Source organism: Beta vulgaris, chromosome 7 (genome assembly GCF_026745355.1).
Source record: "Beta vulgaris subsp. vulgaris cultivar EL10 chromosome 7, EL10.2, whole genome shotgun sequence".
In the NCBI taxonomy this organism is placed as follows: domain Eukaryota; kingdom Viridiplantae; phylum Streptophyta; class Magnoliopsida; order Caryophyllales; family Amaranthaceae; genus Beta; species Beta vulgaris.
The window spans coordinates 34,642,386-34,714,474 of NC_079208.1; the positions used below are offsets into that span (position 1 = coordinate 34,642,386).

A 72,089-nucleotide genomic window follows, 5' to 3' on the forward strand; every position below is an offset into this window, starting at 1 on the left:
CCAATATTACTTCCTCTCTTAAAAAAGAAACAACCAAATTTCTTCCTGGCCCTCATTTTCTTCTCTCATTCATCTTCTCTAATCCATCTTCTCCTTTTCATATTGATTAATTCTTTCCTCTCAGACCTTTTTTCTTTATTAAGAACTAAAGAAAAACTAGTTTCAAATCGCTCCTTTTGCAAAACGAATTTCATGAAAATCATTTTCCGACTAAAATGTTTTTAGTCTAACCAAAAAAATCGTATCCATATTATTTTTGTTAAGAAAGTAGCAACATTGTTAAACGCAAATTTAACGTCTAGCACTCTAGTTTGGTATCCATTAGATTACTTTTATATCTAGTTAATTTTTTTATTTTTAAAATGAAAATCAATTAGTATCCAAACCTCTTTAAAATGGTACTAAGATCATTAGCTTTGACATGTGTAGCTGGGATGGCTAACCTGCGAGAGGTGTTGATCCAGTAGGGTCTTTATTCTTACCAAGGGGTTCCTAGTGATAGCACACAAAAATAAATGAGTTCAATAATTTTAATTTTTTATGAGTTTCTTTTGAATACCAAATGTAAAAACAATTGATACCAAATTAAAGTGTTAGACCCGAAATCCAACTAAATCATAACTTACTCCTGGGAGCAAGGAGTATATACAGGTATGTGTTTCCAATCAAGCTTGGATAGGCGTCTTATCATGAGAGGCCAAAAATGGCCTCTCACATGGGTGTTCTTGTTATTTCATAGAAAATGACAAATAACTAACCCTGAAGTCTGTTACCATCTTATACCAAATTTCGTTAAAATAACTCTTACTTTTGTACACAAGTGTAAGTGAAGTTTGATATCAATTAGCTTTGGTACGATCGAAAACTCAAAGGTGGTGCAAGAGAGGAGATTTGCGAGATGGCGAGTGAGAGGACTGAGAAAATGATCTGCATAATAAATTGAGGATTGGGGTGGAGATTGAGAGGAGAATCACGATGGATATTGCTACCCTTCATTATCATGAGATGAGATGTAGATAAGATTCGTAAGAGGAGATGAAGTTATGAGTTTTTTTTAGGGTTTCCGTTCTTCATCATCAGTGAAGGTAGGTAGATGAAGAGTCTTTAATTTTCTATTATGGTTGAGGATTGGGTGGGGGTGGACCATGAATTGGAGGGAGTTGTTAGTTGAGTTAATTAATGTTAGTGAATGGTGTGGGTATTATTTACAAAATATTTTAATCTATTAAACAAGTATTGGAAAGTTCATTAAAGTATAGAAAGTTACTATAAAAGGAAACAGGCCAATTAAAAATAAATTTCCCAAAAAAAATATGGGTCAATTAAAAAATCGGAGGAAGTATTTTGCAACTCAGAATTAGTCAATCAACACAGCCAGTAGTAAATTTGAGAAAAAAAACAAAGTCAATTGATAATTGTGCAAAAAAAGGAAAAGAGAAAGAAAGAGTATAGTATGTTGTCTATTTGTCTTGCTTGTCTACTGTCACTTGATGATTGCTCGCCTGCAGCTTGAATTGATTTGTCATTCTCAATGTCATTGTCTTTGTCCATAGTCGTCAGTCGATCAGCCAATCAAGCCGTGCAAAATCTCCTCTTTCTCTATTTTTTTCCTTTTTCCAATGTTCTAGACTTCTAGGGTTCAGACTTATTTAAGTAATTTTTGCACTTTTATTGTTCATAAAGTTCTTTTGTTTTTAACTGTTCACACTTTTATTGTTTTAGGAAGTGGAATCGGGGTAGCTTGACGCGAGTCGATAATCGTTTACACGATTTTTTTTAATAATTTTTTTATAGGCTAATTTTTTTAAAAAAATAATGGTGGGACATGTGTCACCTACGATCCCATGTGGGTCTGCCACTGGTTAGACTTACTTTGGTATAATTTTGAAAATTTTTGGCCACTCGAGTTTTGGTACCAGAGGTATCAAAATAACTCTTACTTTGATACCTCCCGATACTAAAATGAGAGGACATCTTAGCCTCTCGCAGATGAGACGCAGATATTTTCTCTTCCCCACCCACATTACTGCATAGTAGACCTGTTCAATGGGTTGTGTCCCAAAAAAAAAGCCCTTGACCCGCCCCTATATTATAGGTTCATGACCAGACCCAATTATAATAGGGTCGGATCATATAGGGTCTGACCCTAATAATACATTAGCGGGTCGGGTCGGGTAAAAAAGGATCACTTCCTCTTTCTCAATATTAACCACCACCCATAAGTCGTTTAATCCGCCGTAACTCCACCTCTCCTTTGTCCTTTCCTCTCTCTGTTGTCTCTCATCATCTCTCTCTCTCACCCACGATACTTTGTCGTCAACTCCACATTTTACCAGCACCATCTCCGTCGCTCTCCAACAACAAGCACAACGTTCTCACCATCGCTCCACATCGCACCTAGGGTTAAAAAATTGGGTTTGGTCTCGCCAAAAACTCCATATGTCAAATATATCTTACCTTTTGTTTCTTGCTCGATTTCTCTCTACTTTACTCATTGTTGCTGTTTTGTGGGTTCTGTCAGTGGTTTCCCGCCGCCACCAGCGTAGCTGATGGTATTGTGTTGCCGCTATTATTCCATAATTTTGTGTTGCCAATGTTACCTTTGTAATTATATTCTAGGTCTTTCTCTCGTGTGAATTGGGTTTAAGTCTTCTGTTGTTTCTTCTGTGGTGTTTTCTATTATTTATTTGGTTTGCAAACACCACTCGCGAGGTGCTGCTGGGTTGCGCTGTCCTTGATTCTTTTCTTGTTTCTGATTCGAAGGAAACCTAATTCAATTCGAGCTAAATTCTTTCAAGGTATGAACTTTAGTTTGTCCTCCATTACTCTAATTCAAATCAAAGTATTGGATTCAAATTGGTAGTATTCGGGATATTGTTCAGATTAAAGATAGTAACTTTACTCAATTAATGGATTTGTTTATTTGATATGCTGCTCATATGTTGTGTTTGATTTGGTAATATATTTGAAGCTCAATATCATGATGCAAACAGGTGTTGACTTTGAGTTTTGCTATTAGATTTTGGGAAGCTGATTCTAATTTTAATCTAAAAAATAGGGCAAGGATCGGACCATGTCATTCTACCCCTTGTCCCGACCCGTTAACAACAATTTCAGACCCATTCCGACCCTTATACAACATAATTCGACCTAGCCCGACCCGACCTATTGAACAGGTCTACTGCATAATATCTATACAAATATATCAAAAGGCGTGCGAAAGAACGTTTATGTGCCACATGGCATTCTCCTCAAATTTCTAATGCAAATGCTTTATGTTCATGTGTACTCCTCACTTTTAAAAAAATGTGTAAGTGCAAGGTATCGAACACGTGACCTTTGAAATGAAAAGTAAGAGTGTAACCATCAATACACTATGACTTTGCTGTTTAATGTTTCAAATAAAATATCAATGAAGTATTTTAATAATTTTGGTTAACTAAAAAGACTTAACAAATATATATTCTCTCTCCATTTTTTTTATTGCTACATTGTTGTATGCACAATAATTTATACAATGTCACTTTCAAGCTTTTTGGAGTGTATTTTTTGATCCATTTATTGTAAATTAATGAGAAATGTGAAAAAATAACATTTTTGGGCGGAAAAAGAGAAGAACAGATATAAAAGTATTACTTTATGGTGGGCCAAGTACCCCAAATAAGAAAAAAATGTAGCAATTAAAAAGAAACAACCATTTAAGGAAAATGTAGTAATTTTAAAAAAAAACCAAGGGAGTACATCTTTAACACTCTTATTACGTTCTTGTGGTTGGGGCGTCTTGCTCCTCTTTCTTCACAAAAAAAAAAACACTCTTATTACGTAACTTACAAGAAAATATTGTTTTAAGGTATTGTTTTCAAACTCAAAACTTTCAAAAAAAATTTACATATCACGTTGTGATGTGAATTTCTCAATTTTTTGATGGACAAAAAATACGGAAAGTAGCAAAATAAATTATGAAATAAAAATAATAATGGCCCTTTGTTGGCAAATGGGGTTTAGAGTTTAGCTGTTAGAGTTTAGACTTTGCTGTTAGAGTTTTAACTTTTTCTTCAGCAGAGCTTATTTGACAACTTTTTATATAAATGTGTTTGGTAAAAATTAACTGATTACTAAAAGCTTATTGCCATTTGTTTGTATAAAATGACATTTATAGACATTTTTAATACATATGTGTAGTATTATTATTAGGGGCAAAAAAAGTCATTAAATATATTTTTACCTAATCCTCTAAAGAAAAAGCTCCTAATAGGAGCTTTTTCATTTTGAGAGTTTTCATCCCAAAACTCTCTCTAAAACTCTCTTTTACCAAACACCTCTTTTAGAATTTTTGACTAGTCAATCTATAAAAGTGATCCAAACCTCTTTTTTTTTTTTCCAAAACTCTAATTACCAAACACTCCCAATATATTTGTTTATTATAAATGACCCGAGGTATTGCCCGGGGAAAAAAAAAAACTAGTTTCATTTCAAATATAACCTTGTACTTTTCTAGTTTACCACTATTCAAAACTGACGAAGTGCATTAGTATTTCTTTTCAATAAAAACATCCATGAAAACTGATCTTTATATGTGTCGTTTAGCTCACAACATCATATTCTACGCGACTACGCCATGTTTTACAAGCAAGTGAGCAACTACTCAATAAAGGCTGCTTTACTTTCTATCACAGAGCACCTCTGCTCGTAACTCCCTTTCTCTCTCTCCTGCCTTTTGGAAAGAAATTCCATCTTCTTCTTTGCTCTACGACACCTCAAAAACTTCAATGGCGGAAGAGAGAGAAATTCGAACTCCTCTTCTCCAAAATTCATCATCCTCAACTCCAGAAATTCAAAGAGACATTGAAGAAGAGATTGTTCTTTCTGTACCTCATCAAGAAAGAAATTCTGTCTTAGCATCATCACCGTCAATTCCTCTTCAGAAACAACGGCTCGTTTCCCTTGATGTCTTTCGTGGTCTCACCATCGCAGTATGTATCTTCAATTTCGTCGGAATTTCGCCATTTTACTTTGTTTTTGATTGCATGTGATATTTTTGTGGTCTTCTTTTTGAAATTTTAAAGTTACGGAGAGATGAGAATTGCGAAATGATGAATACTACTGTTAGGTTGAGATTTTGTGAGTTTGAATTTGATCAAGTTATACTTTGCATGGAAATTGGTGGTTCAATCCGTAGTTTGGTCAGTTTTGCGGCTCCACTTGCATTTCATTTTGTCGTGCGTTAGTTTGTGGTCCAAGGTCGGAGGTCAGTGTTAATTTGTTTGTTTTTTATGCCGTCGACTCTGGAGTTTCTTGCGCTATTCGCTTTCTAATCTGTTTGAAATTATTTTGGTTTTGCTTGCTACGAGTGTCTAATTATCCATGTACATATCATGTTGAAAGTTATTTCCGGAACAAATTACCAGCATTCAAATAAAATTATGCACTGCACCTGAAATCTGAATCAATTCTAATACCTTCATCTAACAAGTGCATGGACTAAAATGAACATGAACTAGGACTTACTATAAAGTGAAATTATATATAAGGAAGATAAAATGAATTGTCATTAACAGAAGAGTTCTATATTTCAACAATTTTGCACAGAATTGATGTTTGTACTATGTAACTGTGTATACATTGTCAGAACTTAGAAGAGTCGCATTATCGTAGGATGACTAGATAGATGTCTCATCATGTACTAATTAGCGGTCCCAACACTGATGTTTATGACAAAGGTTGGCCAATTGAGGTACATCAAATGAACTTGTGTACTACTTTAATGTTAGACGGAAATGTAGTTGTTGATGCAACCATCGATTCGCCTCTATGTTTGTTTGTTGATATGGTGCATTTGATATCATTTTATGCAATTCATAGAATAGTAATGCTTCATTTTCATATTCTATATCTGAAGACTAGAAATCTTAAAATTTCAGTTAATACTTTAGTACACTTTACTGCCCTTTATATTTATAGATCTCTGTTTACAGCTTATGATTTTGGCTGATGATGCCGGTGGAGCTTTTCCATCTATAAACCATTCTCCTTGGTTTGGTGTGACGATAGCAGATTTTGTGATGCCATTTTTCCTCTTTGTCGTTGGTGTTTCCATTGGTCTGGTATTCAAGGTATAAAAGTGTAACACAATCTTATGTTATTGCATGCACAATTCTCTTTGGGTGCTGTTTTCAATATTTGCTCTTGTCATAACCTCAATTTCAGATGGAAGATTTTTGACATACTTGTCTTGGATACTAAGTTTTTCCAATGCATTTTGTCCTTGCTAATGTGCAATCTTAGAAACTTCCCCTAGAGGTCTCCCATTCCAAGACTACTTCCACCCAAGCATGCTTAACATTAGAGTAACTTAGGAAATGAGCTTTCTAAAAAAAAGATGCATCTGGTTGGTATAAGTAGCCTTTAAAATCCCTTTAGAGCAATTGTGAAGGATATTACAAGAACAATTACTTTTAGCAAATAGAATGAATCAACTGCAGACTCCATGAAGGTGTGAAAGTGAATATATATAATCGAAGTTTCTAAATAGTTTGTTGAAAGGATAAAGTCGATTGTGGGTAGCTTCAATATATTGACATAATATTCAGGGTGTTTGGACAAATTTACGAGCCATTGTTATCTATGACGTCTCTTCCTCTTTCCTTTTACATATTTACTTTCTCTTAGTGCCATATTTGAGCTCCATTTTTCCTTTAACATGGAAGATAGGGATGGTGAGTGTGAGTTGAAAGCTGGTTTGTAATATTATCTGGTGAAATTGGGTGAGTTTATGTTTCACTATATCTTTAAGGAAAAACTGTCACCAAAAATCTCATTTGTAGGGAGGATGTCTTCACATATTATATTATTATTCCCAAATTTGATTTATTTATGAAAAATCACTAGTTTGGTGACAGGGACACTGGAAACCTTTTCCTTGGTCGCAATTCAGATTTGATCAATATAATAGGTATAAAAATATCTATGTAACATGACCTAATTAGCCATGGCAACTTAGTGGATGGAAAGGAGATAAAGGAGGGAGAGGAATAGGAATCTGGACAAAAAAGGAGTAAAATTCAATATGTGAAACACGTAATAGGTCATCAAGGACCTGTATAAGAAGGGTTTCATAAATAAATAAAATTTGGCAATAATATGGGAAGACACCCAAAACATGGGATATGTGACATTTTTTTGTGCTTTTCAACCAAACCTTTTTTTTTTGTTTTGTCAAAATAGTTTCCTTATGTTACATTATGAATCAAACATAGCATAAAATTCATGTAGCAATATGTTTGGCACCAAATGTTTACCGCTCTAATTTTCTGAATTGTGAACGCATTATTGTGGACAAGCATTTCACAAGTGAAATTCTTTTATAGGTTTTCTTTTTGGTATGAAGTTCTTCTTCCTAAACTCGTTATTGGTTGGGAAATCAGATATTCTTAGGGAGAAAATTTGATATATATCCAAGATGATGATTGTAGGTTCTATATGGAATTATGTCTGCAAGTATACTCTATGCTGACTCAAATTAGCTCAATATATGACTTGCTTTTTTTTTTTTTTTTTTAAACTTTCAGAAAGTTCAAAGCAAGTCCACAGCAATAAAAAAAGTCATTGTAAGGTCAATCAAGCTCTTCCTTATGGGGATCTTCTTGCAAGGTGTGTGCTAAAGGTGGACTGTTCTAGTTAAGAATACTGCTCTTCTATAGGCTCTCTACGCATATAATTGTGTCTCAAAATTCTGAATCTGTGGAATTTCATAGGCATTTGCTATGTGACAAAGTGTGTTTAGTGGTGAATGTAATGTTCACAAGACTTCATGAGCATTTTTTGTATGGTCTTGTTGCGGTTTTATATACTTGGCTCTTGATAAAGCCCACTTTTTCATACCTCTGATTTCTGTCTCTTGGGCATTGTATCATTAATTTGTAAGTGTAGGTGGATTCTTTCATGGACGGAAAAAATTGACATATGGTGTTGATTTGGGGAAGATACGTTGGCTAGGTGTACTACAGGTAGGTTTTTTGGACATACCAATATTCAATAACGTGCTTTAAAATTTGCTTTTGTATTTTTCTACTTATGATTTGGGTGAGAGCTCTCAAAATGTCATCAAAGCACAATATGTCCTTTGTTTTGTATCTTAAACCTTGGTATTTCATGCTGTCTTAGCAACCTGAAGCACAATCAAATGGAGCATATGTAGTTTTACTTCAATAATATTACCCTCTGTATGCTCTTTGGACACTGTAGCATGTTATGTGATGGTGAGATTAGCTCCTTTTCATGCAGCAAGTATGAGCGTTTCTTTTGATGCTCCAAGAGATATATACAATAGTGAGATCAGTCCTGAATGGTTTCTGAGCTTTTAGATAGTATCCAAGATTCTGCTCTAGAAGTATCATCTGAGAATAGGATATACGTGAACATCTACACATAAAACATAATGCATTTGCAGCGAATACTTTTGTACTTCTACAAAAGCTCTGTAACATACTGATGAAAGACATGCAGGGTACTCTCTGAATCTTCAAAAGTACGAGGGTATCCCTGGCAATTTCGTTAAATAGAAATGAGCAAGACATGAGAAATATCAGGTGGATGCTTTTAAATGTTTTTGGTAATCTACATCTAACTTAATTAGGTGTGTCAAAAAGTAAGCATGTTTTTACACAACTAATTGGCTTCTTTAGCTCTCTTCCCTACTAATGATGAGATTCATCCTTCTTTCTTTGTCTGTTGCCATGTGCATGTCTGAGGATGTACATCCTGTCAGGTGGATGTTTAATTATTTTGAATGCTGTATGGAAGTATTTTTTGGGCCATCACTAAGCAATTGTATGTTGCTAGCCTGAGCACTGTTATTAGTTATCTAGAATATCTGTGAGACAGTGAAATTACTTTACTATATTCTATTATTCTGCTGTTTGACAACTTTATATCCAGTAAATACATGATTAAATCACTTCAATTGACTGTAGAGAAAGGAATTATAATTTTAAGGGGACCAAATCATTTAAGTTCGAAAGATATATCACCATCTGGAAGGCCAGTTTGACAAGATATACATATTTTGGGGTTATCATGATGAAGGAAATTCAATGGTCATTATTAGCCTCTTAAGTCTATTACCGACTCTTGTCAGTTAATCATGAAATATCTAATTAATAGGTAAATGTTCCTTTAGACTTTAGTATTTAGATATAATGGGGTACAACAAAAAGAGCTCCTTTTTTCAAATTGTGCTTTTATTTGAGAATACATATTTCTATTACAATGCGCTTCTTGGTCCTAGTCAGTAGACGGATATAATCCAAGCTTTTATCTCCGTGCACCTTCAGCCTCAAGATGAGTCTTGATATGTAGAGTCTTGATATGTAGATACATGTGCTACTTTTCATATGACAAACACTTACGTTATGCTTTATACCCTTGTTAATAACAATACTATTCCTTATGTTCGTGGTCGTAATGGATGCCGTATTCTAGTTTCGGGTATTGGTATTGCTCATCTTTTGCCATCCTCTCCCATGTTCTTATCACTCTTAACTCTTAAGATTATTGAATAGCTAGTCTATACCTTGCCACACCTAGTCCAACCAAGTGAGTAGGTGCCCTTCTCTTGCAGCCGTATCTCCTCAACTTTGGCACCACAACCTTGGTCATCCAGGAAATCTATCTTTAGTTTTCTTAGGATAGCGTCGTTCCACTTATGTTCATCCCATGAAATTGCATAACAAAATAGAAAGAATTACATTTCGTCCCTCCCATTGTTGTACTTTTGCTCCTTTTGACGTCATACACATTTATTTATGGATCTACCTTGTCTTGAGCTAGGTAGCACCGATACGGGAACGGTTACGGGACAGAAAAAGGCAAAATTAAAATTTCTAAAAACGGGTACGACTTGGATTCGGCAAAAAAATATTTTTTTAACAAAAATAATATATGTAGTTATGGTTGTTTGCGTGTTTTTATGATTAGTATTATTGTTTAATAATAATAATATAAAATGAAAAAAGAAGTACAAAGTACAAACTTAGTAAAGAAAATGATAACACTTTAATAAAGAAAGAGAGAAAAGTGTACAAGTAGTAATCTTTTACCACAGAAATGACAAATGTAAAGAAGGGAAGGAGTTTTGAGAAACAAAAAAGTACCCAGTTAGTACCCATTTTTCGTTTTAATTTAAAAAAACAAAGAAGGGAGGGGGATTTAAAAACCAAAAAATGACAACTATAAAGTAGGCCCAAAGGGAGGGGGATTTAAAAACCAAAAAATGACAACTGTAAAGTAGGCCCAAAGGGAGGGGGAATTGACTGCTGCCACTGGTTTTCTTTTTACACTCTTCCTCTACTTTCGTCTTCTTCTTCCTCTAGACCTCTACTATCGTCTTCTTCATCTCTTTTTCTTCATCTAAATAATTCCGGGCTCAAATTTTTTCTCCAATTTGGACTTAAAGATTACTCTTTCTTTTGGGTTAAAATGTCATCAAGGTCTGATCTCTAAGTATTTTTACTCTAAAATTTCATGAAAGTCATATGGGTACGTTTTGTTCTAGCCCACTTTGAAGCGGATTCGTTCCTATAAGAAGCACTCGTACCCACCCTCTCAGGTACAGATTGGGTACGAATCCACCCCGTATCCGTACCGTACTCGTATCGTACCCGTACCAGGTACGGGATACGACACTCAACCACCGTACCCATGCTTCATAGGTCTTGAGTTTAAATGGTCACAAATATTATCTCGTTCTTGTCAATAATTCCACTCATTTTGTGTAGGTCTCTTAAATATAAATCCGGAGTTTATAAAAGTTCCTTCACTTTGAAGATATGTCAAAAACGAGTTTTATCAGGAAATAAATATTTGTCATTGTAACAATAATTGTGAGTGTGATAAGTCATAACTCCCCTTTTTTCGCACACCTTTTAGAACACTCATAGCGTGGTCTTAAGCTTATCTTGTGGAATCACCTCCTCCCAATGACAAGCCAAACAAATACTTTCCTTCCTCCATCATTTTGGGTAGCTTCCCTTCACATGACCACCTACCTGGCTACCTCCACAATATACTTAGCCACCAAAGCTCAAGCCTTGTGCACCCTTACTTTTTCATTATATGGTCGCATGTAATCCTACACCCACCTTTGAACATTGGGATGTTTATGTTTTCCAAATTACTTCAGCACATTTCTGCATAAATTTGCTCCTACACTTTACCCCTTGCATGTTTCTTGGGTTCCCTCCCAAATCCCAATCACAATGGCTACTTGTGCCTCGGCTTTTGGTCCTCCGAAAGACCATTGAACTTTAACATGTAATGTTTGATAAGCACCTGTTCCCTTCTCCCACAAAACAGCAACACCTCCCTCTTTCTATGACTTACCGACCTTTGACGAAGCCTCCCTTCTTGTGGTCAAGCACCTTGTTATGGACTGACGGGAAAGGATCCCACATCGACCGTATGGGAGGTTGGTGTGTGGTTTATATAGAACAATAGGCTCTCCTCCTCTTGAGCTAGCTTTGGGAAGTGCATTCCTATTGTTCTGTAACAAATGGTATCAGAGCCAAACCTTGGAGTGGCGGCCTGGAACCACCCAGTCGTGGCCAATGTGGCCGTGAACAACGAGGACATTGGTCCTTGTGGGGGGACGAATGTTATGGACTGGGAAAGGATCCCACTTCGACCGCATGGGAGGTTGGTGTGTGGTTTATATAGGACAATGGGCTCTCCTCCTCTTGAGCTAGCTTTTGGGAAGTGCATTCCTATTGTTGTATAACACACCTTGTGCTTTGCAACCCCTCCCACTCGGTGCGCTTGTGTCACTGTGTGGTGGAATGTCGCCATGGAAGTGGAAAATAGTGCTTTTTTAAAAATGGTACCTGGCAACTCCTAAGCCAAGGTGAAAGGTGGGTCTAGCTTTAGAAGCAAAACAAAAATAACCTAAATCTTAGAGGAGCATTCCTCAAGCTCACGTAAGTGACTACGTTCCTAGCTGCAGTTAGGTAGAGAGAGGAAGGTTCCCTCTCCCTGTTCTAGTCAAGCCAAGGTGAAAGGCAGGTCTAGGCTTTGGAAACATAACAAAAACAACTTAAATTTTATTAGAGAACCATTCTTAAGCTTTGTGTAAGTGACTATGTTCTCAGCTGCAGTTTGGTTAGAGAGAAGTTGAGATTACTGGCACGACTTACCTCTTTATGTTCTACCGTCTAAAGCGGTCGACGGAAAGGCGCCTCAAAAGCTAGAAAAAGTATTTCCTCATTCTACTAAAATACTGGCCCTAGAAGGCCATACTCGGATATGCAATTAGAAGGTAAAATTCTATAGAAAATGAAGCTCATTGTCTTAGAAGACAATTCTCACTAATAAGGCTTCATGTGGGTCTTTAAATATTAATTTCATTATGACGTTATTTTGGCAGCGCCACAAAGCTGATTTATTGGTTAGTAACCAGTCTTTGAGATTTATTATGATGTTTTCTTAGTCTGTTGTTAAGCCAACATTTATTGGGGAGTTCTCAGTTCCACTCTCTTTTTCTTGGCCGACTAACCGAGTTGATATTAAGAGTACTTATCTTCATGTCATTTAAAAGATATGGTGTACATGCATTGGCCCCCTAGCTTTCTTGACTCTCATGCCCCTTTTTATGTGTGTTGTCTTTGGGATTCATTAAATGGCCTGAAACAAGCCCTACGAGTTTGTATAAAAGGTTTGCCTTCTACATCCCCAATTATGGTTTTCTCATAACCAAGAGTGATAATTCTCGATTTCTCTATAAGCACACTGATCCGTGACTCCGCGTTGCTCTTATTTTGTGGTGAAAGTTATTTGGATGAAATCCAAAATCCAATCTGATTCAACCAACTCTAACTATGTTTTGATTGGATTCAAATTCAGTATCTTTTTGAAAAATTGGATCATTTGATTGGCTTGGATTGAGAGTGATTGAATCGCAAAATTCAAAATAAGAAAAATAGTTAAATAGTCCCTGTATAATTGTGATTGGGCTGGGCTAACTGGGTTTTTTTATGAAGAAAAGCACAAATCCCCTAACCCTAAGCACTAACTCGGGAGCCACCCTATATACCTTCATTTTTCTCTTTCTCAATCTTAATTCTCACTAATCCCCCACTTCCCCTAACCCTAACTGAATGGTTAATTCATACGATCTATAAAAATTCAGGAGCAACCCACAACATCCGAGTAGCACATCATTCTTCAAAAAAAAATTGTTTCAGGTTCAAGATCATAACCACTAATTGATGGTGGGTTTGTATGGATTATTAGTCGTTATTACTGAATTTTTATAGATCGTATGAATTAAAACTATTATCTAATCGCTTTATTTTGATGCTCACGTGTAATTTATTTCATGGAAAGAAAGTCTTAAATTTTTTGGATATCTTGGATTGGATCCAATTTAGTGTCTGCAAATTTGTATTGGTTTGGTTTGTACTCAAACTCTGATTGGTTTGGATTTGAACATGAAAATTGAAATTGTATTTTTGTCTGGATTGGTTTGGACTAGGCCTAAGTCCACACCGTACACAAAACTTTCACCCTACTCTTATTGTATGTTGATGAAATTGTGATCACTACTTCTTCCAGTGCATTTATATTTTCTACAGCACTTTATTTGCTCTTCTCCTCTCCAGCCAACACCGATCTTGGTTGTTGGTCGCCTCAATGTCCTTGGTATCTCAGTTGTGCGCATTAAGGATGCTTTATTCCACCTGCAACGTAAGTGGCCTTGGAAATTTTACAGCATGCTCATTTGGCTAACTGCAAACCTGTTGCTAATTCGGTTGTAACTAAAGCAGAGTTTGGCGCCAATTTCGACTCTCCAGTTTCTGACGAGTCATTGTAGTGTAGCCTTGCCAACATTCTACATTTTTTTGACTTTCACCTGTTGGGATCATACTTATGGTGTTCAGGAGTTGTGTCTGTTTATGCATGACCCTCTGAAACGGCATCTTACAACCATGTAGCGGATACTCCGCTATGCTTATTGCTAAAGGACACCCGATCTTGGTCTTTACCTTATTGAATCTGCCATTAGTGACCTTCTAGCTAACTCCGATGTGAATTGGGGTGGTTTTCGTGACACTTTTCGCTCTAACTCTTGCTAAAGCACTTTCCTTGGCTACAACTTGCTCTCCAGGTTGTTTAAGTGGCAACCTACTTTATCTCGTCCAGTATTGTGTTGTGGCGAATGCTGCCTCCACAATCTTCTTTGGGAGTTTCTTTTGCGCCACACCTTGTTGTGTGGCAAAATTTATCTCTCTTCTCTACGTGATGTGAATTTTGTTCACGTCACATCTTTATGCAAAGTATATCTAAAAAAGTAGTTCCTTCTCATCATGCAAAAGGGAAACATTCTCCTGAAAAATGTAGTCTGATCACTGAAATATTCGTGTTGGCATGAACCTATAAAATACATATATGTTGGTGCATGATCAATAAAGTTTAGGTCTTTATGCAATAATAACTAAAAGAGTAGTTTTTTGATCTCAAGGTTGGAGAATATGACTGTTGTATTGCTTCTTTTATTTAGCTTTTAATGTTTGCTTTGTCATTCTGTTTCGATTTGCATTATGCAAATTCTATAAGTGATTCCTTATCTTTAAATTCCCATATAATTCTGGATCACCTACAAATTTTGAGCTATTTTCTTAATATGGTCTTCCTTGAAATTACAGAGGATATCAATTGGATATCTCTGGGCTTCAGTCTCTGAAATTTGGCTTGCCAATAATTTGGTGGTGGATTCACATGTGGCATTTGTGCGGAGATACTGGATCCAATGGTGAGGTTGGTTTAAGTTACTGTTAATTTTTGCAAATAATATCTGTCATGCTATCATTCAAAAAGTTGCTGATTCAAAAGAGTTTGGACGTCAAATTGAGGGTATGTTCTCTTCACATAAAAAAAAAGTTTCAATTTAATAAGTTCAGATTAGTTTAATGTAGCTCAATAAGTTCTAACAACTTACAAAATGAACTTGAATAAGCTCCAACAAGTTCAAATAAGTTCATATAAGTCAGTTCGGATAAGTTCAGGAGAATTTAGGTGAAGTGGACGCACCTTGATTATTGTTTCGTCAGTTGATTCAAGTCATTACATGCCTTCTGCGCGTTTGCTGAAAGGGCATTCTGAGTTTTGCTAAGAACTACTTTAGGTAAGGTAAGGTAAGGGTGTTCATTGGGTGAAAGTCCATGTCTCAAGGGAACATATGTAGAAACCACAGCCCAAAGCTTGTTAAATTTGGAATGACACATATCTGTGTTTTTGACCATGAGCAGACTAGTCCACATGGTTGTCTTATACATCTACTTCCTCACCTATCTGAGTTATGTCTATATAACAGCCAATTTGTAATAACAATACTAATTATTAACAAGCGTTCCCAATACATAATATTAGCCACACGTCACTCTCCTCCAAACAAAGGACTTCCGTTTCTCGTGAAGCTTTTCCATTCTAAAACTACTCACAATAGAGGAACATGAAACCTGGAGAAAGAAACAAAAACACTTGTCCTTTATGGCCATCTATTGCCAATTCTTCTTTTACTTTAGAAATCATACATAACTCACACCAAATGCTCCTTAGATTCCCAGAAGAGAAAGAAATACCCTCGTTCAGTTCCACCTTGTACATGTACACTCTGCTTAATAATGTCATTAATGAAAGAGACCATGCTGACAAAAGAATCACGGACGTTAAATTTGGCAAATCAAAATTTCAATTGCTATGCTTCTTTGTTGCGAAAGCTTGTGTTCATTGTCAAATTCGTTGGAAAGGGTTTCCTTCTAGCACAAATTTTTTGGGACCATCGTCAAATGTCTTTTCTTCACGTAATTGTTTCGTACATTTTCTGAAATCATCCATCAAAGTATCTTTTTCTGACTTTGAATATTTTGGTACAATCATTAATTTATTACTTTATAGGCACATGATTAGTTAAAATCCTTCTTATTATTATGAACGTCTAAAGTTTATATTACATGAAGCAGGCGTTGATGACACACTCAGAATTATCAAAGGAAAAGCAAGCGCGGTTCCTCGAACGAACAGACAGATTTACAAGCGATTCATCTTTAAAAATTTCGGAATCCACCAGGAAAGAGTAAAACTCTCAAATATTATTTTCAATATAAAAACTGCCTTCTAATGACGGCTAATTTTGTTTAAATAGTCTAAAGAAAACCGTAATACGAAAATTAGGAAAAAACAATTTTCGAAAATAATTAAAATGTTGTTTTCGGGCGCTAAATGAACTCAGAAGTCACGGCGTAGCAGTGAGTTGGATTCGTTGGCCCGTTTCCCTTTCCGAAAAGGTATGTTATTAAGCATTGTGACACCGGGAGCCTCATTAATAGAAATCATTTTAGACTTTTTCGTCGATGAACTTCTTTGTCGAACTCTTCCGATAACCTTCCTACATCAGTCTCCTCGACCTCGAGTTCGTATCTTTACAAAGAACCTCATCTCCATGGTACTCATAAATGTGAGCAATACTGAAAGTGTTGGATATGTTCATGTCATCCGGAAGAGCTACTACATAGGGATTGTCATTGATCTCGCAAGTCACCTTGAACGGGCCATACTTGCGTGGCTTCAGCTTGTTGTAAGTACCAAATGGGAACCTCTTCTTACGCAGAAACACCATCACATCATCTCCCACACTGAAAACCTTAGCTCGCCTGCATTTATTAGCAACATTTTTTTTTTTGCCCTGTAGCCTGTAACTTATAGCCTTGACAGCTTCTTTAACAACAATAATTTCCTCAGTCATATTCCTCCCCGCTGCTGCACTAACTCCAGGAGCTTTAGGCAATTTAATGAAATCAACCACATGCCTAGGAACAGAAGTGTAAATCACATAATGATGACTTCCCTGTAGCCGAATGTACAACAGTCTACTGTACGCAAAATCCACCTGGGATAATGCCAAATCCCATTGCTTTGGTTTATCTCCACAAACAATACGAATTATATTCCCTGTTAGTCAGTCTGCCCATCTGTTTTGTTAGTCACCTCGCCCATTTGTTTGTGGATGAGCTGCCTGTTCAGCGCTATCCCAAACATCCTCCAAAGAGTAATCTAGAAGTGGCGAAGAAACTTGGTGTCCTTATGTGAAGTTATAAAGGTAGGAACCCCATGAAGACGCACCACCTCTCTGAAAAACAACTTAGCTACATTGGACGCATTTGGAGTCTTCTTACAAGCAATGAAGTGTGTCATTTTGGAGAAACGATTAACTACCACAAAAACAGAATCCACGCCTTGCTGAGTACGAGGTAAACCCAACACAAAATCCATCGCCAAATCTTGAAATGTCATATGGAATGACCTTTTGATGCCTAACAAGCATGACATCTCCGAACTATGGCACCAGCATCCCTCCTCAAGTGAGGCCAATGATTGGTTAAAATCCTCTAATGACACCTTCATTTAATTTATTACATTATAGACACATGATTGGTTAAAATCCTTCTTAGTATTATTCACGTCTAAAGTTTCTATTACATGAAGCGGGAATGGATATGGCTTTAACTAGTTTTCCCTCCTAATTTTAGTATGTCTTATGTTTAATGTCTTGGCGAGGTTTTCAAATCTATAAGCTGTCCCAAATTTATCTTTGACATAGCCTTTGGCATGCATTTTAAGAGTTAGGGTTGGACACTTAGAGCGAAATGGTAGTTTAACGTCATAGAAGCTTTGAAGTTGGATAGTCAAACAGGGTTGATCTATAAACAGGACTGGGTACCTGTATAAGGTAAATGTCACTCAGATTACTGTTAACTCAGGAAACAATCATGAGGTGGCCAAAATGTGCTCAACATTCAGATTAGATCCTTTTCTTTTTATGGCTTGAGTAACACGTCTTTCCGTTTTGAGTACTAATTTGACTGTTTTAGTTTAGATCTTTTTTTTTTTGTTTGATGGCCAAGCATTAGCTGCCCTCCTGTTTCAGGGATACCTTGCATGCCCTATCTCACTTGCAATGTTATGTAGTGGAAACATTGTTGTATTGCAGTTGATGGGTTTTCTTCGTGCTTTCTCATGTAAAATTATGGCGCTATATATTAGGATTATATCCTGTTTTAACTGTTAACTTTGGCAATCCTGAATGTTCTCTTCAAAATTTTATGTACTAAGTTGCTCAATAATCCCATGTGTAGGATGGTAACTATGCTGCTTTGCGTAATTTATGTTTGCTTGCTTTATGGACTTAAAGTTCCAAGCTGGGAGTACGTACTTAATGGGGATAATTTGACAATGTTGGCTTCAAGTGCTCAGAGTGTGAGTAAATACCTAAGCACTATCTCTTTCTTACGCTCTATTATTTCACATTATACCTTTTTTTGAATTTTCAAGTTCCTGCCTTATATATTATTCTGTTGATTGATACCATAAAAGGAAATTTAAAGAAGCACTGACAGTTTATTTGGGAAGTAAAGTTTATCTTTTAGATCAGAAAATTTCAAATTTTCAATATTAACTCACATGCTAGAACTTTGAAGCAAAGTATCACAGGTAGGTAAGAATATGGAACTTTCCCCACTGCACTACTTAAGTGCCAATTTGATCTGTTGGTTCTATTATTATGGTATGAAATCATCTTGTGCATAATGTGTAGTAAAAGAAAGCATTCATGTTTGCCTGTGTAGCAACTTGAAAGTATATCCATCTATCTCATATTTTTTTGTATAGTGAACAAAGCTTTTGTATATAGATCTGATCACTCCCCCAAAATTTCCTAGGGCATGCGTTGGTGCTCATCTTTTGATCAACAACTTCTATTGCTATGCTGGTCTGTTCTGATATAAGAAGTATGGGTCCAATGTCTGTCGAAATATATGTATTTATATGAAGTATATGTGTAAAACCTGACATAGAGTGTATAAGAGTCTACATTTCAAATCTTGTGCCTAAAGTTCTTACGAAGGAAACTTATCGTAATTTGTTTTTTCCTGCTGATTTTGATTATGATTCATGCAAATTTTTGTATATTTTTTTTGAATGATCGAAATCCTTCATGCTATTACAAGTTCCTATATTTAATAGCAAAATAATCTTGATCACTTAGTCTTCTGTTGGGAAGCATTGCAATCCCTTTCAGCGGAACTAGTCATCAAAATGAAGGGAGTCTAAACAGTATTGCAAATTTAAGCATGCTAATTGTGTCTTTACTTTATACCATACATAACTCTTAAGCATGCTAATAGTATCTTTATACCATTACATAACTTGATTAGGTTCAATGTGGAATAAGGGGCAGTCTTGATCCTCCTTGCAATACAGTTGGCTTCATTGACAGACTTTTACTTGGTGAAAGCCATTTGTACCAGCATCCTGTATACAGAAGAGTGAAGGTGTTTAACAGATTATAATTTTTCTTGTTTTCGATTACCACTATTGTTTATTGTTTAAGTTATGCTTCTTGTTACAGGAATGTAGTGTAAATTCTCCGGACTATGGACCTTTGCCACCAAATTCACCTGGATGGTGCCTTGCTCCTTTTGATCCAGAGGGCATATTAAGGTATCTGTTCCCCCTGCTCCACCCAAAATAAAAGGGTAAAAGACCTCAACAGCTCTTGCAAAAGGAAAATAGATATAAAGAAGAGAAGTCATAAGTTCTGTGTGTATTATTTGATATCGTATTTGTAAAGAATAGAGGGCAGGATAGAATCATTCTTATGACAGCCTGTCAAAGCCAAACAGCTGCTTTGATTATCTACGCACAGTTTTTGCTGCTTCCAGCCACCTCTTCTGTAAATGTATTGCTTAAGGCATACAAGAACCTTGTGAAATAGGTTCCCCAATAAATTTCTCATGTCTGGAGCTGCCATCTGTATTCAACAATTATGAAGCCTATCTCGGTGGTCTGCTGGTAAATGAAGCCTTTCCCTCACATCGCAATCATATTTCTTGGTTCATTCCTCCCATCTCGAACTGAACTTTGCTCCTCTTTTCCTTCTCAATTCCCCCATATTCAAAAAACAGAGATATGTTATTTTAGCTCCCTCTCTCCACCCCCTTCCTCTACCCCAACTCCTAATTAGATCCGCACTTTTTTGTGAGGTATCTTGGTTGAGCCAGTTCTTGTAAATGCTTATTCTGCTGCTCCTTTAAATTATTATTTCCAACTTTAGCAGAGTTTGTATTTCCTTGATCTCTGCTGCTGACTTGCTTGTTAACAATGACATTCAGCTCATTAATGGCTGCTGTTACATGTTTTGTGGGACTGCATTTTGGACAAATAATTGCACATTTCAAGGTTTAGTACTTCCTATTTGTTATAGTTTTGGGAGACTAGGCGATGATTGTCAATGTTTTTCAGGCTGTTTCTCATATTTTATGCTTCATTACTACAGGATCACATGCAGAGGATGTTCTTGTGGTCGGTAACTACTTTCTCTCTTTTGATCTCAGGGTATGTTCTGCTGGCTTTAGGTATGGTTCCCTTATGAGTACACAGTTTTTTTTTTGGCAATTCAAAGTTATTATTGATAACCAAAAAAAAAGAAAATGCGATACAACCAATCAACTACAAGGGAAAGCAAGCCCCCCACCTTCTAGGAAGGGTTTGGGAGCAAGCAAACCAGAAGCAGCCCTTAAACAAGGCCCTGCACAGGAGCAAAGCAACAAGAAAAATAAACCCTCCTACTTAATAAGTAGAGTTCGCAATTGATCATTACATCTACTAGCAACTCTAAAACAAATCTGCTTAAAGAATCCAAGACATGACCTCCATAAACTTTAGCATTCCTTTGGAGCCACACCTGGTAGACAGATTCAACAAACATCATACAGTAAAGCTGATCATTTTACTTTTGACAGCCACAACTTGTACTTCAGCATCCAAACCGTCTCCTAGCAACAGTAGTCCCCAAGCATTGTTGACAGGTAGCCCAAATGGCAATGGAGAAGGGACAATCAAAGAAGAGATGAGTTATTGACTCACTAGTTGCAGTGCAAAGTGGACAGGTATTGTCAGTTGTAACTCCCCAGGCATAGAGCCTATCTTTGTTAGCAAGTCTGCCATGTAGAGCTAACCAAGTGACAAATAAGGCTTTAGGGCTTGTCTTGTTGTTACATATGATTCTCTTTCATCTAACAGGAGTATGATCACCACACATTCTGATATACAGCCTCTTAATAGAGGAGGGAGCAGTAAGCATTGGCAGAGATTGGAACTCTTCTTCATTGCCCAAAGTCTATTACGGATGTTCATAGTGAGAATGTCAAGATGCTTGACATAGTAAGCATGAATCCATTGTATCCAAAGTCTGTCTTGTTTTTGGGAGACAGCCCAAAAGTGCTTTGCAACAGCTGCTTTGTTCCATATAGTAAGGTTTTTGATATTCAAACCACCACCTGTTTTAGACAAACAAAGAGTCTCCCAAGCAATGGAGGCTTTCCTTGAATAGGACCCTTGGCCAGTCCACAAAACATTCTACAAATGCTCTTGATCTCCTTCATGAGCTTCTTAGGAAGAACAAAAATTTGACATCAATAAAGTTGGAAGCCATGGAGAATAGAAGTGACAAGCTTTGTTGCATTGGAGAGCTTTTTAACAAACCAAGCTCTCACTTTTTCCATAGTCTTATCAATCAAAGGTTTACACTCATGGTAAAAGAGCTTTCTTGTTGTGAGAGGAACACCTAGATATTTAAATGGGAAGATACCCAAGGGCATATTCACAGTTTGAAGCATATTCCTCTGATCCTCACTAACCCCTCCCAAGTAGAGAATACTCTTGTCTAAATTTGCTTCAAGGCCAAAGGCTTGGGAGAATTTGTTAAAAGCATCAAATATAAGTTGTAAGGATCTAGTGTCAGCTCTAGCAAAAATCAACAAGTCATCAGCAAACATCAAACGGGTAAGACTTAGCTTTTTACACCTAGCAACGAGAAATATATTCCATTCCCATAGCAAACAGAAAGGGAGACATAGGGTCTCTTTATCTAAACCTTTACAGGGAGCACTATTAATGAGAATAGAAAAGGTGATAGAAGTGACACAGGCCATACCCCATTTCACAAACTGAGTAGGGAAGCCTAACTCACTCATAACAATCTCTAGGAAGGACCATTCAATAGAGTCATAGGCCTTCTTCAAATCAATCTTCAACATGCATCTAGGAGAGACATTCTTAGTAGTGTAACCCTTGATGAGAGTGGCTAGCAATATGTTATCTGAAATAGTTCTCCCAGGAATGAACCCAGCTTGAGCAAGGTTAATAATACTACCAATCATGGAGTGCGTCCTTGTAGTCAAAATCTTAGCAATGATTTTATACAATAGGCCTAAAGTCTTTCACAAGAGAATGATTGTGGACTTTAGGCACAAGAGTGACAAGGGTACAATTAATATCAGTCATCAGAATACCAGAATCAAAGAATTGTGCATCATAAATATCATTTTTGATAAATTGCCAGGCCTTTTTGAAGAAATGACTGTTAAAGCCATCAATACCTCGGGCTTTATCATCATCAATGGCAAAGAGCTTTATCAATTTCCTGCCTAGTCACTTGTCTCACAAGCATAGCAGCATCATCAACCTTCACTTGAGCACTATTTCTAATAATGCCAATATCTACAACAGGGAGAGAAGGGGCAGCTGACCCTAGTAACTTGTGATAGAATCCCATCACTTCAGCTTCAATATCAATATCAACTGCTGTAGTAAGCCTGGCACAGCAGCAGTATATAGCAATCAACCTATTATGAAGAAATCTTTCTTTCATAGCATGAAGAAAAATTGGGAATTAGAATCTCCATGCTTCAACCATAGGATCCTGGATTTCTGCGCACTGAAGCAGATTCCTCAATATTTAGGAATTCATGCAAAATATGAGAACAATCTCTTTCTTCCTGGGTTTAAACAGGACAGTTAGGGACTCTCTGAAGATGACTCTGAACCCTTTGAAGATCAGTTCTAGCTAGATCCATACTCGCTTCCATATTTGCAAATTCAGCTTTATGTAAAAGCTTTGGTTTAGCCTTCACATTTTTTGACTTCATCCATACATTCTTCATCATACATTGCCTGCCAATACTAGTGTGCCAGTGATCTATCACTATAGAAGGCCTACCTGATTGTACAAAGTTGCATTGAAGCAAAGGAGAGTGATATGAGAGCCATGTGATTGAAAAACTTAAAAGGCCTACCTCTTCCTCTAGCCCTCTGATTACATTGAAGCAGCAAAGGAGAGTGATATGAGAGCCCAGGATTCATGTACTAGACCACCAGGTTAGGACACTTAGTTAACCAATACGAATCAACTAAACATCTATCAATTCTGCTACTAATTCTAGCATCACCACTGCCTTGTACTCACTAAGATCAGCGGTGTTAAGCAAGTGAAGGAAGTCTTGAGTTTCATAAGGAGAGACAGGGACCCCATTAATCCTATCATCAGCAGCTAGGACAGCATTAAAGTCACCCATAATACACCAAGGTTCAGTAATATTCTTGTCAAAAGTACAAAGTTGCAGCCACATATTCTTTCTATCCTCCCGTATGTGCAAACCATACAGCACAAAGAACATCCATTGATCACCAGCCTGTCTATCCCCCACATAACACTTATAATTTGAGTTGATTTGTGAATGATTTGAAGAGTAATAGCAGCAGGATTCCAAGCAATCCATATTCTCCCTCTATTAGATGCTTCATAGTTATGCACCCAATTCCACCTATTTCCAAACTTCTTCAAAATTTTATCCTTATTGTGTGCTTTAACTCTAGTTTCTAATAAAGCTATAAGAGAAATTTTATGCTTACTTATAAACTTCTTTATTTCACCTAGTTTAGTTCAACTCTCTTACATTCCAAGTGCACACTATCATTAACATGGGGAAACTGTGAATGTGCTACCCCGTGCCTCATGCACTAGATGTGTAACAACTCCAGGCCCTTCCATTAACATTGCATCCTTCCCCTTTTGCCCTCTAGTAACAATGTTCCACACTGGAATTGGAAGAGCATCAGTCCTTTGATCCCGAGCATCATGAACTAACCGCACATCCCTTCCATCCATAGACTCTACAATCCCTTCATTAGAACTCGGATCGATAACCCTATCCTGGTGTTGTTGTGAACTACTCCTGCTGGCACTGCAACAACACTAGGTTGTGGTTGAGTCACCTTAGGCACCCATTTCTGAGTAACTTTAGCCCCCTCCTTCTCCTTGCTTACTTGAGTACCCTTCTTTTTTTCACAATCATGGCCTATAGTAGCACATTTGAGACACTAAGCAGGTACGCATTCATAATGCACTTTTTGTTCAAGGATTCTTCCTGAAGCATCCTCAATACAAACACTCTTAGGGAGTTCCTTAGTGACATCAACCTCCACCAACATTCGAGCAAAAGTAACTCGTTGTTGCTATGTAGTACATTCATCCGCAAAAAGAGGGACTCAGTAATTAGCTGGAAGATTATACAACCTAATCCAGAGGGGAATCACTCTTAATACTTCATTTGAAAGTCAAAATTTGGTGTCCAAGCCTTAAGAACCATAGGTCTACTATTAATCATATGGGGACCAGCATACAAAATTTCATTTTTGTCATGTGCAGAAGCAAATTTAACAATGAAATAACCCTTATCATATAGAATTTTTTGGCTTAGACACAGGATTCCATTACCTTTCCCCCTCAGTCTTCTTTTCTATTGATTGTTCAACTTCAAAAAAATTTATATTCGAGAAAACAACTTTATACGTACATTTGTGGTCATTTTGTTGAATTTAGGAAGTGTAACTTCCTAGGAAGTCCCAATGTCAAGGAAGTTTTATTTCATGGAAACTGTAAAAAGACGGGGAGAGATTGAGAGGAGTAACCATAGCATTCTCATTTTCGGATTTTAATTGGCTCCTGTAAATAATTGCTTTTTTGTAGGAATGCCGCTTTCTAAACCACTTTACACGCTAAGCTATATGTGTATTACGGCTGGTGCTTCAGGCCTCATCTTTGCCATTGTCTATTATCTTGTAAGTTATTTTTCTTCATAGCAGTTCCCAGTTGCTGTCTTGCTGAGAGTCTTATGGTTTCTTGCAGAAAACCTTCATGAAGAATGCTCTACTATATGTTTTTTTTTTCCTTTGAATAAATCTATGACCTGAAGCAATGATGGACAAAACAAGTGCTGTCTCTTTAAGTTCCTTTGTTCTTTCTCCTTTTTCAGCCCCTTATCCATCTTACAAAATACCTGGTCATGTGACCATTATTAATCTTCTCCTATTTAATGTATATTTTGGTCCTAGCTTTATGGGACCAACACCATTTTGTAATTGATATTACACAATAAAAATGGTCAAAGATCTGCTGATACTTTGCTTTAACAAAACATGATTTTACCTTTCAGGTTGATGTGAAACATATTAGAAAGCCTGTAATGTTATTTCAATGGATGGGGATGAATGCTCTTATCATCTATGCTCTGGCTGCTTGTGAAATATTTACTGGAGCTCTGCAGGGATTCTATTGGGGCTCGCCTGATAATAACTTGGTAACTCTCCTACATGATTTCCCCCCATAATTTTAGTACATCGTTTAGTGTGGTATGTCTACTGTTACTTGATTATGCCTAGTATTCCCCCCTTTTTTTTTCTTCAGAAATGTATGTGCTGTGGCTTGTAAATGGTTCTGTAATATTTTCAACTGGTTCTGGGTAAGTTTGCATACATCTTTAGGATTCCAATACGTCTACATTGGGATTTATACCTGGGAGGATTCGTCTGTTTTATTGTTTACTGTTAGAGAGTAGTGACCTCCACATGAGTGATTCTATTTGTTCCTTCCATTTCTTCTCCAAGCTAGTTCTTCTGCTATTGTCTTGAGGGTCTTTGGGAAATATAGATGAAGTTAGAAAAGAACAAGGCTGAAAAGAAAATACCTCCTTACAGTAAGTCGGACTTGATGTACGAAAGTACGAGTATGCTTATTAGGTGAGTTCTTAGCTGAAGTTGATTGTTTGTGCTTACTGACTTTATATATCCAGCTGCTAGTTCTTCTCTCTTTCCTATAGTAGACTTTTTTTTGGCAGAGTCTTCATTGCTCTTCCATCAGCATGATCAGCTTCTAACGAATCAGTCCACTAGGGCTTGACGGTCTGACGCAAACATATTCTTGAATCTATTAGACATTTTGATGTGATTTTCTTGGCTAATTCGAACTGCTTTTGTGTTTTTGTTATTTATGAAAAATTAACAATAAAGAAAGTAGGTCTAAGAGGTTCTCTTGTGAGTCTAGGCTTGTAATTGTTGTTATTCAGATTGTAAAACACTAAATTGCATAGAACTCCTAACAGAACTAGGAGACTAATTAAGCGAGTCCAAACAGAACTAGGACTTGTAGAAAACGAGCCATTTTCACTTGGATCACATTTGCATGCCATTCATAAATTTGTTTGGAAGTATAAATGCGCTGTTTACAGTTAACTTGCAAGCTAATTTTTGCTAACAATGTTGCCTCAAGTTCTTCCGTGACCCAAACTTCTGTAACCTTTGGTTCTCTTCCTAAATTTTTTTTACACTTATTTCTCTGCTTGTATGTGGTTCTGCCAAGGCCAAATGATAATGTCGGTTATGGATGTGTCGAGTTGGACATGGGCAATTGCAAATAGTGTTGAGGTATTATAGGGGTTTTATGTAAGACTTGTAGCCTAGTCCATTTTGGTTTCCAGCTCTTTAGCATTCGGGCCTTGAATCTATTGGTTTGATGATTCATTTATACTTACATCTCCACACTTGGAATTCCTCTGAAAATGGAGAAGTTCAAATACTATGAGGCTATGACCACACACATGGCTTTCTTATAGCACATTTAAAGTGACTTCTTTAAATAGCTTTTAGTGAAGTCATACTCTTAATTAAATTATTGTATCTTACAATTCCACAAAATAACCAGATTATCTTAATCACTATGAATAATTAACTTCTTGATAGTCCTAGTCCCCAAGCTTAACATTGCCATAAGTCCTAGTCAAGATACGTGTAAAATTTTCAATTTAGCAGTAAACATGGCCGCCCTTGTTCAATATGGGGGCAACTTCTTTTGCCAGCAAACAAGGCGCGTTATGGCCATGTTCATGAATGTCACTAGGTTTGCTAGGTTCTGAGAGCTCTTTGACCAGACTGGCTCCAACTCAACAGTCTTTTGTTTAGGAAGAACGAGCCCCTTTCTTCCACAAGTTAATAGTCCCATCGGATTATTTTTAACGGCCATGGAGGTGGATCTTTGACCGTAAATATGTTATTGCATATCATGAGGAAATATACTGATATACTTTTTTGAACGTTATTTTAACATAAATCTAGTGATACCTGTTGAAGTTGTAATCCCAACGTATTTGTGAATTAATTGAGAAAGTCACTCTAGGTTTATATAAGTGAATAGTGGGAGTATTATTTTATGAATCTTCCGACGGTGCATGACAGGGAACACAAAGTTACCTTTCTATAATCCTTGATAATTACTTGCATACAAACACAATAAATAAGTTGTACAATCTGAATAGCTTTCATAGGATATAACTATATATAAGTATGCATTGCTTTCACAGGATATAATATAGGCAAAAGTGAATCGTAGCCCTAATGACTGACTAAACATCTAAAAGTACAAATACCAAACACTAAAAGAAGCCGAGTTAACCGTTCATGAATATTCAACTTAATTTCACTTTTTAAAAATGTACGTGATGCTTATATTTTTTTTTTTTTTTACATAACCTGTAAGGGCTGTGGATAGTAAAATTAGTGACTTACGAGCTAGAAAATTTTAAGGATTTTCAAATGCGGACACCAAGCACTCTTGATTAGGCACAGTTGGTGCATGTTTCCATAAAATATATGTGCCTCCCCTATAGCTTTTTGTGTGAGTGTCCTTCAGTAAATTTTTTTCCTTGCCGAAAAAATGCTTCCTAAAACCGGTCTGCTGTGCAGGTTGATGGGACAGAAATGTTTTTGCAAGATGCATTACGTTCAAAGAATTGGGGTACCTTAGCCTTTGTTTTACTTGAGATTTTATTTTGGGGCTTCGTTGCTGGTTTACTTCACATGAAGAGCATTTATGTGAAACTATAGCATCGAATATGGCACTTACAATCTCGGATATTACGTTCAGTCAAAGTACTAGATTTAAGACAGTAAGGTGTCAAGAAAGAGGCCTTGGGAAGCGATTGTTTCCTTTTTTTGTATATAGCTCTTGTTTCAGAGTTCAGGCAACTGTACAGAAATCTCTAAATTGTATATAAAGATTGCTTGGAATCAAACATACATAGGAATGGTGACGTTATACTGTGCAATGAAGTGCACAAAAATTGGCTTTATGTGCGTCTTCAAATGTATCACACAGGCCTGTGATGCCCATGCTAGAGGCGTATGATATAAGATTTACCCCAATTGTGAGGTCTTTTTCTTCATGTTTTGAGTTGTCAAAGGAACTTTCAGCTTGAATGCTTTTAACTATTTTGGCATTGTGTGATAACCTAAGTTAAAATGGCCCAAGATATTGGTCGTGGTTTGGCCTTTATGTTCATCTCCAATCTAAGAGTTAGATTGAACCATCTATATTTATGTACAGCTGACTCATATTTAGGGAACCTGGAACTCATCTGCGCTGCTAACGAGTCTACACACATCGCATACATATCCGTGGTTTGGCCTTATGCTCATCTTTAATCTAGAAGTTAGATGGAACCATCTATACTTGTGTATTACCCGACTCATATTTACCAATCTAGGAATTCGTCTGCCCAACTCGTTGACAGGTCTACACAACCCATAGATAGGCCTATATCATGAGCCGCATACAAGTGTTCGACATTATAAACGACATAATTCCTTCTTCCTCTATGGCATAATGGCATAAATGTCATATCATTATGTTAGAAGTAAATAAGTAATTCCAGCACCACCTCGCCATCAATGTGATTTTTGCTTGATTTGTATTTTGCGTCTGTTAATTTATTTTGTTTTGCTGGAAATTATATATTGCTTCTGTTGTTAACTGTTTTTGTCATTAATATTGCTAATTAAACATGTTTCATATTAACTTTCCCCTTTCTTTCATTAGTTCATTTGTTACATAGAACTTTTCAAAAACCCAAAATATGCATAAAAGATTACGAGTAGCATGACGAAAAGCTAGTAACTTTAATATGTGTCAATCCCTTTTTAATGTTTAAGAGGTGGAAAGAATAATAAATATTTTTCTCACTCTGTTATCAAAACTTGCAATTTGCAACATACGCTAAGCTAGTCTCATTGACAAGAAAGTATACATTTCATCTATAGAAAGCATAAAGATTTGATCCCTCTAAACAACCTAAAATTGAATACAAAATTTGGATGGGATCTCTATACGTATGCAAAATAATACACGAGTTTTGTGCTTTTCTTGCCTTTTCCCTGTATATTCTTCCTACTCATCTATATTACAAATGATGGGAAGATTCTACATGAAGCTCAAAAAATGAAGATATTGTTCCGTAGCTTTACAATATCTTGCTGTTTTCCAGAGAAATCATAAATCTACCAATATAAACCCAACAAAACAAACAAAAAGAAGCCAACTTTCTTCTCTAAGAAGCTAACTGCTGGCATTTCTCTCTTTCACCTCTTTTAGCAAACAAATGACAATATTAGCAGTCTTTGCTTTTGTAGAAGATCAAGCTCCCTAACGCCCCTTGAAAATTAACCTGAGTGTTTAATTAGTTTACAATCCCTTCACCTCCTCTTCCTTGAGCGAAGACAAACTCGAGCTCGAATTGGCCTCGCCGTTGTACTGCTTAGTCACTGATCCGTCATCAGATCCATGCCTTGATCCGTTCCTTGAACCTTTCTCTTTCGACCTCGAAGATGACTTGAGTGAGCCTTCACCATCTTTGGATTTCTTTCTTCGAGATTTCTTTGGTATGTTAGGAAGAGTCTGAGAGTTGGATGATTCACCTCTAGGACTAGTAATTTCCTTATGTTTATGGCGCCTCCTTGAAGACCTTGATTTATGATTTGGACTCCCCATTGGGGAGTCTGCTGACCCTATACTCTCCACTGATGGTTGTCGTCTTGATGACTTTGGCAATCCTGGCAAGTCTCGCCCTGGTGAATCTTTTACTGTACTTTTCTTGGCGGATGAACCTACAATTTGAAACCAACCAAGTAAATTATTAACCTACAATGTATCAAATACAACTCGAGCATGTTAGGTATGAGATTAATGAAAAGCATTACCTACAACGTATTTAATATTTAACTTGAATATGTTTGTTATGAGATATGTAAGTATTTGAATTTGGAATGGTAACAATAACCTGTTTATGTTACATGTTTTATTGTTTATTGTTTCCATTTACGGAAAACTTAAACTAATAATTCATCATTCAAATATGATCAAAATTGAACAGGTCTTATCTAAAGGACTCGTTTGACTATTCATAGGCATGAGAAACTCTAGATTTCTAGCAGTTAGGGGGCGTTTGGTTCACATAGTGGTATTGGTTTGGAATGAAGAATGAAATCAAGGTGGTATAGGTTTGGAACTTGATACTTAATACCATGTGTTTGGTTTTTATTTGGGAATGAAATTTTTTCTTCTATATAATATCTAGTTGTATTGGTATGATCCAAACCCATCTCCCCCTTGGGTTTCCAAACCCCATACCTTATGGGTTTGAGGAATGAGTTTTAAATCTATCAAATAATTAAACAAACACTAGGTATAGGTTTTGCTCACTCTAAACCCATACTTGATACCAGAATCATGTGAACCAAACACCCCCTTAGAAGTTATAATGAACGTAAAAACTTCTACTAGTTCGAAAAACCCCTATTTCTCCCATAGTTGCCCAAAAGACCTTGTTATAAAATAAATATGACAATCATGCAACACCTCCTACAGGCATTATTCCCAAATATAATTCTACATATAAAAAGGTGAATAACGGTCAAGTGATGAGAATGGAAAACAAGAACCTTGTGAAACTCCATTGACGTCCTCAGCGTCCTTATTATTAGCTTCTCCATTAACTTGTGCGGGAGATGATGCATTTCCTGGTGCTGGTGATTTAAACTCATTCATCTAACAAACAAACACATCAAGAACTTAGTTAAAAAAACTCAAATGAAACAACTTATTAAACTTTGATTTGGATATATACATGAAATTATTAGAGAAAATGGGAATTAAATCAAAAACATACCCAACTAGGTGAATTTACAGATGGACCATCCCACCCAATATGAGCTACATGCTTTACATCTGTAGGAAAGCCTATTTGCATCTCCTTCTCTTCCTCCTCTTCCTCTATTTATCACATCATAATTAACCCAAATGATCTCGTTAATCGCGGTTTTATCATACTTCTGTGATGCACAAATTCATACAACATAATTTTTTTTGTAAGTAATTAGGTAGACATACCAAAAATCTGAGAAATATATCTGAGGCCTTTCAGTAGGCCCTTCATTTTTATGCTCATAACCTAAAAAAATATCGATGTTTTACTTCCTATCCTCTATCTCCATTGCCCACGGAGCCAACTGCAAAACAAGTGGTATATCAAGGTAAAGTAAAAAAGAATACAAAATATTAATGATTTTTTTTGAAGGAATCATAATAATGGTTATTAGGTTAAGATTATTAAGATATATGAGTGATTGAATAACTAATCATTAGATATCTATATCTATGGCTTTGTTTGGTTGAGCTTTTGGAAGCCTTCTGAATCCATTTCTCATTGTTTGATTTGGATAGTAGGTTAACCTTAATGGTAACCAAAATTCTCAAAATGTTACCATCCAGATTAGAACAGTAACAAAATCCTTTTCATTCTTTACAATTTCTTTCTTTTGTTGAACCAAACCCCCAATAAAAGAAACAATTATTTTATCATTCCTTTTCTCTACTTGATTCCATTTCCTTTCCGTTCCTCTATTTGAACCAAACATCCCCTAAACTTGACATTATATCGAGTTACTTAATTCCGAATACAAACTAGTAAAATAATCTCCTTAAGAATTGAAAACAAAGGATAGGATTAAAGATACGCAAACCTTTATAGAACATTTAATTTAACCCAACAAATTGCTATCTTGACACAATTAATTAGAAGAAGTTTTATAGTATATGATTGAAGAATGCAGGACAAAGAGAGAACATTTAGTTCAAAGAAAAAGGCTTCCTTTTTTTTCCCTCTCTTTGTCCAAAACTAGATAGAATATCATACAAAATGGAAAATGATTTTGAAAAAGAAAGAAAGGGGAACTAACGGAAGCAAAGCTATGTATAAAGGAGGGCTGAGCTTTCGTTAATTAGATGGTGAAAGGTAATGTGGTCTTGCTAATAAACTCTTGATGGAAGCCATTCGCTGGTCGAAATTTTAGCATGTTGTCATTGGAAAAAATGAAGCATCTTCATCTTCTATTGTTAGTATGTTTTTAATAAGTCAGTGGTTAGATGTATGTTAAAGTATTTCTTATAACTATTAATAATGGCATCCTAAAATCACGCAGATTAAATGGAGGTTAATACAAGAGAAGAGCTACCTTTCATTGGTCAAATCTACATTTAGGATCTCAAATTGCAAAACATATTTCACAAATTAATAGAATAAGCGTTTAGAGATATTTCACAAAGTATTTCGTTTTTAACATAAAATTAGACGAATTTAAAATTGAATTTTCTAACAAGCCCATTCTATTTCACTCTAACCCAACATTATCCTAGTCATTCATTCTTTTCTCCTTCCTTTGTGTTCTTGACTCTCAAATTACAATAGACGATGTCAAAAAATAACTCAGTAGTCTTACCGAACGGATTAAACTAGTCACTAAATGCATTAAACTAGTGACTGAATGGGTTAGAGAACGTCGTTACTAAATAGATTAAACTGGCCACGAAATAGATTATATTGGCCCTAAATAGATTAAACTAGTCACTATATATATTAAAAAAAATGACATGTTCTCTACTTAATATTGGACTTGGACCGTACCTAATTTTAAACTTAAAGTAGTCAGTCTCTTACCAGACCAATTAACATTCATAAGTATCGGACATGCAAATAATTAATATATTAATCTCTCGGCAATATGGGGTAATTAAATGGCGGGACATTTTTAGGTGCTTTCACGAATATGTTTGAACTATTTTCTTCCAACCATTTTTTCCCTACATTTACCACATAATTTACTTACATGAGTACAACGTAAAATGTGCAGAACATGTGAGAGCGATCACCTATTTTGAGGTATAGGTGGAAAACGGGTTGTTCGGGTTAGGTAATGGACGGGTCACTTTGAGTCGAGCTATATTTCATAACTTTCTAATTTCGGGACAGATCGCTTTTGATTTTGGTGGGGTCTATGCAAGCAGGGCATGTTCGGTCGGATCGAGTCAACTTGGATCGGTTCTGTTTTAGGCCAAGGCGTTATTTGAATAAATATACAATTAAAAAATAATAGCAAAAATGTTATTGTTCCGGTATTGGAAACGGTGACGGACCCAAGGAGTGTCCAACAATGAAAAGGGATGTCCATGAATGATGAGCTACAAGAGAACAAATGTGAGCTACCCTCGGGGTGGTTGTGAGGAAACCCCCTCCGACGCTCAAGTCAGCTAGTGCCCGATATGAATATAGAGAGAGAAAGTTTAGAGAGAGAGATAAGCTATATTTAGTATAAAAGAGAATGTACCTGCAGGAATAGTACTATTCGGCTATTTATAGGCGTACTATTCATCTGACAGGGTAGGTAATCCTTTGACACGTGTATGACTGTGATGAATTTGTCAGAGGGAAGATTCCCTTTGTTTTGTCCTCTTTTGTGGCCGCGACGGCAGTCCCGGCCCTTAAGTAGAACCCAGCTCTCAGCGCCTTCAGGGCCAATGCTTTTCCCCAATATGGTTTCCACAAATTCCTTCATGATGAATCTCTTCCATTATTTTCACGGCTTCATCAGCCGTTGTGCATTTTAATAATGGCAAGCTAAATGATTTCTTGTACAGCTCATTCTGATATATCACATACCAATTTGCCTGCTTTCGCAGCTTCTTAACGGACATAGGATCGGTTGGGAGCACTCCTGTCAGCTTGTACTCCACTAGTTTTGTTAACCACTCCCCTTGCTGATTTATGCTGTTTATCATGATTGCTTTGTGAGTGATGCTTTTTTCTCTTAGGACGTCAATAATCACCATCCCCTCGACATTGACAAAGTTTGAACTGGGGAGCTTTGACAGTGCGTCCGCTTTAGTATTCTCGGCCCTTGGGATAGCCTCTACCTCAAATTGCTCTAGTTGAGATATTACCTCTTTGGCTTTTTCCACATACTTTATCATATTGGCCTCCCGGGCCTTAAATTCTCCTCTAACTTGGCCGCTAACCAACTGTGAGTCTGTTTTCAAAAGGACGCTCTTAGCTCCGGCTACGATGCACATTCTTAGTCCAGCAATGGTTGCTTCATACTATGACTCATTGTTTGAGGCTGGGAATGCAAATTTAATCGCATACTCAAATACGTTCCCTTCTGGGCTGGTTATTACGATCCTGGCACCTGCTCCACTCGCGGCCGAAGACCCATCAACCTCAAGCATTCATGATTCCTTCTCTTCCGTTTCTTCCTCTTCGTATGCTTTGTTATAAAATCCGCCAACGCTGGGGCCTTTATGGCCGTTCGCGGCCTATACTGAATATCATACTCTGACAACTCGACAACATATTTCAGCAAACACCCTAAGGTATCCATCCTTTGCAGCGCTTTCTCCAGCGATTGATTTGTTAATACCTGGATTGGATGACAGACAAAATAGGGTCTAAGCTTTATGGCGCTATGACAATTGCCAACGCCATTTTTTCAATCAACTAGTAACGGCCTTCTGGATCGTTAAGGATGTGGCTGACAAACTATATGGGGTGCTGCCGCTTCTCTTTTTCCACTAACAATATCGCCGCTGTGGTCTTAGGCGAAGCAGGGATATATAACTGCAATGTACTCCAGTCTCGGGCCTATATATTGTTGGCAGTTTCGTCAGATGCTCTTTGACAGCCAAGAAGGCTTTACTCTGCTCTTCTCCCCATTTAAACATCTTATTTCCTCTTAACAACGCAAAAAATGGCAGAGCCTTGTCGGCTGATTTTGAGATGAATCTTGTCAAGGCGACCATTCTTCCCGTCAACCTATGGATGTCCTTGACCCCTTTTGGCTCTGGTAAATTCATGATTGCTTGAACTTTGTCCGGGTTCGCATCAATGCCCCTTTTGCTGACCATAAACCCTAAGAACTTTCCCGCTCTTACTCCAAAGACACACTTCTTTGGGTTTAATTTCATTTTGTATTTTCTCAGCGTGCTGAACATTTCCTCCAAGTCGGCCAGGTACTCGCGGTCAATTTTGCTTTTTACTATGGAGTCATCCACATATACTTCTATGTTGCGCCCTTTCTGGTCCACGAAGACCTTGTCGACCAACTTCTAATAGGTCGCGCCAGCATTTCGCAAACCGAAAGGCATTGCTTTGTAATTGTCTACACCTCCATCTGTAATGAATGCTGTTTTCTTCCGGTCCTCCTTCAGTAGACTGATCTGATGATAGCCCAAGAATGTGTCTATAAAGCTCAGTAAGGCATGTCCGCTAGTGGAGTCTACTAGCTGATCTATCCTTGGCAAAGGGTAGCAATCCTTTGGGCATGCTCTATTAAGATTTGTGAAATCAACACACATGCACCATTGCGCGTTGGCTTTTTTCACCATTACCACGTTTGCCAGCCATTCCGGATAATCGCATGGCTCAATGAAATCGGCTGCTATCAATTTTCCACCTCTTCTTTGATTGCTTTATTCTTCTCGGCCGAGAAAGCCCTTTTCTTCTGCTTTATTGGGCGGATTGCGCTGTCGACGTTTAGACGATGAACCATCACGGTCGGGTCTATTCCCGGCATCTCATCTGCCGAGAATGCGAATACGTCAGCATTTTCTCGAAGGAAAGTCACCAGGTTGATCCTGACCTCTAGGTCCATGTCCATCCCGACAGCGACCGCTCTAGCAGGATCATCTTCCAGCATTTCTTGCCTAGTTTTCCCATCTGGCTTTGGTCTCGGCTCATCCTCTGGCCGGGACTCCAGATATTCCAGTGGGACTGCTCTACCTTTCTGGAATGCTTCTACTTCGTCTGCTTCATTGTTCTCCTTCTCCTCATCTTGGGCTTTCCACTTAGCTCTTCTTTGCTTTCTTGATGGCGGGTCAAGATTATCTACTGGAACCTCCTGGCGGGCTGCTTTAGTGCCGTGAGATAACACGATCTCGCTATCTCCTGGTTGCCCTTCGGTCTTGATGTAGCTTCGCCATTGGAGACATACAGCATTGTCAGATGATAAGTAGAGACAACCCCCTGGACGTCATGAATGAAAGGACGTCCTATAATGGCGTTGTACGCTCCTGGGACATCTACCACCAAAAATTCAGCCATGACGTCCCTAGCTATGCCATTTTCTCCAATGCGCACCGGGAGTGAAATTAATCCTTCTGGTACCACTAACGTTCCTGTGAACCCAATGACTGGGTATCTAACCGGCTTCAAGTACTCCCGGCCAATCATCAACTTTTCAAATGTTGATAGGTATAGGATGTTAGTAGACATGCCTCCATCCACCAAGATTCTGTGGACCAGGCAGTTTGAGATCTTCAAAGTTACCACTAAAGGGTCGTCATGGGGATAAACGACATGTTCAATGTCCTTTAGAGTGAATGACATTGCCGGCATTGCTGGCGGCTTCTTCCATGGCAAGCTTTCATTGAAGTTGACATGATGCCTGAATTCTTTTAAGCTTACCTTTGCCCCATTTATACAACCTCCGTGGATGGGACCTCCGCTGATCACATGGATTTCACTGATCCGAGATTGGACATTACGGTTTACTGGCTTTACCAAATCTCCTTCTTTGGTCTGAGCTTTCGACTGGCTGAAATACCCTCTTCTTATCAATTCCTCCAAATTATCTTTTAAATGTCGGCAATCCTCAGTCAGGTGGTCGTGATCCCCGTGGAAATCACACCATTTACTCTTGTCTCGGTTCTTATGGAACATCAGTTTCGGACGTTGCCATTTGTCACTATCCTTGTTCATCAGAAAGATCTGGCTTCTAGAGGTGGTGAGTTGAGTATACGCATCGAATCTCTCCTTGCGTTCAACCACCTCCCGGCCGCTTTTTTCGCGGTCCCTTCTGTCTTGGTCATATCTTTCGTTCTCTCTGTCTCGGTCATTCACTCTTTTGACCATATTTGATTCTAGTCTTCTTTCATCCCTGCCGCGTTCATTTTCGCGGCCCTTCTCTTTTTTCTGCTTATCCTCTTTTTTATCTGATTCGCGGTTGCTTACTGCCTTGTCAAATTCTTCTCCTCTGATGTAATCATTGGCCTTGCCAAGGACTGGACCCAAGGATGTATAAGACTTCCGGCCCAGGTAATTCCAAAAATGGCGATCCTTCCTTAAGCCTTGTCATTAAGGCCAACACGGCCACATCTTGCTGCAGTCTAGGTATCGAGACCGCTTCAACATTGAAATGGACAATATAGTCTCTCAGACTTCCGTTTGCACCTTGCGTAACAGAAAGCAACTCTCCGATAGTCTGCTCGCGGCGCCTACTGCTTACAAAGTGTGTACTGAAGGTAGATGATAACTGAGAGAAGCTAGAGATGCTACCTGGTTTGAGACTTTTAAACCACGTCTGACCTATCCCGGTCAGAGTCGATGGGAAGACCTTACACCAGATGGCGTCCTCCTGCGTGTACAGGAACATATGACCTTCATAGGCCACCACATGATCATCTGGATCCGACGTGCCGTCATACTTAGAGGACGGCATCTTGATTCTCGTCATGGGATGGTTTAGTATCTCTGGAGTGAAAGGAGAGAGTTTCGGCTTGATAAGAAGGTGAACCCCTGCCGAATAATTATTAGCAGCAGTGGCGCTGTACTCATGGCAGGAGTAACCCTGAGTCTCCTCTTCAGAATGGTATAGCTAATCTGTCTCCAAAATTGCTTCCTCATAGTCAAATCGGTCTATCCTCTTCTCCATATCACACCCGTCTTTACCCAAGGACTGCATCTTCCGGAGTGGGGTGCCGTCAGCGTTCCTACCGGCCGTAGCCAGTGGTCGCTTACGGGTTCCGCCAAGCTGTTCAGTAGGAGGAGTGTTCTGTTGAGGATTACCTATTAGCATCTGAATGAAGGATGCCACAGTTTGCAACTGTTCGGGAGAGAACTGACTCAGTTGAGCCAGGTTGAACGGTACATTGCTCTTTGGAGTCTGCTCTTCGTTCCCTACAAAAAAAAGCTCATATTGCAACGGATTTTTGGCGACGAATATATATCCGTTTCTAATTTAGAGACGGAATACTGATAATCCGTCTCTAAATTTATTTAGAGACGGATTTTAAAAATCTGTCTCTAAATAATTTAGAGACGGATTTTAAAAATCCGTCTCTAATTTAGCGACGGATTTCTAAAATCCGTCCCTAACTTAGAGACGGATTTCTAAAATCCGTCTCTAAATTTAATTATGAATATTTTATTGCGCTTCTTTAATTTAGGGACGGATTTTAAAAATCCATCTCTAAGTTAGAGACAGATTTTACAAATCCGTCTCTAATTTAGGGACGGATTTTTAAAATCCGTCTCTAACTTTAGAGACGGATTTTAAAAATCCGTCTCTAAATTTAAATATAAATATTTTATTGCAGTTCTTTAATTTAGAGACAAATTTTATAAACTCATCTCTAATTTAGGGACGGATTTAAAAAATCCGTCTCTAAATTTAGATATGATTATTTTATTGCACATATTTAATTTAGGGACGGATTTTGAAAATCCGTCTCTACATTAGGGACGGATTTAAAAACCGTCTCTAAATTAAGGACGGATTTTTGAATCCGTCTCTAAATTAGGGACGGATTTTTGAATCCGACTCTAAATTAGGGACGGATTTTTGAATCCGTCTCTAATATTTCTTCTACATATTACCAATATTACGTAGAGAAGTATACAAGTTGTATTTGGTGTAGTTGGTTGGAGCTTCTTCTCGTTTCTTTGAGGTCACAAGTTCGATTCCTACCAACAGCGATTCTTGCGATTGTGGAGTCTTCTTATCCTTTCCCTTGTAGAGCTGAACCGGGTTTTCTTAACGCATATTCCAAAATGATAATAAGATCAACTTGAACTAGGTAGGTAATTAGGTGATTAAATATAATCATGATAATATTATGAACTATCGTGTTATTACTTTCGTTTATATATTTTTCATATTTTCAGCGAATTTAGAGACGGATTTTTGGAAATCCGTCTCTAAACTTAGAGACGGATTTCGGAAATCCGTCTCTAAACTTAGAGACGGATTTCGGAAATCCGTCTCTAAACTTAGAGACAAATTTTCAAAACCCGTCTCTAAGATTAGAGACGGATTTCCAACATTGAAATGGACAATATAGTCTCTCAGACTTCCGTTTGCACCTTGCTTAACAGAAAGCAACTCTCCGATAGTCTGCTCGCGGCGCCTATTGCTTACAAAGTGTGTACTAAAGGTAGATGATAACTGAGAGAAGCTAGAGATGCTACCTGGTTTGAGACTTTTAAACCACGTCTGACCTATCCCGGTCAGAGTCGATGGGAAGACCTTACACCAGATGGCGTCCTCCTGCGTGTACAGGAACATATGACCTTCATAGGCCACCACATGATCATCTGGATCCGACGTGCCGTCATACTTAGAGGACGGCATCTTGATTCTCGTCATGGGATGGTTTAGTATCTCTGGAGTGAAAGGAGAGAGTTTCGGCTTGATAAGAAGGTGAACCCCTGCCGAATAGTTACTAGCAGCAGTGGCGCTGTACTCATGGCAGGAGTAACCCTGAGTCTCCTCTTCAGAATGGTATAACTAATCTGTCTCCAAAATTGCTTCCTCATAGTCAGATCAGTCTATCCTCTTCTCCATATCACACCCGTCTTTACCCAAGGACTGCATCTTCCGGAGCGGGGTGCCGTCAGCGTTCCTACCGGCCGTAGCTAGTGGTCGCTTACGGGTTCCGCCAAGCTGTTCAGTAGGAGGAGTGTTCTGTTGAGGATTACCTGTTAGCATCTGAATGAAGGATGCCACAGTTTGCAACTGTTCGGGAGAGAACTGACTCAGTTGAGCCAGGTTGAACGGTACATTGCTCTTTGGAGTCTGCTCTTCGTTCCCTAGTGTCCGGTAATGGAACTGTGGGTTCCCTAATGCTCCAGTGATAACAGGCTGAGAGGAAGTTTGACCAACTTCGAGTTCTTGGGGACCGTGACTAACGTTGTTGTTTGCATCATCCATGACTGCTACCTTAAAAGGATAGGAAGTCCCCTCCTTCTAGCGCCAGTTGTTCTGCTATTGGAAACGATGACGGGCCCAAGGAGTGTCCGACAATGAAAGGGGATGTCCGTGAATGATGAGCTGCAAGAGAAAAACCGTGAGCTACCCTCGGGGTGGTTGTGAGGAAACCCCCTCCGACGGGCCCAAGTCAGCTAGTGCCCGATAGGAATATAGAGAGAGAAAGTTTAGAGAGAGAGATAAGCTATATTTAGTATGAAAGAGAATGTACTTGCAGGAATAGTATTATTCGGCTTTTTAAAGCGTACTATTCATCTGACAGGGTAGGTAATCCTTTTGACACGTGTATGGCTGTGATGAATCTTTCAGAGGGAAGATTCCCTTTGTTTTGTCCTCTTTTGTGGCCGCGACGACAGTCCCGACCCTTAAGTAAAGGATATTTAATTTGTTTGATGTGAGCTCACGTCTCAGACTTTTGCTATCGGCCATTGTACTGTCCGTTAGCGCACTAGGCTATTACCCATACAATTATATTTTAAGTCAATCTACAAATCACAAATAGGAAATAATATTTAAGTAAATATTCCTTCCGTTTTTCTATTGTTGTTCTTATGTTTCCCATTGGGAAATGAAAATTTTCATATGTTTTTTTTATTTTTATCTTTCCATACACAGTGTAATTTTATGAATTTATTACCCTCCTTATGTTTCAGAATCTTTTTGTCTCTAGTTTAAATATTTAAATGTTCCATTGCATTAGGAAAAATTGACGGGAACAATCTCATCCAAGGGTGTACACCGGTCTAAGACCACACCAGACCGGAACAGTGGACCAGGATCAGGTTATTATGTGGATTGGGACCAATTTTTTTTGGTCTAGTCCTATTTTGGACCGGTTGCACCAGAATCTGTATTTTCTAAAAAAAATATGTTTTTCCGTTTAGGTTTAACATATTTATAAATTAGATACACCAAGTAATAATCTTAACGGTTTTTAAATCATATACCCCGATAAATTTTTTCATTCACCATATGCCCTCGATGCTTTCAAAATTTATCATATACCCCAAAAGTTTTATGTGAAATATAGAGAATACCTTTAATGACTTAAGGCGGTTCATTCTATTAGTGATTAACGCTTAATTTTATTTATGACCCTAATTAACCTCAAATTGGTCGTATTGTCCTAATTAATCCTAATTGACCCCGTCCTGGCTCAATGGAAAAACCACCAACACTGAATTAACTTCACCAACACCACTAGGCATCAATTTCTCTCTCCCCAAATTCCAAAATCCACCTTCGTCTTGCAAATATAAAGTCCTCTGTCCTCCATTTTCGTAAATGATGACATAATTTTGTCTCTTTTCTCTCCAGTTTCAACTTTCGGGATTCTGTGGTGTAGACACAACATTGTATCTCCCATTTGGTATCCAATTATGAAACCTACCGTCGTTCTAATTGGCCTGCTACAAATCAAGACCAATCGAACAAGCAAATCCTAAAAGCATTTCTAAAATATAAATTCTATTTATATAAATCCAAGCCAGCTTTTAAAGCCCCAATTAATTATTCTTGATAATTAATTGCGTTTTTATTATTTTAATATTAATTATTTCATATAATTAATTTTCAAAGGATATTTTGAAAAATTAAGACTTTATTGTGAAAGATAGCAGATTTCAAACTTAAAGGATAATCAAGAATCAAGATGACCTTAAAACAAGCAAAAAAGTTGGTCAGATCAGCATTGCATCTGGCGCAAGATATTGCGCGTGTGCAGTGTAGTTACACCACCAAATTCGGAAAATGCAAGTCCAGCGCGCGAGACACACAGACAATGCGCCTAACGCATAGATGTGTGCTTAGAACTAGCTGTGCGTTAGGCGCACGATATCTTCTTATCTCTTCGCCTTATTTTCGAAATTCTTTGCCTATAAATAGCTTGGTTTATTCAAACAATTTTCCTACGCGTAAATACACATGATTTTAGAGCACTCTTCCCTACGAATACAACCCTGCATACTACATAAACCCTCTCTACAAACACATAATCACACACATTTTACCACTCATTCAAATACATTCATACCTTTGAATTTCCTTTTCAAGCTTCAAGATTGCTTATCCCTAAGATCATTATATAGGACCTAGGCAACAAAAGTATAACTCGTGAGGGTCAATTCCAATTCAATGGTCATAATATAGATCTTTAAGGAATAAACACTATATTGTACATTCTTCTATAATCTCTTTCTTTTATATTTCTATATATTATTCATATTTGTAAGCATGATTATATGATATATTGCTTTTATCACCGCACATGCTTATTCCTGCTAATCAAAGATCTTAAGAACTGTTCTAACGCTTAATAAGATAATTAGAAAACTTGTTAGCAACCCCAGTAATTTGATTACATAATAACATGTCACCTAAAAATTAGTCTTATTTTTTTTGGCAATTCAAATCTTTTATTGAAAAAAATAAATAAATATGATACAACCTATCCACCATAAGACAAAATCCAAAATTATACCATATTCCCCCACCTTCTAGGCAGGATTTGGAATCAGGTACAACCCAGATCAGTCCAATCTACTCCTGAACAAACTCAGTTTTACAAAACCAGCATACAAAAACCCAATGAAACAACAAACACCTTACGACACAGCTACAATAATAGCTTACTCCTAAGAGTAGCATCTACTCTAGTAGCAACTGGAAAAACAATGAGCTACATAGTCTCTTGAGGGACTGAGGGTTGAACAGAGTTTGATTAAAAATCTTCTGATTTCTCTACAACCATATGTGATAGATTGCTTCAATGAAAAGCATGTTATAATATGTTTAATGCCATGTTGTTTGCCACTAATTAAGCTTACTCACCAGCTGAACTTCATTACTCCAAGGCAAAACATCTCTAGTAATATTGAACACCTGCAGACAACTCTTCCAAATCTGAGCACTATGCCTACAATAATATATAAAAAATGCTCCAATGTTTCCTCAAAATTATTGCATAGAACATTACCCATATCAGTCACCACTCACCAGGCTCCATTGAAACATGTAGTTTCAGTGCTAACTCTGCCATGAAAACACAACCAAACAATAAAATAGCTTTAGGAGTTGCTTTGCTGTTACAGATAACTCTTCTCCAAGGAACTTTCTTTGCATCACTTTTCGTATGCTTATTGAGGTGCTTAATAGAGAAGTTCCAATAAGAACGAAGTATGTCCAATAAGAAGCTCCCTTGTTTCAAAAATCTTCTTGAAAGCCCGTCAAAATCTTTTTTTTTTTTTTTTTTGGGGGGGGGGGGGGGGGGGGATCTGGTACACATCATGATGCTTGATGTAATAAGCATGCAACCAGTTAATCCGCAACCTGTCTTGTTTTCTAGATAAAGCCCAACAGAGCTTAGGAATTGCATCCTTATTCTAGGTGAATAAATCTTTGGAGTTCATACCACCACAAACCTTAGGGGTACAGAGAGTATCCCAAACACTAGAGCCTTTTTGGAAGATGAATCTACTCCAGTCCACAGATAAGCTCTATACTTGTGACTTTCTGTGAGGACCTTCTTAGGCATTATGAAGATTTGACTCCAATAAAGCTGATTACCCTGAATTACAGAAGCTACGAGATGTACTCTACCAGCATAGGAAAGCTTTTTAACTGTCTAGCTCTTAATCCTAGATACAACCTTCTCAATCAAAGGTTTACATTCATTGTAAAATAGCTTCCTAGAGGCCAAAGACACACCTAAATATCTGAATGGGATAGTTCCAAAAGGAACTTGAATTAAAGCTTGTAATATGAGAGCTCTATTACCATCAACACCAACAATAAAGAAAATACTCTTATCAAGATTAGCTTCTAACCTGAAAGCATCAGAGAAGTTGTGGAAAGCTTCAAAAACAAACTGAAATGAACTTGTATCAGCTCTAGAAACATGAAGTGTGTGATGCCCAGTTTCTCACATCTTGGATGGAAGTAAAACTCAGGAATATTTTTCAGTCTTCCCAAGCATCTGAATAAGTATTCCATACAGATAGCAAATAAAATGGGAGACATGGGATCTCCCTACCTCAAACCTTTTTTGGCAAAGAAGGGAGGACTAGGGAGCCCATTAATCAATATAATAAGACATTGAAGACACATAAGTCATAATCAAAGCAACAAATTTCGGAGGAAAACCCAATCAAGAACAACTCTAAGGAATGACCATTCAATAGAGTGATAAGCCTTCATAAGATCACTTTTTAACATACATCTTGGACTCACATGCTTAGTGGAATAGTCTATTACAAGCTTAGTAGCTAATAAGATATTATTAGAGATGATAGGCATAAAACCAACTTGAGCAAGATCAACAACATGGCCAATCATTAATTGTATTCTCTGAGTAAGAATTTTAGCAATTATTTTACAAAGCACAAAGCAATAAGCAATCGACATAAAATCCTTTATGTAAGTAGGATTACGAATTTTATACTAAAGTAATCTAATTACAATTCACCTTAGCTATCAATATTCCATGATATAAGAACTCCATAATAGCAGCATATAATTGATATCTCGTGACAGCCGAGGGGAGGACCTTATGGTCCATAAAACTGCTCGAGGGGACGAAGTACCCTCTCTCGGGGTTAATATAAACACTATAGCTGCACAAATCGTGCTGGGATTATGTCTTCCCGGGTTTAGAGACGGACAAAATCCGTCCCTAAATAAGTCAAATCCGTCGCTATATGGGCTTAGAGACGGATTTCGAAAATCCGTCTCTAAATTCGCTGAAAATATAAAAAATATATAAACGAAATTAACAACACGATAGTTCCTAATATTATCATGATTATATTTAATCACCTATTATTACCTACCTAGTTCAAGTTGATCTCATTACCATTTAGGAATATCCCTTAAGTAAACCCGGTTCAGCTCTACAAGGGAAAGGATAAGAAGACTCCACAGTCGCAAGAATCGCTGTTCGTAAGAATCGAACTTGTAACCTCAAAGAAACGAGAAGAAGCTCCAACCAACTACACCAAATACAACTTGTATACTTCTCTACATAATATTGGTAATATGTAGAAGAAATATTAGAGACGGATTCAAAAAATCCGTCCCTAATTTAGAGACGGATTTTCAAACCCGTCCCTAAATTAGAGACGGATTTTATAATCCGTCCCTAAATTAGAGACGGATTTCTAAAATCCGTCTCTAACTTAGAGACGGATTTTTAAAATCCGTCCCTAAATTAAAGAAGCGCAATAAAATATTCATATTTGAATTTAGAGACGGATTTTTAGAATCCGTCTCTAAATTTAGAGACGGATTCTAAAATTCCGTCCCTAAATTAGAGACCGATTTTCAAAATCCATCCCTAAATTAGAGACGGATTCTAAAAATCCGTCCCTAAATTAGAGACGGATTTTGAAAATCCGTCTCTAAATTAAATACGTGCAATAAAATATTCATATGTAAATTTAGAGACGGATTTTTTAAATCCGTCTCTAACTTTAGAGACGGATTTTTAAATCCGTCTCTAACTTTAGGGACGGATTATCAATATCCGTCCCTAAGTTAGAGACGGATTTTCAATATCCGTCTATAAATTTATTTCGAGACGGATTTTTAAAATCCGGCTCTAAATTTATTTCGAGACGGATTTTTAAAATCCGTCTCTAATTTAGGGACGGATTTAAAAAATCCGTCTCTAAATAAATTTAGAGACGGATTATCAATATTCCGTCTCTAAATTAGAAACGGATATATATCCTTCTCCAAAAATCCGTCGCTATATAAGCTTTTTTTTGTAGTCGAGGAGAAGCCTATGATGCTCTCGGGGTCTTATCCAAAGCGTTACAACTGCATCATCTGTGTCGGGGGTCCAACTGTTCAGGCTCGGGATTCACATGGCGGGAGGCACACGACGCACACGGGTTTTATCCACAGTGCCAAGGCCTCCCAGACCAAGTTAGGGTTAGACCTACCTCGGGACAGTTCCAAGGATGCACAACGATTATAGATATTTCGCCAATCAGCTGCGCTGAAGATCGAGAATCTTACTCCGATTACTTGGTGTTGAGCTAATTGTTTGGAAACATGAACGGGCCTAATGAATATCATGCGAAATCCGTTTAAGAGGCCTAAGCCACATGCTCACAAAAAAGGCCCAACAGCTTTCCAGGTAGAAAACATCTTTACCATAAAAAGGAGAGAAATTTCCTAGCTATAGGGATGTTCCCCAAAAGGGTTTCATGTCTGGGAATCCTCCAACACTATAAATACCAACAGTCTCATCAAAGAACATGTGTTCAATTCTCACCTATCAAAATTAGAGCATCTCTCTCTAGACTCACTCACTTTCTCTCACCCCATCACTGACTTGAGCGTCGGAGGAGCTTTCCCAAGAGCACCCCCGGGTCAGTTCTCTTTGTTTTGCAGGACTTCAAGTAACCACATCGGGATTGCACTTCACTTGGGATTTGACTCTCAATAATCTTACATCACTCTTTTGACTAGTTTCTTAGCTGAAATAGTCGACATTTAAGAAAAAGATGTCTCAAGTGCTTCATACTCATAAGCTCGAGAAAGGAAACACTAACGATGTCCATTGACTAAGGTTTCTAAGAATACGACAATACGTAGGTGCTTGCATGATATGATATTTTTGTAAGTTTAGTGTTTGTTTTTTCTTTTTCTTTTCGCGTTTGTTTCTGGGGTTCAAAAAAAATTTATGGGGTTTAATGCAAGTGTAGGTGGTCGACGGGTGGGAAATTGCGTTTAGGGTGTCGAGTTTGTGGTGGTGTGTTTGTGGGGTTTGGTTTTTGAGATTCTTTTTCCACCTGAAAAATTGTAGGTTTTAAGTTCATGCATATTTGACTCTTCATACTATGTCAAAATTTGGTCAAGTTTTATTTATTTTCCCACTAATTTCAAAAGTAATATATACAACCGAAATGTCAGAGTCCTAATATGTCGCCATAACATAAACAATAATAACGTAATATATTTCTGTTCTGGTATGGAATAAGTGGTAGGGTGTGAACCGGTATGTCCTTCTTATATAAGCCGGTTTGGTTTCTTGCAAAAGAAAACATGTAAGCTAACCTCGGAGGTTGATCCGAGGAACGCCCCTCCGATGCCTAAGTTAGTACTAGGTAAAACGGTAGCTCTCAAGTAGAGTATGATTGTGTTGGTGAGCGTACCTTATGACTCAGATCAACGGGGTATTATAGGAGCCGGTAAGAGTCATTGTTCAAGTAGGACTCTACTCCTATTGTTTGGACGTAAGTATATTCCGTTAGGATATACTTTTATCCTCTATTGATGTTTATCTTTAGGCCCGTAGGCGCACTTAGATAGAAATTGGATCAAGCCCAGGTAGGGATACCGTCTTGGTATCTTAATGGAACCAGTATAATGAAGTCAACGATTCTGTAGTAAGTGTATTGACCATGACGATACATATCGGTCTAGGTGGACCGATGTGGAACTTAGTCATCCCTCATACAACTAGCCCCCAATCCGGTATGTCTGGCAAAGACGTATCCTGCTTAATCGAAGTTAAACTGTCATGGGCATAGTTGACATGAAATAGCGTGGAAGGGTTAACCGCTGCCTGGGAATCCCAATCGTCGCCTCAATGCACGTGACTGCTGTTAGAGCTCATTATGAGAAACTGCTTCACAGCTGTTTCTGTGCTTCATAACACGTGGTGTGATCAAGGATGGGAAGACGAAGACACTAGTGGAAAAAACCCCACCTGATGCGGTCAAAACTAGTCTTTTAGATGCGGTCAAAACTAGCCTTTCACATGCGATTTTGGTCCGCATCAGGTGGGGTCACAGCAGCTCTCTAACGAATTCTAATGTGGTCCAAAACCGCATCATAAACCATAATTTGATGCGGTTCATGGGAAAATCCGCATCAGATTATGAGAACAATCTAATGCGGTTTTACATTGGAACCGCATCAGAATTGGTAAAATGATGTATAAAAAAATGCAGACCTGCAAGCTACAGGTCTGCACTAATACTCAAGTTTTAGTGCTCTTTTTGCGCAACATACCAAACCAAATATACCAAACCAAACATATATATACAACAATAATCAATTATACAAATACATATAAATAAGAATTTATACATAGAAACTAAATAAATTCACATAAATAACATTATGATATAAATAAATTAAATTACAGAAACAAAAAAAAAAAAAAAAATTTAACATATATACAGAATATTACAAACCTAAAACTTGAGACAATACGAAAATTAAGAACTAAATCCTAAAATAATCGACAATAATGAGAATTTATATATAAAAACGAAAAGAAAATTAGGTCTAAAAACTCATTATACGAAAATTGCAACAATACTAATTACACGAAAATTTCAGTTTGTTCATGAAATAATTGTAAATCGAAATAATTGCAAATCGAAAATTAGATCTAAAACCTAAAATTAGTAATCGAAAATTAAGAATCGAACAAAAAAATCAAACGAAAATGAAGCCTAAAAAAACGAAACGAAAATGGATTCTAAAACGAAATAAAAACCTAAAAATCAAACCAGATCTGAAAACAAAATCCAAAATTAACGGAAAAAAAACACCTAAAACTAAATCCCATGAAAACTCAAACGAACTAATTTCTTGTGTATCTTCGATTCTTCATTTCGCTCGTTATTTCGATCTTCAATATTCGCTCTCTGACTTCTTCTTATTTTTCACCCTTCTTTTTCGATCTTCTTCACTCTTATTTCACTCGTTCTTCGCGTTTCCCTTCGTTTTGTGAGGGAAGAGTAGAGAGGAGGGAGAGAGGTGAGTAGGAATTTGGTCTATGAGGGAGTTAGGATTTGAGGAAGTGGCTGGGACGAAGAGAGAGAAAGGGAGGGGAATGGGGGTTGCGTGAGGGAGGTAGGGTTTGAGGAAATGAATAGAGGAGAGAGACAAGAGAATGGGTCACCCTTTTAGGCGGAATTTGGGTTGTTTAAGTAATTGGGCCGCGCAGGTTGTTTGATGGGTTTGTTTATGGAACGATTTTCGGATGTGGTCCATGAACCGCATCAGGCTCATGAAAAACCGCATCAGATTTAAAATATGATGCGTTTTTTTAAGGACCGCATTAGATTTTGTTTGCCAAATTTTCTTCATATTTTTTGGTTGATTTTCGGATGCGGTTTTACAAAAATCACATCTACTACTAAGTGACATATAAGGTTTTTTCCACTAGTGAGAGCTGCGTAATCCAAACCGTTAATTTTTCTATAAATACGCTTTGGGTGACCTTCGGTCCTCACTTCTCATCATCTTTCATTTGCTCTGATCCTCATAACGGAGTTTCTCTCCCTAAACTGATATTCTGCATCTTGACGGTTTTCATCGGATCTTCTCTTCCGGCTTTCACGTACACGCGAATACCAGTGTGTTTCCTCTTCAATTTCCTTCTTCCAGGTATTTTCAGAAAATCTTTCAATGTCTTTCATACTGTCTTATTTAAATATGTCTTCAAATTCGGATTCACAAAATATATCTAGGAGTCCTTCTGTTATGACTGATAGTGACCTTAGTTCCGATAGCAGTATCTCTTCCGGCCTTGTAGTCTCTACTAGCTCACCAGAAGTAGATATTGATGCCGAACGTAGAACCAAGAATCATTATGACTGTAGTACCTCCGGTAGGACCCACGAGGCCCCAATATTGCGCGTCTCTCCCCTGGTCTCTATGGTGGCATTAGGGAACGCTGTGGAGGTGCCGGTGTATGGTCAATATAGGACCATAGTTGGAATTGCCGAACGCTCCCCTCAACTGTTCCGCCTAGGCGCAGCTTCATCGTATAGGCCAACCGACACAACGACTGAAGGTGAGGCCGCTGCCGGGCCATCTCGGGCCCTTGGGGAGAAGTCGCCCGTTAATTCGGATGGCGTTGAGAGCGTTGTCCGCTCTTTGTTGTTGGATGAGGAGTCCGACAATATAGAGGCCGAGGAGGATGAAGATATTCCAACCGATTCTGACGAAGAGGCCCTAGCGGAATGGTATATGCCTCCCAACAATGCAGGTAGCGCCGCCGCCATGGAGATCGATGACGCCTTAGCGAGTAGATGTAACGAGAACAAATTTCTTGTTAAAGGCCGATATACTTTGCCTTCCTTGACGATTATCAGCTAGTACTGCCGGTCAAAGGAGATAAGATAACGGATTGTCCTCTCGGGCATGTAGCGGTATATGCCCATATGCTAGATTTCGGCCTTCGGTTTCCTTGGACCCTTTTATTGTTAAAATCTTTCGGGCCTGGAATATCTGTTTGGCTCAGTTGACGCCGCTAGGATGGCGAAACTTGATTGCCTACGCTTGGGTAATCTAGTATAAAGGATTCCCTGAGATCCTGAACCTGTTCCGCAAAATTCATTGGATTAAGGAAGATGGATCGGCAAAGTGTAAAGGGAAAGGAAAACAAAAGAGGTCCCGGGGCTGCGAAGACCAAGGCCGAGGTGGCTGGATGTTGCTGTACACCAAGGCCGGCAAGCTGTCCGTCTACCCCAAACTCACTTCCTTAAAGCATTGGAGGGAGCGTTTTTTCTGTGTAAAGGTACCTGCCGACTTTCCTCTATGCCGTCAATGGACCAAACCCCGATCCCCGATGGAGCATATCCCCGATAGAGTGATGAGCGGATGGGAGAAGGAGGCATATGACTTTTTTACGGCCAGTACCATATCGGCCCTCAAAAGGAAGAAAATGATTCCGGTGCCCCTCACTTGGCTTCCTTACGTTAAGTATATCTTGAGCAATCCGACCCTTTATGCGCTCGGTTTTTGTACCACTGACCCTCATGGTGGGTTTTATTGGTCGCTTTGTCTCTTGTAGATATTTTCTGTAACGACTATGTTTCTAATTCATAATTTTTCTTTGTTTGTAGGTAGGGAGCATCTCATTCGGGAGGCTTTGCATCTGAACCAGAACTACGAACCAATTAGCAACATGCCGCCCAAGCCAGCTCGCCGGTTCACTTCCATTCCCTCCAGCATCAGGGGTCGAGGTGCTAGGCAAGGTCGCGACTCCGGTTGGGGGGCCGGCAGTGACGAAGATGACAGGGACACTATACCCCTGATTCAGCAAAAATCGGGCCTGCTGACCTTGAACCGCAAGGCTGAGGGCACCCCTGAAAATGTGTCTAAATGGCCTACAAAGGAGCTGGTTAAAGAGCAGGTGAAATCGGATGCTGCTGTCACGGCCAATCAGTGGGTAGATGCTAACCCCAAGTCGCTGATGAAGGGCCGGATGGCCGAGGTTGGGAGCTCGTCACTCCGACCTATAATCTACAAGCAGCTGACCCTGCCAGTAATGATCCTGGCACTGCAATCGTTTGCTAAGCCCCGAAAGCCGAGCATCATTGAGCGTACTGAGGTGGAGGTACCTGACGTTCTCCATAAAAGGTGGATCCGTTCGCCTGTCAAGGACGGAGCTATGTTTCAGCCCTAGCTCAATGTCCTTGACAACGAATCACTTCTTTTGGACCGTCCCTTGGAGGGCGGCAATCGGGGGTACAAGCTTCTGAAGGTATGTAACTAAAATACGACATGCTGGTCGACAAAGTGAAAGCCGTTGCAGCCTTCCACGCCCATAACTTAGCGGTGCTAAGTTTGACGATGACTTCTTTGGTAGTCCACCTTGCTTGCCATTTGATCTGTTTATATGCTAACTTGTAGCTTTTCCTTTTTTGCAGGCAGCGCAATAAGGTAAGGAGCTCTGTGACCTTTATCGGTATTTTCAGGGGGCCTACCTTGCTGAGTTGGAGGTGCACCAGCTTACAGCGGGGCAGCAGGCCGATAAGAAGAACGACCTCGAGATGGCCTAGGCGAATCATAAGAAGGCCAAGGCTGACCTGGTCGAGGTTAAAGCGGATTTGGATGCCGTGAATAAGAAGATTGAAGGGCACTCCCTCCTTGTGTCCAACAAGGACACTGAGATCCTGAAATTGAAGCATGAGATCAAAGAATTAGGGATCGGCAGTTTAACGCGGTCTCGGAATACCGGAAGTCCATGGACTTCGTCTCTCGCTTGGCCAACCGTTATAACGGTGGTTGGTCTGCGGCCATAAGATGTGTCAAACATACCATTCCTAACCTGGACTGGTCTAAGGTGGAGGAGGGTCATGACCATCGGGATTTTGAACTCCTGATCGAGGGTGAGATACTGGATAATGGGGTTAGGGAGGCCGACATAGCCATCGTGGATCCCGGTTCGAGTTTGAGGAGGGACGGGACCAAGATGCTGCCAACACCGAAGCCGTTACTGAGGAGCGTAAGGATCCGGTGGTTGTCATTGACGGTCCTGAAGGAGAAGAATCTAGACAGCAGGATTTAGCTTTTTCCCCATCTTTCTTTGCGGACTTGCCGCCTGTGGCAAGCCGTTTTTTAGTCAGAGGGTTGTAATCCTTTCTGCTGCTCAATGAATATACTTTAGCTTTTGCCCAACTTGAATGTCGTCTCAATGTTATGCTTTTATTGCTTTTGTCGTTCGTTTGCATATTGATACCTGTTAGAGTAGTTACTTAATCCGGCATATCCATATTGATTCTGGACAGGTTATTCACTTTGTTATGCATCTTAATTAACTCAACATATCCATTAAGTTCGTTGACCGGTTAATTTAGATTCTCATTCACTTAATCCAGCGGATCCAATAGGATCGTTGACCAGTTAGGAATGTTTTATTTAACGAATTAATCCGGTAAATCTACTAAGGTCATTGACCGGTAATTTTGAATGTGTATTCACTTAATATGGCAAATCCACGAAGGTCATTGACTAGTTAGGAAAATGTTATTAAAAGAAGTAATCCGACCGATCGATCCTCGAAGGTTATTGACCGGTTAGGCACTCTAATTAACTCAGCAAATCCACGAAGGTTGTTGACCGGTTAATCCCTATTGCTTCTTTGCTTAATTCGTTAGATCCACGAAGGTCATTGACCGGTTAGGCGTTTTAATTAACTCAGCAGATCCACGAGGGTCATTGATTGGTTAGTTTTGTATGTTTAGAGAACTTGACGTTTATAGAAGATGCTGATTTTATTGACTAAAACGACTCTTCTCGGTTTTTCCGGATTTATTGCCTATAACAATGGTAAAGAAAGTATCTATTGGCTACAATGCCTTCTGCTCGATAAATAAAATTACTGGCAACAATGCCTTATTGTTATAAGACTGCTATCTAGACATAATACTTCTTTAGAACGCTAGCGTTTCAACTGTTCTTGAGCAGTTTTCCGGACATGTCTTCCAGCCGGTAAGCTCCTGGGATGATCTCTTCCTTTACGAGGTATGGTCCTTCCAAATTGGCCGTGATCTTACCGTCAATGTGTGCCTTGTCGGTTGTTGTTGTGCGTCGGAGTACCAGATCTCCTTTCACAATTGGCCGGCTACACACTCGCTTGTTATAGGCTTTGCTGATCCGGTCTTTATATGCTACCGACTTGAGTTCAGCGTCGAGCCTAACTTCTAGCAGGAGGTCCAGATCTTCCTTGTGTAGCTTGTCATTTAGCTCTGGGTCATAATTTAGGATTCGCTAGTTAGGTAGACCTACTTCGACCGGTAACACCGCTTCTGCCCCAAAAGCCAGCCTGAAGGGAGTTTCACCAGTAGCTTCCTTTTCTGTGGTTCTGTTCGACCATAGTACAGCCGAAACCATGTCTGCCCATGCGCTTTTCAGCTCATCCAGCCTCTTCTTCAAGGCGTTCAGGATTTGCTTGTTGGCGGCCTCTACTTGCCCATTGCTCTGAGGGTGGCATACCGATGAGTACGCGAACTTGATGTCGTACGGATTGAGGAAGTTCTTGATGGGGTCGCAATCGAATTGGACGTCGTCGTCCATGACAATTTCCGTAGGAATCCCAAACCTGGTGATGACGTTCTGCCAGATGAACTTCTTTACCTGGTTAGCCGTTATCTTTGCGGGTGGCTCTACCTCAATCCATTTTGTGAAGTAATCAATACCCACAATTAGGAATTTCCTTCCCCCTGATGCCGGTGTGAAGGGTCCTATGATGTCCATCCCCCACTGAGCAAAAGGGATTGGGTTGAGGATTGGTTGCAGATCGTTTGTCGGTTGGTTAATTACTGGTGCGAACCTTTGGCACTTGTCACACTTTTTGACGTAGGCCTGCGCGTCTGCCATCATGGTTGGCCAGTAAAAACCTGCTCTGAGCGCTTTTAGTGCCTACGCTTTACCGCCGATATGGTTCCCACAAACTCCCTCGTGGATTTCTTCCAATATTTTTGTGGCCTCGTTGGCCGAAAGTTACACACCTTAGGAGCGAAAGTTAGAAGCCTTTCTTGTACAATTGACCTTGGAAGATGTAATACCATGGTGAGTATTTTTTAAGCTTCTTGGGCGTTATCTTTTCTTCTTGGAGGACGTCTCTCATCTTGTATGCTAAGATACCGTCGTACTATTCTGCGCCCTGACTGACGGTGTTTACGGTTGTTGGGGAGGTGTCCACACTCCTTTCCGTCAGCGTCTCTACCATGACGCTCTGCTTTTTATTGCTGGTACTAGAGCTGGCCAACTTGGACAGGGCTTTAGCCGCCATGTTTTTCGTTCTCGGTACCAGCTTTACCTCGAAGCTCTGTCATCCGGCCGTCATGCTCTTTACTTTCCTCAGGAACTTTTGCATGACGGACTCTCGTGCTTCGCATGTGCCTTCTATCTGATTTGACACCAATTGGGAATCGGTTATCATTAGAATCCTTTTGGCACCAGCCGCAATGCTCAGACTTATTCCGGCCAAGGCCGCTTCGTAGTCTGTCTCGTTATTGGAGGCTTTAAAATCGAATCTGACGGCATATTCGAAGATCTCCCCCTCTGGAGACGTTATCACGACTCCGGCACTTGTCCCTGTTTGTGCGGCTGAACCATCAACTACTATCTGCCAGACGCCGGTAGATTCCGACGTTTCTTCGTAAGTTGTCTCGACTACGAAGTCCGCCAATGCCTAGGCTTTGATAGCCGTGCGAGGCCGGTATTCTATGTCGAATTTTGAGAGCTCTATTGCCCACTTGAGTAGCCTGCCGATCGTATCGAGATTGTGGAGAGCCTTCTCCAGTGGTTGGTTGGTGAGTACCTGGACGGTGTGCGAGTTAAAGCATGGCCTCAGCTTTCTTACCGCAATGAGTACGGCGTATACCATCTTCTCCAGCACCTCGTATATCTGTTTTGCTCAAGCCAGGACATGCCTTATGAAATATATAAGGCTTTGTTGCCCCTCTCTATCTACCAACAGTACTGTCGCTACCATCTTTTCAGACACAAAGACGTATAGTTGCAGTTTGTCTCCAAGCTCCGTCCGGGTTATTGTTGGCAATTTCTTGAAGTGCTCTTTGCCTCCTCGAAAGCTTGCCGTTGCTCGTTTCCTCATTCAAACTACTTTTTTCCCTTCACGACTTTGAAGAATGGTAGGGCCTTTTCTGCGGACTTCGAGACAAACCAAGTTAGTGCGGCCATTCTCCCTGCCAGCCTTTGGATATCCCGGATGCTCTTTGGCTCCGGGAGGTCACTGATGGCCTTAATCTTGTCGGGGTTGGCATCAATCCCCATCTCGCTTACCCTGAAGCCTAGGAACTTGTCAGACCTTACCCCAAATACACATATCTTGGGATTCAGCTTCATTTGGTGTTGTCGGAGGGTGGCAAATGTTTCCCCCAGATCGATGACATGACCCTCCTCCGTTAGGCTCTCCACGATGCTATCATCGACGTACACCTCCACATTTGGCCTTTTTGGTGCTAGAAGATCTTGTCCACCAGCTTCTGATAGGTAGCACCGACATTTTTGAGGCCGAAAGGCATAACTTTGTAGGTGTATACCCCTGCATCGGTGATGAAGGCCGCTTTGCTTCTGTCGGACTCTAGAAGGCTGATCATGTCTCTGGAATGGGATTCCTCACCTATCTTCACCGGTAGCTTGATGGTTCCTTCCGGGACGATAGATTCCCCGGGAAATCCGATCACCGGATACGAGACCGGCTTCAAACATGATGCCTCGAGGCCCATCTTTTCAAACGTCTCTTTGTATAATATATTAGCGGAACTTCTGCCATCCACAAGTATGCGATGGACCATTGCTGTGGAAATTTGCAAAGATACTACCAGAGGATCATCATGGGAATAGATGATTCCTTTGGCGTCCTCTGACGTAAACGCTACAGATGGCATGTGTGGAGGTGCCGGCAACCAAGGTGTTATGATAGTTCACTTGTGCCTAACCTCCTTCAGGCTAGCTTTGGCACCATGTATGCTTCCTTCGCGTGTCGGCCCTCCTGAGATTACATGGATCTCGATTATCCGTTCCTTTACCAACTTCCTATAGCCGTTTTCATCATCTTTGGACGGGGATTTCTGGTCCACTTTTACGAGGTACTTTGTGAAGTATACTCTTGTTATCATATCTTCAATGTCGTCTTTCAGGTCCTTACAGTCATCGGTGATTTGACCATAATCCCTGTGGAACTCGCACCACTTTGATTTATCCCGGCCCTTATTGTACATCTTTCTGGGCCGCTGCCACTTGTCGTCTTTCTTATGAAGCTCATATATCTCAGCTCCAGACAATGTCAGAGGGGTATAATTCCGATACCGGTCAGTTCCCCCTTCCTGTCCCTTTTTTACAGAATTGCTTTCCTCTCTCCTGTCGAAATTTTCCAGCTTTTTATCTTTTCTATAATTATCTTCTCTGCGATCCTTCTCCTCCTCCTTCTCGTCTCCTGCCGGCCTTTTAGCAGCTGCTGCCTTGTTGAACTGCTCACCCCTGATGAAGTCATTCGCCTTTCCTAAGACTTTCGTTAGGCTAGTCAGGTTTTTGGGGCCCAGGTAGCTTCTGAAGGCAGTCCCTTCTTTCAGACCTGTCATCAAGGCCAAGACTGCTAGCTCCTGCTGCAGGCTGGGGATGGTGATGACTTCTGCATTGAAACGCCCCACATAATCCCTCAAGCTTTCAGAGTCCTCTTGTTTGATGGACATCAGCTCGCCGGTAGTCTTTTCCATGCACTTGTTATTGACAAAACGGGTAACCAACATGGATGTGAGCTGGCGAAATTCAAAGACAGTTGCCGGTGGTATGCTCTTAAACCATGTTTGGGCAAGCCCAATTAGCGTAGAGGGGAACACCTTACACCATACCGAGTCGTTAGCAGTGTATAGCAGCATGTGTCCCTCATAAGCAGATATGTGGTCCTGCGGATCAGTCTTGCCGTCATATTTGCATGTCGGCATTTTGATCTTCTCCATGGGCTCTTGAAGGATGGTCGTGGAGAAAGGAGATTTCTTAGACATACCGGTGCCCTGCGCCTATACTCGCCTTCTTTTCTGGGCTGGTTTGACTGTTGGATCTCCGTCTCTTGCATCTCTTCTTCTTCTTCCTCCTCAAACTACTCAGTAGGGGTCTTGGAGCCGGCCACCTAATCCTGGTCATTCCGGCCTTGTTCACCCTGGCGGCCCGTCCCTAGTGATCGCATCTTTCTCACTGGGTTGTGGGCTCTACTCAGAGGACGGTTGGTTGTGGGACCGGTCGGTGGTGTCTGGCTAGCTATGGCCTGGAAGACCTCTGCAACACTCCTGAGTTGTTCTGGAGTGAACATGTGTTGGAGTGTCTCAAAGATGTTCGGTTGAGGGGTCTTAACAGCTCTCTTCCCCTTATAAGTCGGTGGTTTGGGCAATCATGCCACCGGCACCGAGGTTGAGAAACCTGGTGGTGCCCTCCCTATGGGGATGTTTTCACCAGTTTTTAGGCATCCCAAAATTTTGATAAGGATCCATGGGAGTGGTTTTGCTGGAAAAACTGTGGCTTATACTCAAAAGTATAAGTCACCCCTCCTAGCGCCAATTGTTCCGGTATGGAATAACTGGTAGGGTGTGAACCGGTATGTCCTTCGTATATAAGCCAGTTTGGTTTCCTACAAAAGAGAACACGTAAGCTAACCTCGGGGGTTGATCCGAGGAACGCCCCTCCGATGCCTAATTCAGTAATGGGTAAACCGGTAGCTCTCAAGTAAAGTATGATTGTGTTTGTAAACGTACCTTATGACTCAGATCAACGGGGTATTTATAGGAGCCGGTAAGAGTCATTGTTCAAGTAGGACTACTCCTATTGGTTGGACGTAGGTATATTCCTTTGGGATATACTTTTATCCTCTATTGATGTTTATTTTTAGGCTAGTAGGCGCACTTAGATAGAAATTGGATCAAGCCCAGGCCCATAGATAATGGCCCAAGTAGGGATACCGTTGGTATCTTAATGGAACCCGTATGACAAAGTCAACGGTTCTATAGTAAGTGTATTGACCATGACGATACATATCGGTCTTGGTGGACCTGTATGGAACTTAGTCAGTCCCATACAATTTCTATCTCCTAATAATAACAAATCACTTGCCTAACTAGTAATCCACTCGCCTTCTAAGTTATAGTTTCCTCCATAAATCCTAAACATGATCCTTACTTCACACATCTGATTCATCATCAAGTCATGATCATCTTCTGTATTCAATTCTCACGCCACATCACCAATATTCATCATACATCTATTTTCTAAATACTTTAGCCATATCACACTATTTCAACAGAAAGCCACAATTAATTCAACGCAAACATCAAACTCAATACAATACTACATATATATTCTGAAGCTCGTTTCATATTCGATCCAAGGTCCATGCAAATGAACAACCCAGACGGAGGTATAAATTTCTGAGGGTCAATCAAACTAACAAGTATTTCTTTTATTTCTTTTAATTTTTTTTTTATTGAAGTTACTAATTCATAATTTAGATTGTCAACGTATTTTTGAGACTGTAAATAGTTATCATGTATAGCAAGTAACTCGCTACGGATATTATTCTAATTTCTATTCTCCAAGAATATTATTTTTTTATAGTTGATTGTAATATTTTCCATCTTGTATATTTTAGATAATCAAGACCTATACAACACTAAAGAAGATAACATGGAAAATCCTACTAGGAACCCAGTAATATGATTGCTAATAACTTGTCACTGAAAAGGCACTCTTTTGTGTGTATAATGAACCACCAAGATAAATCTTTTCTAGGGTCTTGAAAATATAATTTTGGTTGTTATATTGCATAAAATTACTATGAATGAGGTGAAGCTGATTCCTGATCATGTTCGTACCCTCACCCTTGACTTTAATTTTCGGTTCATGACCATTAATGAAGTTATGACGGGAAAATCTACATTGAATAAGTCTCTAATGGCCCATTTGGTTAGATGTCACAAATGGTGGTAATGGTAAAACATTATTACAGTGTAAATTTATAAAGGAAATCTCACATCATTACCCATGGTAGTGCTACTTGATCCCAAAACGTCCATTTTCTTTTTAAAATCTCATTACCATCTATTACCACTTGGGAAGGTGGTATTGAGTGGTAATGGGAATCTATAAAGGAAAACTCATATTTTGCGATAAGTTTCATTACCATGCATGGTCATTGACATGAAAACTTCTTTACAAATTTATACTAAATTACATTACTGTTACCACCATTTATGGCCACTAACTAAACGGGTTGTAAGTTGTCCCAATATCCAATTCGGTTCATGATTCTTCCTTTAAAGAGTTGTGGGTGACTTCAAAATTGTTTTTCAATAAAACCCTTCAATAACGTAGTCAAATACGCGCTCAGACCATGTAGATGATAAAATAGTTATGTAGATTTTTATTGATAAAGTTAAAGTATATATGGGCAATAGGTTGTAAGATATGCAATATAATAATGATGGGGGGCCTGGAGCCATGCCAAAAATGAAAGTGTCTAAATTAATTTGGGATAAACATAACAAGAAATGTTCAAACTATTTTGGGACGAAGGGGTATCTTTTATCTTCGTAGAAACCCTCCTAATTTATGCTCCGCGTTGCTTAATATGGGCACTACAAAAGAAAGCAACTTAGGATCATTTTCATTAAAATCATAGAACCAAACACGAAAAATAGTAAGAAATGAAATAAGGAAAAAAATTCGCAAGCTATAACGACTTCACGCCAAAAATATATTAGGAAAGATATGCAAATCTTTCCGAAATCATACGCCTAAAATAAAACAAGAAACAAATTGCATTACACTAAAGTTTACCTAAATATATGCATCTTTTATCTAAAATATAAAATCTAAAACCTATTAAAAGCAAGAAGTGCCCCAAAGTGCTTATGTATAGTGACCCGAGTCTCTTTTACTGAAATTTACTGTTCATGGGTTGTTTATAATAATTGCAATGTTTTGGGCTATTCTTGCACTATCTCTCCTCTATTTTGCATCCCTTGCCGGCTTTCCCCTTTTTCCTCACTCCTTGATTGTGCTTCTTCGTTTAGCTTAATCTATGTCCTCTGTCTTTCCCCGATCTCATGGTTATCGTCTCTTTCTCTTTCTCTCTCATGTTTCTTTTCTCTTTTCTTCCCTTCTTCTCATTTCTGCAATCTGTCCCTCTCATATTCAAGACTCGAACCCATGACCTCCGATTTGATATGCTCATGTTGGTATTATTGGGGGGAAAAAATCATCTAAAGACAGATATTTCTGTTTTTGAAGACTTCAAATGTATATTAATAAATAATTCGGGGGCGTATGGTTCGAAATAAGAACTAATTTTTAAAACAAAAAATTACATAGGATAGAGAACTAAAGCATTAGATTAAATTTGTAGAACCCGGATTTGTATTATAGTGCAGGAAAAGGCTTGGATGTGCGCGTGTTAAAAATCCAAATTTCTCTTGAAAATCAACTGGAGGAATTTGATTGGAAAACCACATCTCGCATCGTCACTGACCCATCTTTCTCTCCCCTCAACCAGTTAAAGGATAAAATACAAGTAGCTCAGTTAGTTGTACTTTTAGAGGGAAAATGTAATCAGTTTGAGTTTGTTATTCTATTACAAACTCAGTTTCAGCTCAACTATAAATACTGAAGTTAGCTATTTTAATAATCATGAAATGAAATAATATTCTCTTTTCTCCTCTCTCAATCTGATTCTCTCTCTATATATTTATTTCTCTCTATTTTTCCTCTATTTCTTTCTATTCTCTCTTTTCAGTCAATCTCTATTTCTTTATTTATCAAACATTTTCTTGAATTCTCTTGCTACGACATCAATCCTGCAACATTGGTATAAGAGCCAATTGTTGCTCACTCATAGAATTTCCATTTTTGTGAAGAACATTTCAAGCACTTAAGGTGTTTGACTAAATAAATAGCTGAAAACTAAAGATCAGTAGAATTTTATTCTGAAAATTCAAACATTCTGGCACCTCTTTTCTAGAGTTGTTAGCAAGAAGTTCTCAAATATGGAAGAACAAGTAAAATTGCTGGAAAAGCATCTTGAAGAGCAATCTAATAACATGCTCCTTTTGATGCAAATGATGAGGGAGATGAAGGATAGAACCAGTTCTTCTGAAACCCAGAAAAATACTTCTAATAATAACATTAATTCTAATAAACCTCAAGGTATGATACCAAAAACTGCAATTTCCTACTTTTGATGGATCTAATCCAAGAATCTGGATAAAGAAGTGTAGTAGATATTTTGCTTTGTGTAAAATTGCTGATGAATGCAGAGTAGATTTGGCATCTTTATACATGATTGATAAAGCAGAATTGTGGGTTTCGAGTTATTCGCCTGTAAGGAAAATATAGATTGGGATGATTTTATTCTTGACTTAACTACAAGATTTAAAGATGGGAAGGGAATCAATATAATAGAAGGTTTTAATAAACTTGAGCAATCTGGAACTTTAGAGGAATACATTTATGAGTTTGAGAATTTGAGGTCTTTGCTAATGCATAATGGTCATGTATTAACTGATGAGTATGTGTTAGAAAGTTTTGTGGGAGGTCTGAAATCTCTTGTTAAACCAATGGTGAGGGCCTTTAACCCTTCATCTATTTCCGAAGCTGTGAGATAGGCAAGATTACAAGAAGAAAAATTATTAGCATGTGGTGTCAAACCTTCTCCAAAATCATCTTACCCATATTTTTCTGCAAAACCAATACAATATGTTTCTTATAACAACAATGCCAATAAACCTCCTCTTTTTCCTACCCCAAAACCTTCTCAATCTTTGGTAAGATATCAACCCAATCCTTTCAAATACATTCCAGCAGATGTGAGGGCTGAAAAAATAGCAAAGGGTGTTTGTTATTATTGTGATCAAAAGTATGATAGAAATCATAAATGCAATTTAAGGAGACCCAACTGTTAATTATTGAAGTCCCTAGTGAAGCAGAAAGTGATGATGAGGATAATAGTGGAGATGGAGATTTGGAAGCTAGATAAGAACCCTGTATTTCAGTCAGTGCTCATTCTGGTAACCAGAATTTTCACACCATGAGAGTGATTGGATTGGTGCACAACAAACCTCTTCACATTCTAGTATATTCTGGTAGTACCCATAATTTCTCAGATCTAGCCTTAGCTAAGAAATTGGGATGTAACATTGAACACATAAGTCCTCAAGCCATCACAGTAGCAGATGGAAAATCTCTGGTATGTCCGCACAAGTGCCCTTTTCACTGGACAATGAAGAAGAAGCAATTCAATACTGAAGTGATGTTGATTCCTCTAGGGGGATGTGATATGGTCTTGGGAGAACAATGGTTAAGTACTTTGGGACCAATTATTTGGGATTTCAAGGAATTATTGATGAAGTTTGAATTGGATGATCATGCTTTTTCTCTAAAAGGTATTCCTCCACAGAAGATAAAAGTAACTGAAGGAATTCCAGGCAGCAAATTAGTAGAGAATGCAGTTCAATTCTGTGTTATGCAAGTCCGTGAGTTATGCGTGACTCAACACCAGAAGAATAAAGAGATCTTGGTGTCAATAGAGTTCCAAAAGAAAAATATGCTGATATTTTTACTGATCCTGTAGATTTGCCACCTCATAGAGGGGTATTTGATCACATAATACCTTTGCAACCTAATTCTGGACCAGTGAGCATTAGACCCTGCAAATATCCTTTAAAACAAAGGGATATAATTAAATAATTGGTGCAAGAAATGCTTGTTAGGGGCATCATACAAAACAATTATAGCCCATTTGCTTCACCAGTGGTTTTAGTTGGCAAGAAAGATGGGAATCGGAGACTATGTATAGACTATCGGGAGTTAAATAGGAAGACTGTCAAGGACAAGTTTCCTATCCCTGTAGTGGAAGAACTCATTGATGAGTTAGTTAGAGCTGCAGTATTCACCAAGCTAGACCTGAGTGCTGGTTATGAACAACTCAGAGTACACCGTTTTAATGTGTTTAAAAAAACAGCATTTAAAACACATACACGACACTTTGAATTTCTTGTTATGCCTTTTGGCCTAACAAATACCCCATCATCTTTTCAAAGACGGATGAATCAGGTTTTTAAACCTTTGCTCAGGAAGGGTATCCTTGTGTTTTTGGATGATATTCTCATCTATAGCAAATCTATCATTGAACATTGGCAACATTTGGAGCAAGTATTTATGTTAATGAGGCAGCACAAGATGTACATTAAAGAAAGCAAGTGTTCCTTTGCAAAAAGTAAAGTGGAGTATCTTGGACATTTCATCTCAGGGTCAAGGGTTGAGAGATCCTAAGAAGATTGAAGTTGTGTCTAGATGGCCTTCTCCAACTTCGGTCAAAGAATTAATATGTTTACTAGGCTTAACAGGATATTGTAGAGAAAATGTGCAGAACTATGCTATAATCTATAGACCTTTGCATGATTTACTTAAGAAGGATGGGTTTGTATAATCTACAACAGCACATGAGGCTTTTGATGCTTTGAAACTTGCTCTGGTGTCTTCTCCGGTTATAGCTGTACCAGATTTTTCCAAGATTTTTATTGTTGAAACTGATGCTTCTAACATTGGTATTGGTGTTGTTTTAATGCGGGAAGGCCATCCCTTAGCTTATATGAACAAATCATTGGGGCCTAAATGGAAGAAATTGTCAGTGTATGAGAAAGAGTTACTTGCAATAGTGTTTTCAGTTCAGAATTAGGAGCAATATCTGACTAGAAACATTTCATAATTAGGACAAGCTAGAAAAGTTTAGATTGGTTGTTACAGCAGAAACTTTCAACGCCATTTCAATAATTTTGGTTGTCCAAACTTATGAGATTTGATTATGAAATCCAGTATAAGAAGGGACAAGACAACCTGGCTGTAGATGCATTATCAAGGATTAAAGGTGCTAAAGTGTTGTGCCTAGCTTTATCAGTGGTTGATGCTGATTTGATTACTCACATTAAGAAAAGCTATCCCTTAGACTTCAATTTGATCTCTATCATTGAAGAATTACAAGATTCATCAAGTTACATGGGCTTTAGCTTGCAAGGAGGACTACCAAGGAAGAAAAGAAAGCTTGTCATAGAACCTGATGCTCAATTAAGGTTGAAATTGCTCACTTGGCAATATGCATCTCCAGATGGTGGTCACTCAGGCAGAGATTTAACTCTTAAAAGATTGAAAGCAGTCTTTTAATTTATTGGAAGGGCATGAGTCTAGATGTTAGAAGGCTTGCTTTTAAACCTGAACAGCAAGCCCTGGTCTTTTGCAGCCCCTACGAATCCCCAAAGAAGTGTGGTATGATATATCTATGAAATTCATTACAAGTCTTCCTTTATCCAATGGCAAGAGTGTCATTTTTGTAATGGTAGATAGGCTTAGCAAGTATGCCCATTTTATACCACTTGCTCACCCCTTCACTGCAGTAGATGTTGCACAAGCCTACTTGGATAATGTGTTCAAGCTTCTTGATTGGCCAAGGAGTATAGTTAGTGATAAAGATTCGGTATTTCTTAGCAAATTATGGAAGGCTTTGTTTTCCATTTATGGTACTGAGTTCAATATGTCTTCTGCTTAACATCCTCAGACATATGGACAAACAGAGGTAGTGAATAGGTGTTTGGAGACTTATCTTAGGCGTATGAGTGGAGATAATTCCAAGAATTGTAGCTTTTGATTACCTTTGGCTGAGTGGTGGTATAACACCCACTTTCACTCTTCTACTCAATTCACTCCTTATGAGGTAGTGTATAACCAACATCCTCCATTACACTTACCTTACCTTGTAGGGTAGTATGTGGATGAAGTGGTTGATAGAAGTTTAGTAAAGAGGGAAGCTATGATAAGTAACTTGAAGCATCATTTGACCAGAGCTCAGATCAGAATGAAAAATCAAACTGATCAACACAGGTTTGATAGAGAATTTCAGGAGGGTTATTGGGTTTGGCTCAAGTTACAATCTTACAAACAACAAACTCTTCAACATAGGGTCAACCAAAAGCTGTCCGAGAAGAATTTTGGCCCTTTTCAAGTGTTGGCTAGGATTGGAAAAGTTGCTTACAAGCTGTCATTGCCAACAGAAGCTCAGATACATGATGTTTTTCATGTGTTTCAATTAAAAAAATTCCATGGTATTCTTCAAGCAGTACACATTCCTCAATGGTTACAAGGCCTTATACTTCTATTGTGATTCAACCCTAAGCCATATTAAGGAGGCGATTTGTGAAACATCAGAATAGAGCTATCACTCAATACTTAGTTCTATGGGAAGGATTTGAAGAACATGAAGCTTCTTGGGAAAATGCAGATTCTTTTGAAACCAGATTTCCTGATTTCAATGTATCATAGACTTGAGGACAAGTCTAGGTAGAAGTATGTTAAAGGATAAAATATAAGTAGCTCAGTTAGTTGTACTTTTGGAGGAAAAATGTAATCAGTTAAAGTTTGTTATTTATTTGTTATCGTGTTACAAACTCAGTTTTAGCTTAACTATAAATACTGAAATGAGCTACTGTAATGAATCTAATAATCAGGAAATGAAATAATGTTCTCTTTTCTCCTCTCTCAGTCTGATTCTCTCTCTCTATATTTTCCTCTATTTCTCTCTATTCTCTCTTTTTCACTCCATCTCTATTTCTTTCTTTATCAAACGTTTTCCTGAATTCTCTTGCTAGGACATCAGTCCTGCACAACACAACCACATCAACAGGTAAAGTATATTGAAAATGTCATCGAAGTTTGTACTTCAATGGTAGATATGTAGTCTACTTTTCTCTTACCATTGCCTGGTTTTTCTCTCCTTCACATGGCGTCGTAATATCATTAATCTTCCAAAAGCTCTTCACGTATAATTTTCTCTTCCCTCCTCAATTTTCAGGGTTCTTCTTAACGGAAAGGTTTTTTTTATTCTTAACAATGCGCTGATTTGCATTTTGCTGAACTTCTGATCATTGTGTGATTCTACAAATGAAAGAGAAGAGACGAGTTGATATTTTCATAATTCGATAATTTCTTTTTTCTGATTTTCATGCTTCTAGGTGATCATAGTCTTCATACTTTAGGTTTTATTTAATTGATTGAAAGTCGAAAATTAATTTCTATGTTACATTCTTTAGGGTGATTTATCAAGGTTTATGTGATATTGTGCAATGTATATTAGCATGAATTGCAAATCTAGGTCCGATTTTCATGTTTAGGGGATAATTAGACTAAGAGGGTGTTTGGTATGGAAAACGTAAACGGAATGGAAAGGATTTGGATAAGGAGGGGAATTGGAAATAATAACCGTTACCTTTAATTATTGTTTGGTATCCTGGTGGAATGGAAACAATTGAGAGGATTATGATTGAGCAAGGAAACGTGATTTGTTTCCACTAGTTTGATAAGGTTAACAAATGGGGGGATTATGTTTCCCCTTGGAAACGGTATTTGTTATTTAACACTCATACCAAACAATTAGAAAATGGAAACACTTATTTGAATCCGTTTCCTACATCAAAATTTTCCATACCAAACACCCTCTAAGTAGGATGGGGTTCCTAAGTATCACCTCCCCGAGATACTTTCTTGTAATGTCGATGCGGGACCATATTTGGGACTGTATGAGCAATTGAGCATCACAATTTCTGGCAATGTTCTTGATCATACTGTTTTGTATCACTTTGAACCAATTTGAAAATTTAAATGTTGGTTCAACAGGAAATGAAGAAGGAAACAAAATGTCCTCCTTTTCATACTAATTTAGTGATTTTCCCATAGGCAGTTCTTTATTGATCCTTGTGAGGCATCACCATATGAGTTAGAATATCTATATGATCATTTGAGGATAAGATGTATGTATTGCTTCCTCTAAAGTACTATTAGACTTTCTAGAAAGGCGATGCATCTTGAGATTTTCACATTATTGCATCCTTCTTTTTCACCATTACTGCATAGAGTGACGATTGAATCACGACGTAGAAATAATTTTTCTTTCCTTTGTCACAACATTAATAATCTTGAGCACTCTAATCTGGTCCATCTGCCAATATTCACAATTGTCATGCCTTTAAAAGGATTTAGAGAGCACAATTTGCATAAATGGAAAGGTCATGTGCGACTTGTTAGCAATAGTATATGCCTTGTACATTTATATTGTCACAACTATTTCAATTAATGTTCATATGGAGGGCTCTGACCTTGTTTTCCCCAAACTTTTAGTACTTCAGGAGGGAACATATGCAGTACATCTATAGTACTTTGGTGTGTTCCATACAACTCAATGCAACAATTTTGATATTGATGTTGCTTCAATGTATAATACTAACCGAGATGAAGATATTTGTTTGATTTTATGTTTGCAGCTTCTTTCCGAATACAGTTACGTTTATGTCTAAGATTTAAATAGTCAGTATGCTTAATTAATAACAAATTCTTCTTTACCTCTACAACCTTGTTTTATGGGGTTTTCTATGAGTGTGAGAACATTCTTCCTATGGGGTGGGTGCATGATGTTACGTAGCTGCAATATTCTAGATAGTGCATAGACAGTCTTTTTGTATTCTATTGATTTCCTGCAATCTCAGATGATGTTACATAGGTGCAAATAGAAGATAGACTCTTACTAGCTTTATTCTTCAGTTGTTTATTATTTAACTATTTGAGTCTCTATTTGCCTATGTATATCATCATTCAAGGTCAAAGTTTGTCAATCTCACCAAAATATAGAAGTATTAATATACATTTCTATCTAGAATCGACTCAGAAAATTATGAATGTGTTTATTATAAAAATATTCACTTGTGATAATAATAGTATAACATCGATCTTGGGAAACACTAAAAGGCACGTATAAAGTGGATCTTAAGTTGGGAGTAAAAATTTATGTCCGAAGTTGTACCCCGAAATATATAGTGTTATGAGGATTAACGTCTTTCAACATCGCCAACATGGACAAACTACTACTTGTGATGCAGGCATACCTGGAGATGGGAGGTGATGGGGCTTGTTTAAGGAACGGAAAACCTGCTCCAAATGAAAGCCTTCAAAAACAATTAGTCGACAAGTTGCGGGCTATGTTACGCCTATGAAGTTTATGGATATGTAAGTGATCAACCTTTTATCTTTCTAGCTTCTATTCTGTTAAGAAGCTGGACTAAATGATCAGCATATTTGACCTATTGCGCTAAAGAACACCGTATCTAAATCTAATTCTCCTTGATCTTTGGCTCTTCAGACTTCAAGTTCTGGTAAATCCACGTTACCACAATACACTTATTAGGGAACAAAATCCTGTTGCTTTCTTTCATCTCAAAAGGTCTCCATATAAATCATAATAGAGAGGAGGAATTATACATTTATAATGGTTTCATCTGTAATCTGAACTTTTAACTTAGCCTCCAAGGCACTGAAATGTTTCAGAATGCTTCAATAGTGATCCATGTAGGAGTGAAAACTGGTAACAATTAAATCTAACTTATCTGATAATCGTGACGTGAAAAGATCACTGCCATAAAATTGAATTTGCCCCGCAATAACACACAGACGCGTAGCAATCAACCTTCAGGGATACATGGTTTCTGTATTTCCAGTGTTGATGGAAAAACAGATTGAGAACACTCTTGAATATTGCCCAGAATTTTAGAGGAGACAGAAAGCAAAGAAGAAGAAAGTGTTTTTGTATTTTTTCTGTATCTCCAATGTAACCCTAAACCTTGGTATTTATAGAGAGAAGAAAGTCAGAAGAAGGCTGAAAACGTGGGGAGAAATTAAGGGGAAAACTATTACTTAATACTAGATTAAGACGGTCATAAATCTGACCCAAAAAATTAGTTAAATTAAGTTTATTCCTCAAAGCCCAAAGCCCATGGCCCTTTTATAAACCTACTCATTACTACACAACTCAAAGGGTAGAGGAAAAGTAATGGTTATAAACCTTTACACTCCCTTTTATTCTTTCAATGTGGGACAAGAGACTCTTCACATTCTTTTGAAGCAAACTTTTAAGTTTCTAAGCAAACCTCTTATAAACTCCAACAATCCATATGAGAAATGGTCGTTTCCTACAAGTCCTAGTTATGTTAGGATTCTTATGAGGTGTCCTAGTTCTGTTAGGATGATGAAGGAATCCTATTATATTTAGAAGTCTAATTCCTTATTATTGAGTCTTATTAGGAGTCTTATTTTATAATTATCTTTCAAGTAGGCGTGTGGAATAGGAATTGATAAGTTTAAGTTTGTTATTTATCTTTATCCTTTAAGATAAAGATAGATAAGTTGTTAGTTGTTAGTTGTTAGTTATCTTTATCCTTTAAGCATTACTAGATAAGTTAGGAATCTTGTACTATATAACAAGATTTTCGGCCATCATTAATAATAGAGTTGTTTTTCTTTTGATTAAAGATTGTCAAGTGCATGTTTGCATTGATTTTGGTCGTCGTACCAAGAACACATAAATCGTGGTTTATGTGAATCTCCTAATTGAGGTTAGGTAGAGATCCTCTAATTCTTGAGGGAACATATAGAGTTTATTCATTCAAAGTTTCGATCTTTTAGTACTAGTCGCATTGTTTTGGTTCGAAGCATCCGTAGAATCACATCAAATAGAGTGCAGTTCATCATGTTAACTTCTCCCTCTAAATAATGATATATATGAAATCAATTAGGAATGCATTTTCTTACATGAGAGTATGACTTCAAAATTTTGCTAGGCTCAATTTCAATCATTGTTTGACATGTTATTGGATATGAAAGCTCTTATATTTGTGTAAAACTTTGTGGTATCAGCTTGCAGATTACTTTATCAAAAGGCAACAAGAAACTGAGTGGTAAGCATTTATTGTTAATCAATTGAAGTATGGTAAATCACTAATAAAGGGAAAGGGATAAGTAGAGAAGTATGGTAAATCAAATAGGGCCTATATTTTTGTTTACACCATAACTACAAGAGGGTTATGGTTGGAAGGGATTATTTTCGCAAATCTATGTAATACCTTGTCAATCTCTTATCTATGTCTCGTAGCGTCCTCCACTCTCTCTCTTGGGTTCTGTTATGTGAATATTCATCTGTAAAATATATACATGGGTTGGATTGTAGCCTACTCCACTCTCTCTATCTTGGGTTTCAAGGTATCTACAATGTTGATCATTTTATCAAGACTTTGAGATATGATGTGCGAATAGTTGAAAGCATTCCGCAGTTTCGTAGAAATGGAAAAACTAATAAATTAAAAGCTCTTCAAGTACTTTTGGTTGCTTGCTTGTATGATTACAAATGCAATTGTGCTTATACCAAATTTATGTGTGTTCCCTTTTGTTTGATTTAGATACATCCTCTAAGAGATGCACCCATCAGTTTGTATACGACTCATGCTTTGTAGAAGATAAAGGCACATGGTGCTATCTATCTCACCCCCTTTCTAAGCGTTGAATGAGCAAAATGACAACCCTGAATATCAGAGACTAAGGTGCAAAGACAATTATATATCATGCCCTCAAAGTCAATTATCGTGAATATCGTTCCAATCGGTAAGTTTCGTGTTTGATTCGAAATTTAGTTTTGTTATCATTTTTATTTTTTGCAAAAGGATGATCCTTTTGATATTAATATGCTTGGAACGTGAACTTAAAGGCTATCTTGTGTTCAAAGTGCAAATGCAATCCATAAATTAGTATTTTCTTTATTTAAAGAGCTTTTTTTTTTTCAAAGACAACCTTTTAAATTTTTTTGGGCAATTTCAAATCTTAATGAATTTTTTTTGTTGAAAACATCCTTGACCACATTTCCAGTGTTGACTCACCGGAATCCAGTGTTCACTTCACTTGGTGAGTCATGTGTCCTCACGTGATTTCATTACACCCAAAATTTTCCCCCATTTCCCTCATTTTTCCCATCCTTTAACATTCATCTCACCTTTCTCTCTCTTTTCCTCAATGTCCATTTTTCCCAAAGCTTGAAGAATCTTAATTCTTCATCTTCTGTTTGTGTGTGTATCATCAATGGGAAAAAATTCTTGCACAACAAGTTTGGTCCGTGAGTGTTCAATTGAAGGTAAGTTCCAAGTTCCCTTTAATCTTGAATTCTCTTTTTCGTAAATTAGGATTTTTTTTTTGCCATTATGTAAATGGTGAGTGTTGAATATTGTTGCGGGGAAAATGACTCCAATTACTGAGATGAGATGTCATTGTGGTTTATGGGTTCCAAAGAGAACCTCTTGGACCCATGAAAACTCTGGACGCAAGTTCTTAGCTTGCAAATTTTACAATCATGAGACTGGACAGAGGGGGTGTGACAAATTTGAGTGGATTGATGAAGAGTGTGTTCATTGGCAGAGGGATGTCACTAATGTACTATTGGCAGAGAAGCATAGATTGGCTACTGACAACATCCTCAAAGCAAGATTATG

At 38.3% G+C, this 72,089-nt stretch overlaps 4 protein-coding genes across 11 annotated transcripts; 1 reads left to right on the top strand and 3 right to left on the bottom strand.

Annotated features, from left to right (window-relative positions):
• Positions 1–4,594: 4,594 nt before the first annotated feature.
• On the top strand, positions 4,595–28,439 carry LOC104899189 (uncharacterized). Its single transcript, XM_010686327.4, has 13 exons — positions 4,595–4,973; positions 5,976–6,113; positions 7,569–7,650; positions 7,930–8,006; positions 14,694–14,800; positions 18,183–18,303; positions 19,260–19,376; positions 19,454–19,545; positions 20,217–20,283; positions 20,381–20,459; positions 24,914–25,005; positions 25,380–25,523; positions 27,961–28,439. Exons 1-13 carry the CDS (start codon positions 4,770–4,772, stop codon positions 28,099–28,101), a joined length of 1,461 nt encoding a protein of 486 aa, XP_010684629.1. The 5' UTR covers positions 4,595–4,769; the 3' UTR covers positions 28,102–28,439.
• Positions 28,440–29,379: 940 nt separating this feature from the next.
• Positions 29,380–44,988, bottom strand: LOC104899191 (CRIB domain-containing protein RIC10). Of its 8 annotated transcripts, none has more exons than XM_019250860.3 (8): positions 44,247–44,988; positions 43,417–43,452; positions 43,252–43,302; positions 42,455–42,512; positions 31,439–31,557; positions 31,218–31,321; positions 30,991–31,096; positions 29,380–30,156 (listed from the first exon to the last, which is right to left on the bottom strand). In XM_019250860.3, the coding sequence occupies exons 5-8, from the start codon at positions 31,494–31,496 to the stop codon at positions 29,735–29,737; spliced, it is 690 nt and encodes a 229-aa protein (XP_019106405.1). In that variant the 5' UTR covers positions 31,497–31,557; positions 42,455–42,512; positions 43,252–43,302; positions 43,417–43,452; positions 44,247–44,988; the 3' UTR covers positions 29,380–29,734. The 8 variants fall into 8 exon arrangements, with proteins under 8 accessions (XP_019106405.1, XP_019106404.1, XP_048504167.1 ...); XM_019250859.3 differs by having other exon boundaries at positions 43,397–43,452; XM_048648210.2 differs by having other exon boundaries at positions 42,455–43,302.
• Positions 37,420–37,875, bottom strand: LOC104899233 (uncharacterized). The gene has a single exon (XM_010686386.1). It carries the CDS (start codon positions 37,873–37,875, stop codon positions 37,420–37,422), a length of 456 nt encoding a protein of 151 aa, XP_010684688.1.
• Positions 44,989–56,624: 11,636 nt separating the features above from the next.
• Positions 56,625–57,644, bottom strand: LOC104899234 (uncharacterized). The gene has a single exon (XM_010686387.1). It carries the CDS (start codon positions 57,642–57,644, stop codon positions 56,625–56,627), a length of 1,020 nt encoding a protein of 339 aa, XP_010684689.1.
• Between the last annotated feature and the right edge of the window lie 14,445 nt (positions 57,645–72,089).

Bases quoted from the DNA above. Each gene is read 5' to 3' on its own strand.
- LOC104899189 (XM_010686327.4), top strand. From the start codon at position 4,770: ATGGCGGAAGAGAGAGAAATTCGAACTCCTCTTCTCCAAAATTCATCA. The intron at 4,974-5,975 runs GTATGTATCTTC...CTCTGTTTACAG, and splicing joins TTCGTGGTCTCACCATCGCA to CTTATGATTTTGGCTGATGA. The intron at 7,651-7,929 runs GTGTGTGCTAAA...TTGTAAGTGTAG, and splicing joins TATGGGGATCTTCTTGCAAG to GTGGATTCTTTCATGGACGG.
- LOC104899191 (XM_019250860.3), bottom strand. From the start codon at position 31,496: ATGAGCATAAAAATGAAGGGCCTACTGAAAGGCCTCAGATATATTTCT. The intron at 31,322-31,438 runs GTATGTCTACCT...TGTGATAAATAG, and splicing joins ATATATTTCTCAGATTTTTG to AGGAAGAGGAGGAAGAGAAG. The intron at 31,097-31,217 runs GTATGTTTTTGA...TTTGTTTGTTAG, and splicing joins CTGTAAATTCACCTAGTTGG to ATGAATGAGTTTAAATCACC.
- LOC104899234 (XM_010686387.1), bottom strand. From the start codon at position 57,644: ATGCCGACATGCAAATATGACGGCAAGACTGATCCGCAGGACCACATA.
- LOC104899233 (XM_010686386.1), bottom strand. From the start codon at position 37,875: ATGCCGTCCTCTAAGTATGACGGCACGTCGGATCCAGATGATCATGTG.